Source organism: Nanorana parkeri, unplaced genomic scaffold (assembly GCF_000935625.1).
Source record: "Nanorana parkeri isolate BGI_ZX_2015 unplaced genomic scaffold, ASM93562v1 scaffold401, whole genome shotgun sequence".
Taxonomy (NCBI): domain Eukaryota; kingdom Metazoa; phylum Chordata; class Amphibia; order Anura; family Dicroglossidae; genus Nanorana; species Nanorana parkeri.
Window position 1 is genome coordinate 631,100 of NW_017306669.1, and position 69,235 is coordinate 700,334.

Below are 69,235 nucleotides of genomic sequence, written 5' to 3' on the forward strand. Positions count from 1 at the left end.
ACGCCAGTCAGTTTAATAATGTATATCAGCGCTGTGTGTCTGCTTGACAGATGTTTATGCAGATGCAGCAGTTTCATGATGACTGACCCTCTCTCTCCTACACACTGCACAAACAGTTACGCAAGAGTCTGTTTTTAAACACATTGAACAATCTGACTGAGAAATTGTGTTTGCATACTGATCATCTTTATATTCCAGGACTTTTAGACCAGTTCTCATAATGGATTACCTAATATTATCTAATTACTTTTTAGGAGCCATGTAATAATAACTATGTGTAATCTCTACAGAAAAACAATTTCCGGTACCCACACAAGACACACCTTGAACCAGCCCCGCTTCAACAAATACAGGAGCGACCCATTATTCGGCATATAACCATTGATCTTCGGCCGATCCTGGGGCAGGTTACTGATGCTTGTGTAGCAGACATTTCAGACATATCACAAGTTTCACAAAAAGTCAACAAAAGATGTGATGTACAATCTCCCCTACAGGGAAATTCAGGGGCAATCAACATTTCTCTGCCTTCAGTTTCTAGCTGTAAAAGCAGAGAAGAGTCTAGGCCTCCACAAACTGTTCAGCGGAGAGTAAGTTTGGTCGCGGTAACAGATGAAGGCATGCTTACTTGTGACTCAATACAGAAACCCAGGGACTCTTCACCAGTGTTCTTTCCCAAAGTTATACTGAACCACGTTCATCTGCAGAAGACTTCGAAGGAGCAAAAGCCATTAAATAAAGTAAGTACTGATTTTTGCAAGTAAGTTACTGAATAAAGAGGTACACAATCCAGGCTCTTGATAAATACAATAAACAGTATTAAATAAAGCCTTTGCATATTCTGAACAAACATTAAAAGCACTTTAAAACAAGCCCTCAATCACCTCATCTTTAAAGTTCGCAACAGAGGTACTGAAATCTTTTTCCCTTACTTTTTATGGAGATTAGCATTTTGGTAGCCTGCTAGCTTTCAAATGTAAACACACAGTAGGTGCCCATAAGCTGCTAGACACAAACTGAAACCTGACTTTACTTCTGTTTTGATCTTTGAGGATAAATTTACTTCACAGTACAAGCAGCTAGAGGTCAGCGATGGTTTGTTTTAAAGCTTTTTTACTGCTTGTTAAGAATCTAGAAAAACTTAAATGGCCATATTCTGGCACAGATACACTTTAACAATAGGGCAACAGCTTTTGTGTACTTGCAATGGAGATTACCCATGTGTAAAGTTTGGTAGATCTACAAAGTACGCTTACATCTTAGGCCCTAGGACCTAGGACCTTTCCATAGGACCTAGGGAAAGGCAAAGCTGCAAAGAGGTGCTGAAAACATTGGTGCATCACAGCTTTATTGTATGTATGTCAATTGTCACATAGCAAAATGACTTTACCGTTTACCCAGACAAATAGTGAGCTGCATCCTTCACTGAACTTCAGCCGAATGGTCTTTGTTGCAAAAATGACAGACTCCATTTATGTATATTAATGAATACAACAATTACCATTCAGCTATATACATTTATTCTTAGTATGATTGAATTAGACAGCCACTTACCTAGGGGTCAAGTGTCATGGAGAGACCTAACACCAGGGGGACAGGAGCAACTCTCATCACCCCCAGAAAGTGACATACGGCGGAGCCACAGACGCACAAAGGGTCCAGGGAAGCTCCAATATCTAAAACATAACCTTGATGATAGATATAATCTGAGTGTTACAGCTTAGTATCCATAATAGTTCATAAATTTGTGTACCTATATCATAGACTCATCCACTTGCCTCTTCATTCTTATAACCTCAGTTACACCAATGTGTGTCATAATGACTTAATTAGTTTTATGTGACATACCCTTTTGTATCCCATGTATTAGTGATTGTTATTCTTTTTGAAAGAAGTGTAAGTAATCTTGGTGTCCCTTTATTACTTACTCTGTGTTAATTATAAATCACCAACCATTCATATTATCATTCCTCCTCATATATTGTATCCTTCATGTGCCATATATATAAATCCCATTTAATGCCCTTAAATTACAGTGTATCTCCTATCCAATCCTCCCCTTTTTTTCTTCCTATTCCACTGCAAGGTGTGCCAAATTGATAACTACAAATCCATTTAGTTAAACAGTGCCCGAAATACCCTCACCTTTACTTCAAATCAAAAGGTCTCCTAGATAGAGTCCAATGGTTTGTTGCCTCTCGCCCGCTTCATTCTGTCCGTGTATCAATTAATGTGTGTGTTTGTCATTCTCCCTTCATGTGTTGCTAATCTGTTTCCTTTTATGCGTCCACCCCCGTCGATACCACGCCCGATTGGTGCGTGACATCAGCGGGGGGTGTGGCACCCATATCTAGCCGTGCCTGCCCCAGTACTTCCGTGGTTTTATATAAATGTTGCCTAGCGACACTGTCAGCTATGCCGGAGCTGTACTGCGCAGACTCCTTCTAGTCTCTACGATCTGGGACATTAGATCACTTACCCTGTCTCTGTCTTACTGTCTCTCCTGTCACTTTTAATTATGGGCACAATTATAACTCGGGATGTGGGACTCTGGCTAACGATAGATGCCTATATGGCTCCGCTGCATGCATGGTCCCCCCAGAGTACCCCGATCCCAGGCATATAGGGGGCTGTATATATTTGGATCACTGATCTTTTTAAACTATTTAATGTATGGTGCATAAAGGATATCATTTTATTCATGCTTATTCATGAATTCTACTTCAGGTTGTTTTCTACATATATAGATGCATTATCAACAATTTATGCATATCCCACTATGGCTCAATATAGAGTCATATTTACATACATATCTTCTGTGTATAAATATATTTTCCACATATAGCTACATACATAAACGTCTATTTTCTTTTCACATGTATAGTATCTTTATATTTCATAATTTTATATAATAACATCTCAAGGTATTAAAATGTTTTTATCATATATAATTGTTGTACATTTATGTTTAAGACATTTTTTTTTTTAACCTTTTTTCATACCTATCTTACAGCTATTGTGAACTTCCTTAGTCATTCTTATGGAATATCTGTAACCCTCCAGGAAATTGTATATGCATGCGCACACAACCCTGTGTGTGCCTATGCATGTGCATCTTAGTCTGCTTGTACCTAGTTCCATTCCTTCCTAAAAACCCCTGCGCAACCCAGGTTGTAAATGTATAGATAATCATACTAACATAGCAAGGATATATGCATACACATACTTTGGTGGTTAAGAGAAGTACAGGGATACATACCTCTGCATCAAAGCATCTATTCCTTTGATTTATCTAAATGATGACTTATAATTAAAGAGATGAAATGTAGCCTACCATTAAAGTGTATGTAAAGGCAAAACCTTTTTTTTAGTTTTGGATACAGTGGGGAAGGGTTAGAAGGCCCGGCCTTGTTGTTTGTTTCATCCTGCAGTGGTTGTCTTCTTCTCCTGGCCGCACCTGCACAGTACATCCCCTTTGACTATGGGGCTCATCTACCTCCACATTGCAGATGGGAAACAAGCCCCAAAGAAGTCAGTGGGGATGTACTGTGCAGGTGTGACCAGGTGAAGACGTCCAATGTAGGATGTAAACAATTAACGGAGGCTGGGCCCATAGGAACTCAGTAAGTATTCATCTGTGCATGTGGAGGGAGCAGTGACATCACCTTAAAGGGCCCCAAAAAAAAAAAAAATGCACTTATCCTTTAATTTAAAAACATGAAAAAATTAATGAATAAGTAGCAGCCAGAATTTGTTTTCTTTTTAGCTGATGGTACGGGGCACCAGTGTAGAAATCTTACTTGTAATTTCAGTTCCACCTTCAAGAGTATATCTATCCAAAACATTTTTTTAGTTTTGAAAAGAGCAGGGAACAGTTAGAAACCCTGTCAGTTTTTTTTTTTGGGGGGGGAGTTTAGAGGATTTTCACTTCTTGTTGTTGTGTCAATGTTGTCACTGTAGCAGGAAGCAGGACAAATTACCAGTGGGAACACAATAACAGAAGCTCTAGCATTCCCCTACTAATTGAAATTGTTTTGATTGTCTTTGTTATCCCTCCTACAGACATTTCCTCTTTTGTGTCCTGGTGACAATATTATGTTAACATTCGGAAAAATCCTCAGAATGGGGTAACAGAAAACAAACCCTGTTGTTTTTTTTCTCCACCATCAGATGAACACATCTTGGCAGGGTGTGGAGAAACTTCAGCTTCCAATGTCTGAACTGGTGAGGGTGGTAAAAGAGAGGACAAACAGTGGACATCACACTCTAATTGCGCAAGTGCTCTGCTCTCTGAGAGAAAAACAGTGAGTATTCAACCTACGCTGCTTACATTAAACCTGCTTTAATAATTGGATAAAACTCCTAGGCATGCAAGTGTTCCAGAAAGAATTTACACTTGTTAAGTCACCATCTGTGAAAACCGCATGATCATTAGAAAATCAGCAGATCCAGAGATATTGATTGCTGAAGTCACATGAAAGCCATGACTTTTCCTGTAAAAGACAAGCTTAGCTACCATCCTCTCCAGCTTTCTAAGGGCCTGTTAACACAATGTCCGTTTTCTGTGCTGACCTGATCCGTACGCTCCTGCACTAAAAATGCATCCCAATGTAACCCTATGTGTTTTATGGGCTACAGTTCTCACGTGCGCAGTCTGTTCAGGTTACGACAGAAAAATACTGCGTGTCACATTTTGTACGGTCAGGAAACGGACCGCGTCGGCAGATCCGCACCTGATCCGGACCTGATCAGAACCTGATATCATGTGAACAGGCCCTTAAAAGGTATGTGGACACCCCTCTAAATAATTGGGTGCAAGTTTTTCTTGCAAAGGGTACTATTACAAGCTAGGTCTTTGCATTCAACATTAGTATTTGACCTTACAATTTTTTTTTATTTGGCTGAATGGGTATCCCACAGGCACACATCAAAATCTTGTGAAATTCAAGGAGGAAGGGAGGTTGTTATAGCTGTAAAAGGGGGCTAGGGGGGTGGAATGCCTGTTGCCAGGGCCGGCCTTAGGGGTGTGCGAGCTGTGCGGCCGCAAGTCACTGAGGGGCGCTGTAAAGCTTTCTCGCACAGGGCGCCTAAAGGCCTAAGGCCGGCCCTGCCTATGGCTTTAGAAGGGGATGTCCAACAAGTTCATATAGGTGGGATGGTCACACCTCCACAAATGTTTTGGCCATGTAACCTCTGCTGCTAAGCATTTCTCACCATATGCCCAGTATGAATTGTCCAGATTTATGATAAGTTTACCTTAACAACCCCCTCCAGAAGTTGTGTAACCTATCCCTTAGAGCCAGCTGCATGGCTAGTGGGCATGTTCTATTTCAATAAATATACATTGGGGGGAATTTGCTACAACTGAAGCAGGCAGAATCTGGACCATTTCCCCATAGAAACCAATCAGCTACTCTCTTCAGTTCATCCAGTTAAGCTTTAAAAACGGAAAGATAGAAGCTGATTGGTTGCCATGAGCAATGGCTCTAGATTCTGTATGCTCCAGTTTTCCCCTCATTGTACCTGTTAACACAGCAATCTAAAGCTGAACTCCAGGCAAACTGCTAAACACACAGATGAAATACATATACAGGAGCTGTTTTGCCTGCCAAAGAATTTGTATTTCTGTACAACCAGCTCTGAGATATATATTGCTCTGTCACACACCACAGCCAATTCTGGCACGGCATCAGACCTGATTTTCTTTGCTGCACTTAAGTAACACTTACACGTCTTGTTCGTCCTCCAACCTCTGACTTGACCACGAAAGGATAAGCAACATATCGATGAGAATCTTTCTGTTACTCTACTCACTCCTCCTTGTTAGCACATGAGCACTACAGCACAACTGATTGGCATCCAGTCTTGACTCTTCTGTTTTGTCTTTCTCTTAGCTCTGCTGTACAGAAAGCTGTTACCAGGTCAGATTAATGTACATACACTGCTTGCGTTAAAAAAAATACATTTAGTGATGTGTTATTGATTAAAGAGCGGCATACATTTGCGTCTTTTATATCTGCCCAGAGTGCAGCTTTAACAAGGATATGTTATCAGTGACAGTAATAGTCGCTGGTTAGCATGGCTGTTTTAATAAAGGGGCACAAACAAAAACATTTGGGGTTACTCTAAAGGTTTCATTTTGTAAATGACTAGAGGAGCATCCTATTTTAGTTACAACCCTGGGCCCATCAGTTATTTGCTGATGGGCCCAGGTTAATATTGAGAAGTGTAAAGTTATATATTTTGGAATTATAAATATGCATGCAAACTACTCATTAATGGGTGTTCCACTGGGGGAATTAGAGGTGGAAAAAGATTTGGGAGTCCTAATGGACAGCTGCCTTGGTAAAAGCATGCAAAGCCAGGCAGCAGCAAATAAGGCAAGCAGGTTACTATCATGCATAAAACAAGGGAATGTACTCTAAAGAGAAATCCATAATTCTCCCTCTGTACAAAACGCTGGTTCAGTTACATCTTGAGTATGCAGTTCAGTTTTGGTCACCGATCTAAGGAAAGGATGACATTGAGCTGGAGAGAGTCCGGAGAAGGGCGACAAAGCTAATAAAGAGATTAGATGACTTAAACTATGAGGAAAGACTGCAAGCATTAAACTTGTTCACCTCCAAAAAGAAGGGACATATTATTGTACAAATTGTTTAATGGTGATGGGATAATCAGTAATAAACTGTTTATGGTTAGTTTACTCAAGAAGACAAGAGGCCACCATCTGAAACTGGTTTAATCTTAAACAGCGAAGGGGATTCTTTACCGTGAGAGCTGTAAAATTATGGAACTCCCTTCCACAAACAGTGGTTTCAGCTGAGAGTATGGAATAATTCGAGAGCTGTCTAGATATTTTTCTCAGAGAGCAACATATACAGAGGTATCGGTAATCTTAAATCACTCACACACACACGTTGAACTCGATGGACCTGTGTCTTTATTCAACCTTACCTACTATGTAGAGCAACTGGAATACCTGTATGTTCCTTGAAGATGTTTCGCTGATCATCCAACTATCTTTCTCAATGCAGAATTAATTGGAAAAGCTAGCGGGATGACAAGTGAAACGTCTTCAAGAAAAATGCAGTAAGTCCAGTTGCTTTGATTTTTTTTCAACGTATATGCAGTACTTCTATTCATTTCTCACCTTTGTGCATGCCAAACAATGCGTCTCATTAACTGTAACTTGCAGAAAATTATTTTGATGTATGCAAACATTTGTCTGTTCTATAGGCAATCTAGGAGAACAAGAGTATGGTTGTCCTTGGAAATATACCTCAGAAAACATGCTTGTCAATTATGTTTTTATTTGTAGTAATTTATTTAGGTGATATCAACTGTGCCTTGGTTTTACATTGTGTATTTCTGGTAAATCTTGTCACAGGGAGAAACTCATTCATCAAGATGGGCTGGATGTTGGAGTGCTGGGACAGATGCATGCAGAGACAACACATGAAACAACCCATATACCATGTGCCATGGGGGGTACAAGACTTACATGGATGAAAAGAAACTGATGGATCACTGAATAAGAAAGATACAAAACCTGGGAGGAGGGAATTTTTAGTCCATTGCCGTCAGTAACTATTTGCCTTATAATCTATGCTTTCTTGATTTGCATGCTTGTGAGTCTATTCTTGATGTTTTCCCCAGTGAGGTTAATATCCACCCTGATAATTCCACGAATAAAATAGATCAGCGCCAAGTAGAAACCTCCTCCAGCACCAAAAGGTTTCTAGCAATCCAGGCAGACTGCCCCGTAACAGACAAGGGATGTCACTGCATAAAACCTAAAAAAACAAAAACACCAGGCGCCTTTCCTGGTGCAAATAATCCTTTTTTTTGTACAAAAAGAAATGGGTCAAAGAATTGTACTCACAAGGGAGGCAGGTTAAAAACCTATTGGACATAAAATCCTAGAAGACATTCCAAGTAAGCCCTCGTTCCCACCTTGGCGTATTTCCGGCCATCCCTAACGCACTACTTTGGGCCGTTTTGTTGCGCGTTTCCATTGGGATACAGCCAAGTAGCCTTCAGAAACGCACGTTTGTCACGCTACTTTTTTACCGCGAATCGCGGTAACAAACGCGCGAAACAGACACGCATATGCAATACGCCTAGGTGTGAACGAGACCTAAGGAAATAAAAGGAGCAGTCAGAAGGCAGCCCAAAAACTCTGCTTGAACCAGCAGGAGCAAGCCAACACAGCTGAATGCGTTTTCGGGGATAACCCCCTTCTTCAGAGCTTTTTTGGACTGCCTTCCGACTGCTCCTTTTTATTTCCCTACTTGGAATGTCTTCTAGGATTTTATGTCCAATAGATTTTTAACCTGCCTCCCTTGTGAGTACAATTCATTTACACATTTCTTTTTGTACAATAAAAGGATTATTTGCACCAGGAAAGGAGCCTGGTGTTTTTGTTTTCTAATATCCACCCTGACCTGTGTTCACTTTAAACCAGGGGTAGCAAACCTCCGGCCCTCCAGCTGTGGTGGAACTACAAATCCCATGAAGCATTGCAAGATTCTCACAGCCACGACTCCCGAAGAGAGATGCATCATGCAGGGGCGTCCCGAGGCTGGGTGACACCCGGAGCGGTAACCGAGTGTCACCCCGAAAAAAATAGGACGATTTGAGACAATGTCGGGCTACTACTACACACTGCTCTACTAATGTCTCTCTGCAGTTGAAGCCAACTATAAACTGCTTATGCAGTAGTATGGTACGCTCTAGACCAGGGATGGCCAAACTCTGGCCCTCCAGCTGTGATGAAACTACAAATCCCATAATGCATCTCTCTCCGGGAGTCATGCCTGCGGCTGTGAGAATCTTGCAATGCCTCATGGGATCGTTGGAGGGGTACCCATGCTCTAGACTTTCTAAATTCACCTAAAATTTGCCTAATTGACAGCTAGCTCTGCATTTCTAAGGGCCGCGCCAAACCCACCTTTAGGGGCATACTAATGCTGAACTCGCTCAAGAGAAACAGAGACTTTCAGCTAAGTATGTTAAAATACTTGCAATATAAACAGCTAAAGTGTAACTATGAGCAGAAACAGGGACCCGGCCTGCGGAACGGTCTGGTATGGTGCGGCTTCAATAACGAGATATGAAACCCCGGGTGGATGCTGAGGGATGCAGGCAACTGTAGTTTGACAGCAACATTGTTGACCGTGAAAGGCCCAAGGTAGTGGGCACCCAGTTTTTTGGTAGGGCAGAATAGCTGGAGGTGTTGCGTGGAGAGCCACGCCTTGTCCAATTCTTTATACACTGGGGTGTCTTTGCGCCTGCAGTCTGCGTGCATCTTTTGTCGTCGTTGAGTAACCTGAAATTGTTGCACCAGGGTACGCAGTAGCCCTTGGATGTGATGAAGTTGCTGGGCTAAGTCAGGTACTGGATTGTCAGAGGGGAGGTCCGGGAGGTTCAATGGGTGGTAGCCATAATTGGCATAGAAGGGAGATAGCCCCGTGGAAGTGTGTTGTTGGTTATTGTAGGCGTACTCCGCCAGAGGGAGATGTTCCACCCAATTGTCCTGTAAATGGGAAAAATAACATCGGCAGAACTGGGTCCAGAAGCAAGAGGTGCACTAGAAGCCTTCATCCCTGGGAACTAATGGAATGGGAGGAAACGGGAAGGTGTGCACGGAGATCCTCCCCTAGTACCACCTACACTAAAAGGTAATAATGACCGCGCGCACACACTGCACACCTGCCGCCAGGAGTTCTGCCAACCGGAAGCAGACCTTGTGCCCTGTACCGTACCTGACGACCCCAAGGTAAGGTGGTACCTCTGGTTCTCTGACATAACACTTCCCTACTGTTGGACCATTGGCATTAGAGAACAGCAGGGCTGGCCATGTGTAGACTGTCAAAAGGTGACCTTCAGGCAGAGCCAGCCAGTCAGTAGTACTGCCTGAAGAAGGTTTCTACCCTTTGACTATGGCCAAGTGTGCAAACCTTGGCAATTCTATACGGTCAGAAAGTGAAGGGAGACACCAGTATTAGACTTTTGATTATAGAATAGGTGACAGGGTGGCATGGTATGTTATGTTTAAAATAAGTTTGTCAATGATCCGTGTTTCTATTCAAATTTGTACTTTCACATACATATAACACAATAACAAATATGTAATGTTTTAAAGACTAGACTTATATTGCATTTTAAGTTAATTTGTTCTTCAAATGTAAAGCAATGTATCCATTGCGGGTCGATGCATCCATAGAAGATAATGCCATTTGACCCGAGGAGGCAGAAAGGAGAAGCTGAATTAACTAATCTCAATAATATCAGAGCACAATATAATTGTTCGATGTTTGGAAATGGCAAAACCTTCTATTGTGTATATGAATTTAAATACAAACAGATCTAAAAAAGAAGCCAAAAAACTAAAACCTGACATTTGAAACCATGTGTGTATATATATACACACACACACAATTGAAAAAGAAGACCTTCGTAGAAAAGCACCCTAAGTTTAAGTGGTTGCCATTTATATATGCATAAAAAGAAACAAGATGTACAAAGACTTTCATTAGAAATTGTTTTTTTTTAAAATTCTAATAATAAGTGGTATAGTATATTGTAGTGCCACTATCCTTTCTTTTGTTGAATACCGACCAGAGGCAAGCTGGCCTGGCACTCGTAGGGTGGGATGAATGTGGACTGACCTGGAGCAGCACTGCTCTCTTGAAGACACCCAAGAAACAAAAGGGCTTTGAGGTCTCAGCAAAGTCCCAGACTGGGACAAAATCTGTTGTCATTGTATGCAGACACTACTACAGCCACAAACTATGGGAAGATTACGGCATCCCCTAAGGGTAGCAGCCCAATGTGCATTATACTAGGCCAGCACGTAATTTCAAGATTCGGCACAGGCAATGACATGGCACAAGTGATTAAAAGCAAAAATCACTTCTCCTTATACATATACACAGTATATGTTGCACAAACTAGTGCCTGTACCGCTCCCCAATGATTAATCCAGATGGAACGGTATACAATTGAGTCTGATATTTTAAACTTACTATGTTAAGAATAGCTTAAAAGATGATATTGGGAACTGAAAGTTTGCACAATTGAAATGTAGGCTGAATATTACGTGTAAATGTTGGATTATATTGACCTTGAAAGGAATAAACTAGGGGATGCTCAGACAGGGAGAGGGTGGGAGTAGTGCTGTAATGCACACCAAGGCAACGTTTTCCAGGTTTGAATGTGTGTATTTTATAGCACACAAGATATATTTGCTAAAATAAAAAATGAATCAAAATGTTAGAGAGGATATAATCATTTGCCCATCTGACATACATTCCATTAGACTCAGAACAAATTAGAAAAAACTACCAGGAAGATATACATTTCATCCAGTCACATGCTTTATTAGATAAATTAGAAAAAGAAAAAAAAATTCACAGATTGTCTCTCAGGGTTGAGATCCTGAATTGCCATATAAAGAACAATTCTGTTGCAGCATGGATTTCTTGGCAATGCATGCACTTCTGAAGAACTGTGGGGGCTGTTATGTGAAAACTGGAATGAAGGTTTCATAACTGTGTTGCCCTTTGATATTGCCCTTAATGTGGGGAAGGCCCTTTGTGCCTTCCCCACATTAAGCACTGTATATATATAAGCAGATTAGAAAATATTCTATTTAACATTACACTGGCAAAAAAACAAAATACAATAATTGAGATGGACAGTAAAAACCCATGAGTTAGTATACACTAGATCACCATCCTGTCACATTATTAATATCTGGTAGGTTTATTTTAAGGAGCATCTACATTAAGTCTGTTAAAAATAAAGTAAAATGGAATGTAAGAGTTCTACCTTAAATTCCTATGCACATTGGTCCCTCCTACCTGTAGGATAAGCTTTACCCAAAAAGGAAAAAAAGTGAGAAAGAAGAAGCGCTCATCTACATATTTAGAAAAAAATAATAATATATGGATGAGAGAAGACTAGCTTCTGTCTAGAACATATTAGGGACCCGACATACTCAAATCTCCTTGTAACAGTTAAATATCTGAAGCAGTCCTGCCCTTGTTCATAACAAAAAAGGAGGAGGCGTGATGTGTTCTTTGGTCCTTGACAATATATAAAAAAACCACCACAGTAAAATTAACACACTGTTCCAAAATATAAAAAAAGAGGTTTTCTTCTACATATAAAAAAAGGTCTGCCAAGTATTTTGTAAAGTTACACAAAATTATACTCGACTGCCTTGCAAAGCCAAGACTAAGAATGTTACTACCGCTAAATTGTAATTCACAAAATGTGCATGCTCATCTCTTAATAGCATGCATGGCTATCTGCATAGTAGACACCACCGGTTCCACTCTGACCCTGAGGGATCATTGCAGCATTAATGAAACAAGCCAGCAGAAAAACTTCCATGAGGTCAGCAAGGTGTATGCCGACACCTCTAGATAACCACTAATACGCCAATTTCTACTGCCTGAGGTCATCAAGATAAGGCAAAAATCATCTGATCTCTTTGGGTACCTTGAGTGGACATCCCCAAAAGGATTAGCTACATTGGAGAGGAGCATGTTTTTAGCTCCACAAAACACTTTTGAGGTTAGAGAATTCACTATTTTTCTAGGCTTCACAAAAATAGGTATGGCTAATACTATCTCCCCTGAGAACTGTAAGGCACTTACTGGGTCATAAGCATACTTCTATACAAAATGGCAGTATTATATACTTGTATCATTTGAACCTTTTTGCGTTACTACAAAAAAAAACAACAAAAAAAACACACCTCTTCAACAGCAAATACAAAAAGTCTACATTTTTGGGAGGGGGATAAGGCACTGGGGAGGAAGGCAGCTTGGTCTGATAAGGAATGCAGATTATATTGTGCACCCATCTAAAAGTCCTGTTCATGAATATAATTGTACGGTTGCTGTTCATTTTGATCCTGATCCGGTAGGTCATCAGGATTGCCTTTAGGGCAATATTTAGGATCGTAGATCTGCCGCCCCAAACCAAAAATCTGGCCACTTTGATTGGCTCCTTGGTTAGATCCCATCTGCAGTGACATGGTAGAGTTGTCACACTTCTCAGTACCCGTTTTGGTATCATAGATGTGTCTTCGTGTTCCTGGAGCTGTCATACCCACCTGGAACAATATTACAGATTAATGTGTACGTAATCAAAAATGGTTAGCACATAAAATGTAAATGTTTTATTAGGGAGATATACCATTTCCGATGCTATACAGCTGTACAAATATAAATTCAAAAGGAATAGAGGACAGGTATATAGGTGTTGACTAAAACGTGCATATTCTTGTTTTACATGGCACTGGAGGGATAGATAGATATAGATAGAGAGAGAGATAGATTCCCATTTTCTATAATAAATCTAGGTCTCAGTAACATTTGCACCATTTAGAATATAGCCAATGTTAAATTCACTAGCCACGGTGCCTTTGAAACATTTTATTCTTGAAAATTGTCATTTTATCAGTGCTTCACCACTGGTTCCCAGTGAAGACCGGTTACATTTAAGCCTGTTCTAAATCCATATTTGCTTAAAAGAATATAGCACACAATCTACCCAGTTAGGTCTTCTTTCTATAAATGTTTCCCCAAGTATGCATGAAAGATAGCCATCTCTTTGCTTTGAGTTGCAACAAACTTTACATTCTTTATGGTTACGCCTCATTTCTTAAGGACAAACTTCTGAGTGACCTACACAGTTATACACAGCAAAGTCTGAAGCCGCTTCGGTTATGAACTTTCGCTCACCTGGCTGGCTCCTTTGTTGGTTCCCATTTGAAGACTTATAGTGGACTGATCCATAGGTGGCAAGATATTATGCTTTGGGTCATAGAGATGCCTTCTTGTCCCATATGCAGTCATGCCAGACTGGCTAGCACATTTATTTGTCCCCATCTACAAGAAAAGCACAGGAACCAAGTTACGAAGAAGAAATCTGTTGGATATAATAAAACGTCTCAGTTAGTGCTCTCCTTGAAATATACACCATTGCCAAAAATTTGGATTCAGGTGTTCCGTGAAATTTCCTTGCTACTAAATATTCCACGATCAACTGTTTGTTATAACAAAGTGGAAGCAACTAGGAACAAAAGCAACTCAGCCAGGAAGTTGTAGGCCACGTAACATGACAGAGTGGGGTCAGAAGTCGCCAACTGTCTGCAGAGTCAATAGCTACAGACCTCCAAACTTCATGTGACCTTCAGATTGGCACAACAACAGTGCGTAGAGAACTTCATGGAATGGGTTTCCATGGCCGAGCAGCTGCATCCAAGCCTTACATTACCAAGTTCAATGCAAAGCGTCGGATGCAGTGGTGTAAAGCACGCCGCCACTGCACTCTAGAGAAGTGAAGACGTGTTCTCTGGAGTGACGAATCACGCTTCTCTGTCTGGCAATCCGATGGACGTGCTTCGGTTTGGCGGTTGCCAGGAGAACGGTACTTGCCTGACTGCATTGTGCCAAGTGTAAAGTTTGGTGGAGGGGGGGATTATGGTGTGGGGTTGTTTTTCAAGGGTTGGGCTTGGCCCCTTAGTTCCAGTGAAGGGAACTCTTAAGGCATCAGCATACCAAGACATTTTGGACAATTTCATGCTCCCAACTTTGTGGGAACAGTTTGGGGATGGCCACTTGCTGTTCCAACATGACTGCGCACCAGTGCACAAAGCAAGGTCCATAAAGACATGGATGAGTGAGTTTGGGGTGGAGGAACTTGACTGGCCTGCACAGAGTCCTGACTGCAACCCGATAGAACACCTTTGGGATGAATTAGAGCGGAGACTGCAAGCCCGGCCTTCTCGTCCAACATTAGTACCTGACCACACAAATGCCCTTCAGGAAGAATGGTCAAACATTCCCATAGACACACTCCTAAACCTTGTGGACAGCCTTCCCAGAAGAGTTGAAGCTGTTAAGACTGGAAACCCATCCATGTGTTCTCTTCACCGATATTAATTACAAAAAATTCCTTCTCTAAATAAACATAGCCAATCATTCTTACCTGCAGCCCTATAACACACTGCCCAGCCTTTTTTACATTATCATCAAAATTTCTGTGTTGCTTCTCAGCATATTTCACCCCAATATCCACATCACTATGAAGACCTCTGGTCTTTGCCTGAAATAGAAGATTAAAAATTGAAAACAGTTTTAAAAAAGGAGATGAAGTAAATAATTTTTACAAATACTAATTAGAAGCATGCAACATGTCCTTTCACCCTGGTTTGGAAAGGAGCAAAATAATCAGTTTATGATATTGGATGATCCTGCTGCTTCTATGGTCCAGCTCACAGGGGTAGAATTACTGTAAGGGCGAGTGTACAATGCATTTGAAATCAGTTACAGTCCACCTGAAAAACTTTATCAAATTTCCTGAGGGAAACAGGAAGATCTGTTTTGGACTCACTAGATCCTGCTTGTTCATTTCCCCTCTTATTAAGCTGTGGACAGTTCCCAGGGAACATGAACAGTAGCGCTATTGATAAGCGAAAAACAATGAAATCTGCAAACATGTTAAAACAAACGTTCTAGAGGAAACTAAAAAAAAAAAATAAAATTAAAAAATAATACGCTTTCATTGAATATTAAAAGTGACATTAAAGTCAAAAATGTTTTTCCCCCCAATGTTAATGTCAGCACTTACCTTAAATGATGTTTCATCATTTAAGGTAGGGGTTAGGGCTTTTCCCCATAGTTCTCCCGTTACCCTTAGTTCTCCTAAGGGTAACGGGAGGACACAAACTAGTGTCCTCCCGTCACCCTAAGCTCAGTATACCGCGAGCTGTATACTGAGACCCTGCAGCTGAAACGGATCCTGACAATTATGTCTGGATCCGCCCATGAGTGACAGCTGGCTCTGCCTATCTAGAGTAGGGCTGCAACAACTAATCGACATAATCGATTATTGAAAAAGTTGTCAACTTTTTCAATAATCGATTAATCGGCTTCCGATCAGTTGGCCCTGTACACAGCTCCACACAGGCTGCGCGCTGCACCTCCTCCCCACCTCACACTCGTCGCTGCCAGACCCGCCCGCCCGCATCCACGCTCTTCACGCCGCACCTCCTCCCCGCCTCACACTCACCGCCCGCCCACATCCACGATTGGCACAGGGACGCGGGGAGATGTAGTAAGGAGGAGCAGGTGTGGGGGGATGACAGCCGCTGATAGACAGGTCCGATCTCAGAAGCAAGTTGCAGAAGACTGCTAAGGTAAGCCTGCACTTTCCCACACTATAATGTATTGCTGGGATTTGTATTCCTCTATAGCTGATGGTACATTGCGCTGTATATTATACCATCAGCTATAGAGGACTGCAAATCCCAGCAATACATTATACACTGTATGTATAATGTATTGCTGGGATTTGTTGTGTTCCTATATAGCTGGTGATATTCTGCATTGCGCTGTATAGAGGACTACAAATCCCAGCAATAATACATTATACAGCGCAATGCGGAATACCACCAGCTAAAGAGAACTACAAAAACCAGCAACAGTACATTATACAGCGCAATGCAGAATACCGCCAGCTATAAGGTACTATTGCTGGGATTTGTTGTAGTCCTCTATAGCTGGTGGTATTCTGCATTGTGCTGTATAATGTACTATTGCTGGTATTTGTAGTCCTCTATAGCCGGTGCCATTCTGCATTCATTGCTTTATAATTTTACACTTTCCTTTTCACTATAATTGCACACCACACTATTTTTTTTCTTTTTTACTTCCACCGCTCCAAGCTTGCTCCTGTGATGGAGTGCAATCTCAATACAAACTAGTAGTCCATCACTGGAGCCATTTTTTAAAATTTGTTTTATTGTTTATCCGATTAATCGAACTTAATAAATCGGCTAACTAATCGATTTTGAAAATAATCGTTAGCTGCAGCTCTAATCTAGAGGCAGAGCCAGCTGTACCCGCCCATTCCGCCAGTCAGCGCTTCATATTTTCCCCCATATGAAAACTGCAGATAATATAAACACAAACCTGCCACTACACAAAAATGCCTACTTGAGATGTACATTGGCATGTATATGATCTTTTTATAGCACTCCTACATTATCTGACACATTACAACATTGGATAATGTGAACAACCTGACACAAAAAATAAATGAAAAAAAACTTTGGAAATGAATGAGACAAAAATTTCCAATATACCCTTCCAGCCAGGGCCAGCAAAGAAACTTGCACTTGGGTCATATTGCCATTCTCAAACAGGTCATTTGCTTCAAACAGATCTACAGATTTCATCCCATAACTAGACATGGCTCGGATAAAGTTTGAGAGATTTTCCAGCTGTGAAACAAAGAGAAGATCAATCAGTATTTGGCGCCGATTATTAGTACAAGAAATGCATACATTACCATTTTAAATTCATTCTACATTGACATAATCTGTACATTCTTCAGTGTTGGGATAAAGAACTCTTCATTGCATTTAATATCGCATAACTTTAATCCTATGGTTTTCAAAAAGCATATGATTTCTATTATTCCTCCTATAAATATGAGGTTTTCAGAACCATTTTTGGAATTGCAACAAAGCCTAAAGGAGGTATTTAGATAGCATCAGCAATTTAGACAAGACTTTCACATCAGTCCCTGCCTTCAAGGAGCTTGCAATCTAAGATCCCTAACATACATACATACATACGAGGGCCAAATTAGACAGGAGCCAATTAATCTTTCAGCATGTCTTTGGAGTGTGGGAGGAAACCCACACAAGCACAGGGAGAACATGCAAACTCCTGGCAGATAGTGTCCTGATCGGGATTTGAACCAAGGACACCCAGTGCTGCAAGGCAGAAGGTGTTAACCACTACATGCTTGCATTATTATTAACTTTAAGTCAATGTGAACACATACATTACAAGCACATTGTTGTACACAAAATACTGACTACCATAATCTTCTCTATTTTGATAAAATATAAAACATTTAGTACTTTTATTTTACATAGTTGTTTTTTCTGCTCGAAGCAGCTGTTCTGGCCACATGACCTCTGACACCGCACCGATATCACGCTTTTACATCGTTCAGCTTGAATTTATGGCATCTTCTTACCACATGCCTACCCAGCAGGCTATAGGACATTCAAAATAAGCCTATGCAACTACAAACTTTTTAGTGAAAAAAATTCCATTAATATCAAAATGTGGCTTATTTGAGTGGAGACTGAGGCCCCATTCACACTACGCGACATACCTTTTGCAGCGGATCCACGCGGCCGGGATAGTGCGACTTTTGGGGCGACGTTCCAGCGATGGTAGCGCGACCTTCACCGTCGGACTCCATTAAAAAATAGAAAAATCGTGCAAAATCCGCCGAAAAAAGGGTCCTGCTGGAGCGACGAGCGACATGGAGCTAAAGCAGCTCCTTTGAGTAGCATTGGCCTGCGACCTCTCCCGATATCGCGTGGCAAAAATGCGCGATATCGCAGCGGAAATCGCTTAGTGTGAATGGGGGGCCTTAGCCAGGACTATTGTGCCAATAAAATCAAAGGACATTGATTTCTATGTGTAGTCATGGCTGTAAAAATAAACTAAACACACACACACACACATTACTTCCCACTTACCTGATGCCAGTTTTGCTTGGAAACATTGACTTTTGGAATGGCATTTGAACTTAACTTGTTCATGAGTCTAAGATGGGGAAAAAGAAGAATGTGTTATTAGTAGCATTATGGGAAATTAGCACCAAGACAATTTACTTCCAGATGTGGACTTTGTATGACATCTAGGACTGCAATCACAATTGTGAATTTTTAGGCACCTACCATTTCAATTGAAATCATTGTAATGCATAAACAAACGCTTCAATAAATTTTTTATTGCACGTTAACATGCATTTTCACCAATTTTAATGGAAACACATGCGTGCTATATAGTGCATATAGGTGTGCATCCTGTCATAGTGCCGTTCCACTGCAGGACAGAGTTTTCATCTTCCAATCGCCTAACATGACATCTGGGATCAGATTGGTTGTTGCAGGTAACTGCTAAACTGTTTTTTGCTTTTATCCCCAACCACCCAACCCTTTAAACTTACACTGTTGCTTGTATGGCTGTTCATGTCTAGAGCGTGTGTATAGCTCTTCACATCTCAGTTTGCAGAAAGAGAGTACAGTGCATAATATCAACCAAGTTTCCTTCCCCAAATGGCAATCAGGCTTAACAGCTTTTTTACTGACAACAAAATACGTTTCGCCAACTGTCAATAACTTTGACCTCCCCCTCCATCTCTAAACCGCCCACCTCTGGCAGCTACAAATGGAGAAAGCAATGCCACATAATTGTCACAGGAAGCCCAGAAGTGTCTTTGACATGTGAGCGATAGGTACAGTTCACCTTTTCTGTGCTGCAAGATGTTAGCACTGAATAGGAGAATAACTTGGTCAGCCACAAAGTCTGAATTTGAGTGATCAGCACATCTTTACATTTATGGGTCCGGTAGATGCCCTTAGGCCAGCGGTAGGCAACCTTGGCTCTCCAGCTGGGCTGAAACTACAAATCCCATAAGGCAGTGCAAGCCACAGGCATGACTCCCAGAGGCAGGAGCATGATGGGATTTGTAGTTTCAGCACAGCTGGAGAGCCAAGGTTGCCTAACCTTGCCTTAGGCCGTTTTTTTGGGGGTTTTTTAAGAGCAGCCTCTGATTAATATGAATTTTAATATAACCATAAATACAAATGCTCAGATGAACCACATATTACCTATATGTACATATCAGCAAATATGGGTGCCTGGGAGGGGATGCTCATCCCTGCATATCAGACCACTCTATTTAATTTAAAAGGTATTCTTCCTATAGATGCTGAATCATATAGAGGAGCTCTGCTCCTTAGATTAAAGCAGTCTTGCAGGTTGTTGGAAGTGTTTGGTATCATGACTTAGAGAACCCCTATGTGTCTTTACACAGTGTTGGAAATGGGCATATTACTTGCAAAGATTGAGTTGTTTATGGGCTCCTTAGTCCTGTAGTCAGCCTATCTCCAGCACTTATCACAAACATTTCCAGCTGATAAATCTCTAGGGGAACACACATTTTACCATGTTCACTTGCGAGTCTAGCCATAGAGATGGCGATTAAGATAGCGGGGAGACCTGTCTGAGCAGTCAAGGATCAAAACAGATGTCTTACTGCCCATCAATTTTTGGGAAACATCTGTCTTATGAGAAAAGCAATCATATTACATTTCCTTTAACACTCCCTAACCATCTTCCACTTTCCTAGGGCACATTTACTGACTGTCCTAGACTGGCAGTCCTAGTTAATAACAGCAATATTAATATGAATGAAAAGGGATATTTTTTTTTTTATATAAAGCAGAACCTCAAATACTTACTCACACAAGATGACACCATCCTTTAATCCCTTCTGGAAGTCTGGACCAATGGACATTCCAGTGACCTCTTCCATCCATATTTTAAGCTCAGCCTCCTTTTGAGGATCATATTTCTGAGCCAACTAGAAAAGAAGGGTAGACATTGTTAAAACCTAAAAAGGAACTTTAAAATGTAAGCTTCCACAAAGTTGCAAAATTACACAACAGGCCCACCGAGTTACAGTGCTTGGGTCAGGCAATTAGGAGCTCAGGCACTCAACGCAGCATGGAAGGAGGTAGGGATTTGGTCAAGTGTGCCCTGATGCCCAGAAGTACTACATTTTTATGGCAGCAGTAGGGATGAGTGCAGACAAGTCTAGGCAGCTACTTCTGAACAGACAGCTACCTTCCTTAATATGGACAAAGCATAGGTTTGCTAAAAGAAGCTTTGCTACATTCAACACAGTTGTGAAATGACCCATAAAGTGGAGAAGACTGCAACACTACACCCACACATACAGGTGAGCATGGATAATAGAATTGTGTGTTCAGCAAACATTCCTGAAGCAAAAAAATATATTGTATAGTCTTAAATATAGATGCGGTTGTTTCTTAACCGTGAAGTTTTTGTTCACAGATATGAGCAAAGAGAAAAGACAACCATCCAATATAGAAACAAAAGCCCCCACCCCGACTTATGAAACTTCCTTTCCATCTGTGAGCTCTTTTGGATTGCGATACTCCTCTCTGGGATGGTGAAAGTGAGTAATTAGCCCTTGGCGATATGTGTCAGATTCATACAGGGTGTGGAATCTACTGCAATGTCATTGCACTCATCACAAGACGACTTGATTCCAACCCATTTTCAATGATGAAACCAGCTACTTGATCTTATCAGTACAGGCATGCCAAAAATAGGAAAAGAAGTAGTCATATGAGCTTATACATACAAAAAGGGATGGTAACAGAATGCCAGTAAACACCGGTTTGCAGCGACCGGAGTTCAAGCCCAGATCAAGAACACTTGTAAAAAGAAAAAAAGTATGCAATGATGAAATCCTGGGTTTGTGTCAGGGCTGGGCAAATCCCAGGAGCCAGGTTGCCAATGCTCCTTGAAAAAATATGACATCTAGCACCTAACTTCTGGAGGTTTTCACTAGTTGTCAGTGGAACTGGCTCCTGGATTGGACAGACAGGCTCCTGAACTCAATATTAAATTTGTCCGCCCATCTTCTGTATTAAAGCGGCTGTCCAAAACAACCAATATGGGTAATGATGGTCTCTAAAATGTTTATTGTGCAGGCAGGAAGCTGAGGCAGGATCTGTTTTGTAGCAGTAAGTAACTGCCACTCCTGTAGACACCGGAGCCCAACCAGTTATGGCCAATAAACCATCCAAAATAGTTTTCCTTAGGCAACTAGCAAACTCACACAAAACTAGTATCTATCAGATGTTATCTATCACTCTCTATAGAGTGATGTTATGGTGATCAGATTGACTTACACTGCTTCACAGCAGCACTAGACTTACCACTGCTTCACAGCAGCACTAGAGTGTATTGTGGATGCACACCGGCCTGTCTTGCTCCAACATCCATAGTCATTCACAGAAAAAAGTCCGGTTGCACATGTCACTGAAGACTTTATTTAGGAGCCAATTATTGGGTGAAATATGTTAGAGTGAAAAGGATCCATGGCAGGACAATGTGTACCTGTGTGCTACAATAAATCCTGCAGCGAAGTTTGCGGTGTGCAGCCGGACTCCCCCCCCCCGTGAGTGACTATGGTAATCAGTAAGGATGCACCAAAATTTTGGTCGCAAATGGCACTTTGGCAAAATGCCATCTTTTGACCGAAATAGCGGTTTCTATCGTTTCTAATAGCGGATCCCTGGTTTCTCTCTTGTGCCAGAGGGGACATAGAGCAGCGCTCAGCGTGGAGGAGAGAAATCGTCACAGGAGGCTGAGTGGTCTAGGGTAGGAGAGCGATGTGAGCGGCCGATGTCTCTCGTCACGCACCGCTCAGCCTCCTGTGAAAGATCAGGAGAGCAGCGGTGTGGGGAGGAGACAGCTGTCACAGGAGGTCCAGCCGGCAGTGCGGGGAAGAGTCAGCTGTCAGGGAAGATCGAGCTCTCCTCCCCACACCGCTCACTCAGCCTCCTGTGACAGCGAGTCAGGATGGAGAGCGGGTACAAGCACTCAGCGATCGCTGAGTGTTTGTAAATAACTGAGGACATAGTATGTGTATTGTGTCCCCATTTATGAATGAACGGGAAGTGATCACTTCCTGTTCATTCATGATTGTGGTCATGGTAAACGTGTGTGTGAGTGATATAGATATATATATATATATATTACACACACACCGTATTTTTCGCTCCATAAGACGCACTTTTTTCCCCCCAAAAGGAGGGGGAAAATGTGCCTGCGTCTTATGGAGCGAATCCTGACGCCCGAGACATGCAGTTTCGTATCACTCGTATTAAAACCGAGCAGCGGCGACGATCGAGATCACCATAGAGCAGACGAAGAACGGAGGTTCTTCGTCTGCTCTGTGTGATTACCAAGACCGTGGCGCTGTAATCACAGCGCCACCTGTCTCAGCGGTCACTAACTGCAGCTTCGTAGCGGACCGTAGCTTCTGTCACAGCTTCTATGACAGAAGCTGTGACAGAAGCTACGGTCTGTCAAGTGCTCCATAAGTCACGCCGGACCTCCCTGCGTCCTATGGTCCGGTGCGTCTTATGGACTGCAAAATACGGTATGTATAATAAAAAAAAAAGTTACACATTTTTTTTTCAGTTTCGCTCTGACTTTTTGTTTTCGGTTTTGAAAATGTAATTCCAGTGCACCTCCAGTGATCAGATTGCTATATCATTGGATAAACTTGCAGTTCTGTTCCTTTTTGGTTTTCAAATACTTTGTTACATCTCAGTCACAGTGTGTTGTCACTTTTTTTTCCCTTGACGGAGAAGGACTTGCTTGTACAAACTGATGGAAAGAAGCCTCTGGTCCTGATTTATTGAAGTGTTAAACAATAGTGCAATAAATTGTACCACTCCTTAGTTTAGACATCCAATTCAAATTTCACAGTAAAATTTTTGTTTCAACTTTCTATTTACGTTAAAGCGACATTAAAGTCAAAAATATTTTCCCCTCCCCCAATGTTAATTAAAGAACTTACCTTAAATGATGTTTCTTAATCCGATCTTCTTTTCTGTCCTTTTTAGCCTTCTCTCCAGCGCTGCTGCGGGTCTCCGATCCAGCGTTGACTCCTCTGTCCTTGCTGGCACTTCCTGTCCCACGATGTCTGCATGCGGGTGCACGCGTCCATAGACTTACCTTGTGTCTCTCCTCGTCTCCTGGCCGAAAATGTGAACTGTGCATGCGCCCGCCCGAGAATTTTCACATTTAAGACACAGGTAAGTATTAACGCTTTTCAAAGCGGGCTTTTTTTTTAAACACTTTTTACATATATTTACTGCTTGCTAGCAGTAGATATATGCAAAAAAAACGGAGGCTTTAATTATCCTTTAAGCTCACTGCTTTTTACTTCTCACATTAGTAAAGCAGACCCTTTGTGTGTTACAAGATGAATGCTTACCAAAGAGGTTGATTTGCTCTGCCAATATAGCTTTATGGGATAGCTTTTTTCTGTAGCGATATAGGCCTATACTGAATCTTCTGTGCCCTTAGGGACATGTCAGCCAACAATGAAAGCAGAACTAGACCTACCAATTTAATGGTTTCCCAAAACAGTTACTTTTAAAAATGAGAACTATGAGGCAAGTGATTTTCACTCAACCTCAGTTCGAGCCGACGTGTGACAATGAAACTGTCACACGTCGGCTCAGTAGATCAGGAAGTGAGCGAACACATACAGGCATTTACTCACTTCTCTATCCTGTCATGGCTCTCTGCCGTGACTGGGGAGGGGCTGGATTCCCCCCTCCAATCCTCCAGCGCTGACTGGCGGAACGGACGGGGGAGGGGCGGGTACAGCTGGCTCTGCCTCTAGATAGGCAGAGCCAGCTGTCACTCACGCAGCTGGGCGGATCCAGACATAATTGTCGGGATCCATTTCAGCTGCGGCGTCTCATTATACCGCAAGCTGTAGCTCGCAGTATACTGAGCTTAGGGTGACGGGAGGACGTTAGTTTGTGTCCTCCCGTTACCCTTAGGAGAACTATGGGGAAAAGCCCTAACCCCATAGTTCTCCTTTAATATGTATATCGCCTGGTCACAGTTCTTTCAAGTTAATCTGTCCCGGAAGACATATGAAGACTACCATTGCTGCATTTCTTCTGAACATGCGAGTTGCTTGGCTATATCTGGTATCAATGCTTTTGAGTTACTGACCTGGGACAAGTATGCAAGAAGTGATATCAGAAAAAAAGAACATTTTTCCAGGTCAGTTTTCTTTTAAAGCGGATCAGCGTGATGGTAATGCAATCAGCCTTTTCAGAAGTTTTGCATGAAAAGGTGACAGGTGGAAACTCATATGGTGTCTTGCTATGGATGTTATTCATTCCTACACTTTTTATAAACCTCCCATCTGAGTAACAGTTCAATGATATCAGTTCCAGAAACTTCATTATGTGATGCTCAAAAATCGGAAGCAATAACATAATATTGTGGGTGGAACACACACACGTAATTGGTGGATTGGTAAACTGAGCAGTTAGCTCTTGTTCACACCTAGGCGTATTGCATATGCGCGTCTGTTGCGTGTTTTTTTTACCGCGATGCGCGGTAAAAAAGTCGCGCGACCGTTGCGCGTTTCCGAAGGCTACTTGGCTGTATCCCAATAGAAACGCGCAAACAAAAACGGCCCAAAGTAGTACCTGGACCTTTTCAGGCGTGGGCCGTTTTGTAGCGCGTTAGGGACAGGCGGAAATACGCCAAGGTGGGAACGAGACCATTGACTACAATGCAATTTATATTTTTGACCGTTTTGTAGAGCGTTCGTCGAGCGTAGAACGCGCTACAAAACAGTCAGGTGTGAACGAGGGCTCACCCTCCTGCTGACTTAGCAGGGATCCACCTATGCCACATTGCACTTGTATTGTCACATTAGAAGGAGCTCCTCAAACATGTAACCCAACTGCGATTCACAAATTAGATTCAAAGTGGATCTTCTAAAGCTGGCCATACAGTGCTTAAATTTCAGCCAAAATTGTGTGTGTAGCCCCGTCAGCAGCACTCTATTTGACAAAAGTTGATTTTTCAAATTCCCATTCACACTTCTGTGTTCAGAACATGTGATGTGCGTGCAGTACCATTACTTGTTATTGGCACCCTAAAAGCATCTGGTAAGACTCCAGGTCTTTGCCTGCGCGTTGAAATGCACATAAACAGGTAGTCAAAAACAATGTGAAGCTCGCAGTTCAAAATGCTGCATTAGCATCTTTGCCGTGCATGCTGCAGCTCAATGGAGTGAATGGACCGACATGCAGCACATACGGACAGAAGCGCTGCAAGTGCATGCCAAGTGTGAGCAGGGTCTGACTGCAGCTAACGTTTGGCTATCCACTAGTTGCGGGCACCGGCCATCAAATTTCAATAGCCTGGCAGGGGGAGATTACCTTCTCCATGCTGTTTAGCGTGGACAGGGGAACCAAGCCTTTTTTTGTTCAGCCCATGGCACTGAACAAGAGAAAAACACCAAGTGTTTAGGCTATGATCATCAGAAAACGAACAGTCATTTTACTGTGTGAGCAGCTAGCTTCAGACCACAGCCCTTCATTCAGGAAGCCATCCAACCCTCCCCCTCAAAAGAAAAAAAAAAGAACAAAAAAAAAGAAAAAAATAAAAAGAAAAAAACTTTAATTCAAAATATCATAAGCGCTTTAAATGCAACATGGAGTTTTTTTCCCTGTAGGAACAAGCCCAAATAAAATTCAACATTTCCATTTTTGTTTCCACAAGGTTTGTATTGCAACCATCTGTGGAGGAAATGCTGTTCAGTTTTTAGTACAACAAAGATCACAGCGGTGCTGGTGCTAAATACAAGGAGAAAAATAATAAGGTATCATCTATCCCTTTCCTTTACTACTGCTCCATCCCCAGTGAGTCAGAATACAGATATTTGTCAGTTACCTAAAGCTCGATCCATATGGCCCTAGAATCCAGGAAAAAATTTAAATAAATAAATAATAGGACTAAATGCAAAGGGAACCTCAACGCAACATACGAGAAGGAAGGAAACCATCGCCGCTAGAGTTGTATGTACCTTCTGAGAAGGACCTCCTGTCATTGTAAAATGAACGGAAGTGTACTATGCTGCAACTGCAATGCATGTGGAAATGACTTTTGCAGACTGCGAAGATTATATTGTTCTATTTTACTACCACACTAGTGTCTTTCCCAGATCTGTTAATCTTCAGTTTTTGCTTAGTCGGTCCCCAAAGTTAGGTTCTTGGTAAACAAAGGAGATTAAAAGCACCAGATTAGAACATCTGTGGGCATCTTTAGGCATTGGAATAATGTGGGAATCACTAAATGAATGAAATATTGCCTGGAGTTTCATGTTGACAATGGCGGAAAATTTGAGCAAGGAGAGGTTGAGTTGCAAATCTGGTTGCTGTAGGTAAGGAGCAGACAGTTAAAAATAGCAATTTGGTTGCTGTAGGTCAGGGGCGGACATGCCTACAGTATGGAATTCAGGAGCCAGCAGGATATTTTTCCATTTACAACAACTAAAGCAAACCTCTAAAATTGGGCGCCGGCTATAATTGGCTACCTGGCTCCTGGGATTTCCCCAGCCTTGCTGTAGGTGTCAATTGATGTTCTACTACAGCAGCTTGAGGGGAATGGGCAAGTGTTTGATTCTTCTTTGTTTTTCCAAACTCCGTCCTGCAGTAATGTTTTTGTAAACTCTGAGAATCAGCAGTAAAGGTAGAAGATACTTCGGACAAACACCCCTGGTATAAATGTACCTAAAGCCAAAATTGCCCCTGCGGCTCTGGATGGAGTGGGGAAGGGTTTGGCAACAGAAGATGGCCAGCACTCCAAGTATAAATCTCCATTAACACACCACTTGTGAGTGCCGACCATCTTCTGTTACTCTGTATGCCTGGCATTACCACAGGCCATGCACCCCTGAAAAATGTATGAGGAATTGGTGCGGGACAGGTTGATAATTAAAAAAGGTTTTTACTGCTACTCTTTACTTGGCCCAGTGACAGAAAATTATTGGCAATCCAAAAGGTTAAAAGTTGTCACAGGAAAAGGAGGCGAGGGAATATCTGCTAATGGGGACACCTGTTTATTAGGGGATTAGCCCATCACTTTACAGAGATATCCACACACTTCCTGTTGTGTCTCTAGGACAGAAATTGAAGGCGAGTCTCCTAAATAGAACACGGCGAAAGGAAATCTGGCACGGGTTCTAACCCTTCCCTCTTCAATTCAAACAATGTGAATATAGACTAAAGTAGGGTATACATCAAGGTTTGTCAACTCCAGCCCCCCGGCTATGTTTTTAACTGCAGATCCCAACATGCCTCTGCGAGTCATGCCTGCAACGATCAGTCTTGCAATACCTCATGGGACTCGTAGTTCCACAACAGATTGAGGGCCTGAGTTGCCCACCCCTGGCATACATGGTTAGAAATCAATTTTGGAACATTCATTTACCTTTCTAACAGTTGATGTGGTTGAAATTGATCATTGATTTCACCATAGCGATGAAAATAGTTGAAGCAGCATGTTGGAAAATTTCTCAGACGAAACGGAATTCTAACAGTGAATGTGGCTTTTGTGCAGGAAACTCCATTCATTCCGAAATTGAAAATAAAATGAAGATCCAACAAAATTCTGAATGACATTTGTCAAGCGTCTGATGGCATTATCAAACGTTCTAAATTGATTTTTTGTACAAAAATCTACCGATGTATACCCTACTTAAGAGGGGATTGCCCTCACAATGGAAAAATATCCTCTCACATCCTGTCGAGCCTACAGGGCAGGAAGTAAAAGGAAAACACCCGCATGAGACAAAGATGAAAGCAGAAGTGGGCCCATTCATCCTTGGGATTGGGGCAGTCTCATGAATTACTCAGTAAGAACAGTTGGAAGCCTGATACCAGGGGTGGGAAAACTCCGGCCTTCAGCTAAGTTTGAAGTGCACCTGTGGCCAAACTACAGGCAGTAGACAATTTGCAGAATAATGAGCTTTAAAAAAAAAACTAAAAAAAAAAAAAACCCATCCCTAACCTGTCTAACTGCTTTTAATATGAAAATATTACAGCAAGGCTGAGCAAACTAGCCCTCCAGCTGTGGCGAAACTACAAACTCCGTCTTTGGGAGTCATGCCTGTGGCTGTGAGAATCCTTCAATGCCTCATGGGATTTGTGGTTCCACAACAGTTGGAGGGCCAGAATTTGCCCACCCCTGGGCTCTCCACACAGCAATGACAGCTGACAGCAGCAGGTTGAATGTAATCGGACAAGCTGTGATCACCTACGGACGAGCGCCCGTGAATGCAGACAGTTTGCATCCAGGGGTGGTAGTGTGAAAGTAATCACTGCTGTACATTTAATCTGTGTACACCTTCAGCAGCTGTACAAATGTAATTATTAGGATGAGATGCTTAGTAGGACCATGTTCAGCAGGCCACCCAGTGTCCTCAGGTTTGAAACTTCTCCCACCACACCACGTATACGCACACCACCCATTCTAGCCCCTCCTTGCCCTATAACGCAATTAAAGAATGTAAGAAAGAGCTCTGATCACACTAGCCAAATCAAAGTTGTACACTTTCCGTATGGGTTTTACTACAACTGGAGCAAACATAATTTGGAGAAGTTGCCCATAGTAACCAATCAGCTTCTCTCTTTTATTTGTTCAGTTCAGCTTTGAAAATGAAAGCTAGAAGCTGATTGGCTGCCATGCACAGTCCGCTCCCAGAGTCTGAATGAGCTCTGCACAGCGAAAGATGCCCGCCGGGCACTTCCACCCATGATGTTCATCTTACCCTGTTTTTGACTTCTGCAGACAGTCCATAGGACGGACCCTTGTTGAACTGAGAGCTCATGCTGCCCTGTTACTGAGGAACGCCTTCCGATGTAGCCGCCGCTGGTCCTGTCCCCAAACTTACTGCCCCGTCTGTCTGTCTCCGCTTCTGTTTGTCTGGGTCAGTTTCCTCTGATTGAGTCAGTGTCTGCGCCCGGGCCCCGCCCACTTCTCCTTCATTGGCTGACAATAAAAATCCCCATATAAGGGCAAAGAGCGCCGAATTCCTCAGGATGGGTACGTCCTGCCAGTCCCAAAATGTGAGCGAATACCCTGTGAGGCTCCGGTGCAGGCCAGGTACGGGGGAGCCACGCCTAGTCTGCAGGTATGGGGGACTGCGAGTCACTGCCCCCACCCAGGCGTGCCTCATGACTACTTCTGAGGTACTGCAAACGACCGCGGGCTGTGTGCTGCACTTTCTACTGCACGGGTCCTGCTGTTCAACACAGTTCCCGTGACCTTAGTAGCAAAAGTCCTAGTTTTTGTAAAATGAAATGGAGTACTGGATGATGAATGCATTGTATATGCAGTGGCGTAACCAGAGTTCTGGGCGCCCGGGGCAGAATTTTTTTTTCGCCAAGCAGTGCCCAGCGGGGATGAAAGAAATCACGGCCGCGCCGGCAAAACGGCAGGAAAATGTCACTTTCGGCATTTAGCCGAAAGTGCCATTTTCGGCCGGCGCCCCCCCCTTCACTTTTCGCCCGGGGCCTGCGCCCCTGCTGCACCCCCGGTTGTTACGCCACTGTGTATATGTGAATATATATATATATATACACATACCTTAGTTATGTGGAACCGAATCACTCTGCCCTTCATACCTCTTCCAGTGCCCCCCTATTTAGCTGTAGACCACTGAGTGGAGTTTAGCAAAACTAGAACTGTTGCCCATGACAACCAATCAGCTTCTTTGATTATCAGATCTTAAAGTGACATTAAAGTCAAAAACATTTTTCCCTCCCCCCAATGTTAATTAAAGCACTTACCTTAAATGATGTCTCTTAATCCGATCTTCCTCTTCTTTCCTGTCCTTTTCAGCCTTCTCTCCAGCGCTGCTGCGGGTTTCCGATCCAGCGCTGACTCCTCTGTCCTTGCTGGCACTTTTGATCCCGCAGTGTCTGCATGCGGGTGCACGCGTCCATAGACTTACCTTCTGTCTCCCCTCGTCTCCCGGACGAAAATCCGAACTGCGCATGCGTCCACCCCAAGATGCTTTGCGGCCACCTGAGCATTTTCGGATGGGAGAGCGCGGAGAAGTCAGGGGTACGTTTAAACCGCTTTTAAAGCGTTTTTTTTTTTACTTTTTGCATATATCTACTGCTTGCTAGCACTAGATATATGAAAAAAACTGGAGGGTATAGAAACCCTTTAACTAAATAAATTGAAAAGAGAAGCTGATTGATGACTATGGGCAGTTTTGATCAACCCCCTGTGTTTAACTTCCAAAGTTATTGAAAATAAATATTTTTGGATAAAGTAGGGAAGGGGCAAATCCACTATGTACCATTAGAAGAATTCCCAGTCACTTCCTGTTCAGAGACGCAACAGGAAGTGACAGGATGTCTTCCAAAGTGAGGGAATTCTGCTACTAGCCATTGTCCCTGATAGAGACAATGGGGGGGAATTCATGAAAACCGTTTTCTTTTTTAGCTCCATGGTGCGTGCATTGTAAAACAAACCCTTGTCAACAAAAAAAGTAAACTGAAATCGCGAGCACACAAAAAAAGTGCATTGGTCCTCTTCTGAAAAAGAGGGTCACAACATCCCTGGACCCCCCGGGGCACAGGGGCAATGCACCCTAGTTCACCTAGCTGTTAAAGTGACATTAAGGGCCTGTTCACATGAGATCAGGTCCTGATCAGCAGACGTGGAATGGGTGTAATATCCAGCCTGGTATTGGCTATTGCAATTTGAAATGACCAATAGCAGGCAGGCTATTGCACCAGCCCACCAGCTGCTGTATTTACGGTCTGCGGAATCTTGCCACTGGCAGCCGTCATTCCCTGACGCTTTTTATGCGCCGCGTACTTACAATACAATTATTACCAAAAAAAATGATAAAAGGTGGGAAAAAAGTTATTTTTTGTTTCAGCCTGATAAATTCTGCTGCAGGAGGTGCATTCATTTCAATGGCACCCCAAACGTGCCTCCCAACTACAATGTGATCGCCCGCACTGGAACACACGGTGCCGCAATGCTGGAAATATTGGGAAAAAATGTGCATGCAGTTTTATTCTGAAGTAAACTTTGTTTGTAACACTGCATTTGTGTTTTTTATTTTAAATTAATTTAAATTTTATTTAAAATGTATTTTAAATTATTCTAAAAATAATCTATATGTGCATATAAGGGACGATATCACGTCAAATAATGGGGAAGACGTGGAAACTCTATGGCTGGAGCTAGATATGACGGACAGCGAACTACGGCATTAATAAACTCCTACAGGAGGGCACTTTGGCTCAAAACTTGGTCAGGAGATGCAGCCTCCAAGGCGAAGTTATGCGGGTGACCTTTCAAAGGTGACTTGCTTTTTGGCCATGAGTTGGAGGCGGTGTTGGATCGATCCGCGGACAAGAAGAAAGGTTTTCTGCTGCCATCCAAGCAGCAGGGGAAAAAGTTTTTTCGTGGCCAAAGGGGGCAAAACTTCCGCAAGGAGAAAAGGGGATTTTATGGGGAAAAAGCAAGACCAATCCAAAGGGTGGGCTTTTAAAAAGGGGAAGTCTGAGAGCAATTTCCTCTTTAACCCCCCTCAGCAGCCCAATAAATCCCAATGACCGATTGCTCAGGGTGGGAGGAAGACTGGGAGAATTATTCCCGCTCTGGAGGGAGCTGACCGGCAACATTTTTTATTTTGGAGCTGGTTCAGATCGGTTACAAAATAGAACTAACGGAACGGCCCCCTTCCAGGCTTCTGATTACTTCCCTGTCCAAGGACCGGAAGAAAGCAGAGGCAATGACAGCGGCTCTGCAAGATCTGTTGGACCAGGGGGTCATTGTGCGAGTACCGGTTTTAGAGGAGAAGAGGGGTTTTTACTCCCACATCTTTTCCAGGATGAAGCCCTCGGGAAAGTGCAGACTGATACTAAATCTGCAGCCTCTGAACAGGGTGGTACTGTACAAAAAGTTCCGTATGGAATCGATCTTTTCAATACGAGAGTTGCTGCCCCCAGGATCCTTTTTAGCGACTATAGATCTGAGAGATGCTTATTTTCACATTGCAGTAAGACAGTCGTCACAATACCTACTGAGGTTTGCTGTCCGGGGACCAGCGGGGGTCCTGCATTTCCAATACAGGGCCTTGCCGTTCGGCCTTTCCTCTTCGCCTCGAATCTTTACCAAAGTTTTGGCAGAGACTCTGGCCCTCTAAGATCACGGGGGGTAGGGGTCATTCCATACTTGTACGACCTTTTGTTTTTCATCCGTCAGAGGTTGTGCTCCAACAAAAGCTGGAGCTGGTGATACAGCACCTAGAGAGTCTGGGTTGGTTGGTGAACAAGGAAAAGTCACAACTGGTCCCTGCACAGACGGTAAGGTTTTTGGGGTATTGGATTAATACCCAGGATATGACCATTGCATTACCAGGGGAAAAAGTGTCTTTGCTGGTAGAGGAGACACTAAGACTGAAGTTGCAGTGCGACATAACCGTCAGATCAGTGATGAGAGTGGTGGGACTTATGACATCCGCCATCCCAGCAGTTACCTGGGCGCAATTCTATTCAAGGGCGCTACAGAACTGGCTATTGAGGATCTGGGGGGGTCAGATAGAAGACTTAGTCAAAGTAGTCCACCTCACGGAGGTGATCAAGCAATCCCTGCTGTGGTGGATGGACTGTCGGAACCTCTCAGTAGGCAGGCTGTGGTGCCAGCCAGCACCGTTGGTAGTCACGACAGATGCCAGTGCCTGGGGATGGGGAGCGCACTGCCTGGAGCACATTTGGCAGGATGCCTGGGAGCACTCGGGCAGAATCAAGTCATCAAACTGGAGAGAGCTAAAGGCGATAGGGCTGGCTCTCTGCCAGTTTCGGGATACTTTAGCGTACCACCATGTACAGGTGGCCTCAGACAATGCAGCAGCGGTAGCTTATATAAACAAGCAGGGGGGCACGCGGTCGCAGGCCTAATGGCACTGGCGACGGAAATCCTGTCATGGGCAGAACGCAACCTCCTCTCCGTGACGGCGAGACATATCAAAGGCAGCCTGAACGAGCTGGCAGACTCGCTCAGCCGAACGGAGCTTCACAGGTCCGAATGGGCTCTGAACACGAGGATCGCCAGCTTGTGGGGCTGTCCGGAGGCAGACCTCTTCGCAGCTGCCAACAACAGGCAGGTGGAAAAAATGTTTTCCCTCTCCAGGAACGAGGGGGCTCTGGGGGTAGACGCTTTAGCGCACCCCTGGAGGTTCCGTTTAGGTTACGCATTTCCTCCGCTGCAGTTAATTCCGAATGTACTTCGGAAACTCAGGGGGGAACGGATGACTTTAATTCTCATAGCGCCATACTGGCGGAAGAGGCCGTGGTTCACGACACTCCTAGAACTGTGTATGGAGGGGCCTTTGCTTCTTCTGCCAACGGCAGACTTTCTGGTACAGGGCACGGTGAGACACCCGCAAGTCCAAGCTTTACATTTGGCTGCATGGCTTCTGAGAGGGAGGTGCGGATGAACAATGGGTTATCCGCAAAGGTAGTGTCCACGCTGATGCACAGTAGGAAACCGGTCACATCAGCGATTTACTTGAAAGTATGGAGAGTTTTTTCAAGCTGGTACAACAGGCAAGGTAGCCCAGCGGTCGACACAGTGCCGTTGGTGTTAGATTTTCTACAGGGGGGTCTGGAGAAAGGGCTTTCCTGTAGTACTCTGATAGTGCAGGTTTCGACTCTGTCTAATTTTGTGGACATTAGACTGGCGGAAGAACCTCTCATAAGGATGAAACCCCCAAAGGGTAAGGTCGTGCCAAATTGGGATCTCTCGGTGGTATTACAAGGGTTTCTCAAGCAGCCTTTCAAGCCCCTGGGGGAGCGTTCTATACAGCATCTGACGATGAAGACAGCCCTCTTGGTAGCATTAGTTTCTGCTCGGAGGTGGTGTCCACTTTCCACAGGACTCAGGAAGTGGTCATCCCTTCGTTTGCAGCTAACCCTACCTCTGCTAGAGAAAAGGAATGGCAGGGTATTGACGTACGAAGGTGCGTCTTGGAGTACCTTAGGGTCATGAAACCTTGGAGACAGTCGACCCGCCTCTTTGTGGTCTTTGGGGGTCCCACTAGAGGGAACAGGGCCAGTAAAAGCACAATAGCTAGGTGGATTAAAATGGCCATAACTGAGAATTACAGGGCACAGGGCTTGGTATTACCAGGTCCGCTCACAGCACACTCGACTAGAGCATGGGCTACTTCATGGGCAGAGCGAGCAAGGGCTACTCCAGACCAGATTTGTAGAGCAGCCACATGGTCCAGTTTCCAGACATTCGTCAGGCACTACAGGCTGGACCTTATGACTCAACAAGACCAGGCATTTGGCAGGAAGGTCCTGCAAGCTGTGGTCCCCCCTAAGAGGTAAGATTTGTCTTCACTGATCCTCTCATTGGCTGTCCTGGAAGATGACTGGGGAAAACATGAGTTGATTACCTGATAACTCTGTTTCCAGGAATCTTTCAGGACAGCAGATTCCCGCCCTTGGTTGGTATCCAGGGGACATCCATGGTTGGATGACAGAGGGGATACTTTGGTACATTTGGTAGCCTTCGGTCCTAGAGGGTACTGAATTGGGATGGAAGGAGGAGTCTTTTTATTTAATGTGGTTGATGTGTTTCCTGTTGCAGGCAGGCGGAGCCTTATCTCATTGGCTGTCCTGGAAGATTCCTGGAAACAGAGTTATCAGGTAATCAACTCATGTTTTTTTTTATTGCTGAATTCTGTATTTATCTTAAGGAAGATTTGGAATTAAAGTTAATTTTTATATTTGCTAATTAAATGTACTCAAGCAAGCTTTGCATGATGTTCTATAAGGATATTGGTTTTTGGATGCAACACCACATCACAACTGCAACCATTTAAAATGTATCTACATTTTGCTCAGTGATCCAGTATATACTGACCAAAATGTCAAAAAATTCTTCCCTGTGGTCAAGCCCCTGCTAATTAGAACACTCTACACTTTACAGCTTGCTTAGGTTAAGTAGACTCACTCTAAAACCTTGGAAAGGTTACCAAATCTGAAACCTGGCTAGGAAGAATAAAAATGACCATTCTCACGCTGGTACTTGGTACCAGCCAGAGTGGTTATCTATAACCCTGATTGCTCCACTAACTGCTTTCGAGGCTGTCTGGAACCAGGAACCTTTTTCCAAATATGGTGGGGCTGCCCATGGGTTTCTGCCTTTTGGGACGAAGCCTTTAACCTCCTCACGTCACTGTTCGCGGAACCCCTTTTTAGCGTTACTTAACTGCAAACTGGAAGGCCTCCCCAGCAAACACTTTAATCTCTCAATGCATGTATGTACATCAGTGAAGAGAGAAATAGCTAAAAATTGGTTGACAAAGCCCCTTAGCATCCCTAGTGTGGTCATCCATATCAACTGGGTTATGTCACAAAAGAAAAGAACAGCACAACTCAAGGACAATATGGGTAAATTGGAAAAGACCTGGTCTCCTCCTTGGATCAACAAATACTTCGCCTCAGCCGATGCGCGCCGACTCTGTACAATGTAATTATCCTTTACTGGCCTACCTGTAATTATCACCCTTCTATGCTAACGTGCAGCCCGAATGCCGCTCTCCTCCTTCTCATCTCCTTCCCACTAGACTCATCTAGTCGCTTTTCTTCTCTTTCCTTTTGTCAGTCCCCTCCTGTTGTCCTGTCCGTCTATTCGTCTTGAATGGTGCCACAGCTTGAAGCACACAGACACCCGATAGCTATACAGCCTTTCGGTAAATTCCAGGCGGTATGCCTACGCACTGCATACCCACTAAAGCACCAAAAATCCATTTGGAATGAGAGCCCTGAACTCCTCACATGGGCCGCGCCACTCTGAGATTGAAATCGGACACGTCTACTCTACTAGGTTCTATTTGTCAAAACAGTAGTATAGCACTAAATACTAAAGATAGAAAGATTTTTAATTTGTGTATGATAACCTTCTATACCACCTGCAACACTTCAATAATCTGAAATGTTAACATACTTACTGCCCATTGGTGCTACCTCATTCGCTTGCATCCCTGTGTATACTTGTCAAGTGCTAAGAATGTTATGTAATGGCACCATATGTTGTGTTCTATTGTGTTCAAAATTTCCTTGTCCGACTATAATTCAATAAAAACTATATGTAAAAAAAAAATGGCCATTCTCCCTAAACTCCTATATCCTTTTAGGCACCTTTCAATCAATATCCCATCCCATATCTTACACATACTTCAGAGCCATTTCCTGCAATTTGTATGGGGTAACACCAGGTCACATGTCCCCAGGAATTTCCTTTTCCAAACCAAATATATGGGTGGCCTTTTAGTCCTTTAGATAACTTGTTATTGCTATTCAACACAAATTTCACCCCTCTTGTCTTATCATAGGACCCCAGAGATTTACCTGTGCTTGATGAGTTTGCAAGATTTGACTCTTTTCAAAGAGCCGGCTTCCTCTGATATCTCCAGGTTAAAAGCTTTGCTATGGGTTCTACCCATAACTTCCCTACCTGAAACCCCCTTACCCCATTTGAACACTCCTGCTTTTATTATCCAACTGCAAAAGGAGTGATCTGTTTGATCTATTCTTCTTTACTTGAAGGGCTACGTCCTTGACCTCTCCCATATGTTAGCCAATGGGTACGTGATATTCAGACCCAACGAGAACCTGCAGAGTGGATCTAAATTTGGGAACCAGCAGCTTGCTGATCTATAAACTCGACAACATCAGAAGCGAACTACGAACTATTACTCAGGTGGCATATGGTCTCTCCAGAGTATATCTAAATTTGCAAAAGGGGTCTCGCTTCATTGTTTCTATGGATGTCCTGATACTGTTACACCCCTGTATATATGGTGGAGCCTTCAGAAAATGAAAAGCTTGCGGATTGGGCCTTATCAGCTTGTGTATACGGGAATGGGTAGTAGTGAAACGCCTGGGAAACTTTGTTAAACCTTAAACCTGGGGCTGTACAGTAGCTCAGTTCAAACTCAACATATTCACAACAGCAAAACAGGATTGAACTAAATCCTGGAAATCGGCTACCCCAAGTGTTTTAGTAGGCAAAAGGAATATGTCTTCAAAGAGCAAATATCTGCCATCTAGCATGATAGTATGTGAACCTCTGAATCACCAACTATATGTCCTTGGAGGTTGGAGAAATGCTATGATGGCTTGGTAGCATTCGAGCTGATGGGACCTCATAGTCTGCCATTCTCTTTCCCTCCCTTCCCTCTTCTGCTTTTTCTCTGAAACCTCCTTCGCTCTTTCTTTCCCTTACGCCCCACTCTAAACATTTTATCCCCTTTATATATACGAATGTATATCTCCCTTATCTAGCTCCTCACTTTGTTTCTACTGCTTACTTGTTTGGTAACAAACTAGGGAATGGCTTAGTGTCTGGTTTTATGTGCAGGCCCTACTTCATTATTCTAAATTCCTCACAGATGTTTTTTGATGTTATAGCCCACTGCATTTTTGGTTATATTGCACAACAATCTATATTGGTTTTAGCAACAAAGTATGTTAGTAGTTGGTACATGGTTTCAGTGGCGGACCTAAGGAACAAGGGCCCTGGTGCAAAAACATTTTTGGGCCCCCCACCCCCCCAAAAAAAACAAAACACATCGTTATCCTCCCGCAGCGCTCGCCGGCATGGATGCGCCGCTGTATCGGCAGAAAAATTGCACTTTCGGCATGTAGCTAAAAGTGGGTATTAACTAGATGAGCAGCGCTACAAATCAAAACAAATCTACACCAATCCCAATCGTGGGAGTGAAGTGTTAAACAATGATTACTCAAAAGCTGCTGTGATATAGACCCCTAGGGTCTAATGAATAAATATTAAATAAATAAACAGCGCTAATTAAAGTGAATATTATAAATTAAACAATGAATAACATATATAACCGCCAATTAACTGACATAAAACAAAGTGCTGAACAAATCAATCATAAGTGAAAAAATGTTCGGTGATATACACACAATACTTATTCTGGGGAATGTATTGAGATCAATACGTATCCCCTAAAAGTGACTACTCACCACAAGTATCCCCCTGCACCTCTCCCCAACCCCAGCACCCCTTCCATCACATATTTCCTGCACCTCCCATCAATTTTCCCTAGCCCTCTCAAATCATGGTCCCTTCCCATCTCTGCAGCCGCCCCTCCTTCTCCAATCACATATCTAAAGACCCCCTTCTCCAATCACATGTCCTCAGTCCCCCCTTCTCCAATCACATGTCCTCAGTCCCACCATCTTCAATCACATCTCCGCAGCCCCTCCTTCTCCAATCACATCTCCGCAGCCCCTCCTCCAATCACATCACCGCAGCCCCCCTCTTCTCCAATCACATCTCCGCAACCCCTCCTTCTCCATGAGGCCCCAGTGCTGGAGCACCAGCTGCACCGGCAGTAGTTCCGCCACTGCATGGTTTTATGTTCCTCAATATATATTTGGTTGTCTGTATTAGTCCCCAAAACAGGGAAGGGAAACTTTTTGCAGCACGTTGGAGTATGTATCAGGGAAAACCGACTTTTATAATTGGTGGAAAGTCTGCAGTTCCCATATTTACACCCATACACTAAACCTACTCCCTAAAACCGCTCTCCATCCTGAAAGAAGAAAAAAAAAACTACTTACCTCACCGCACTCCATCCTGAGTTCCATGCTGACAGGCTGCATTCTTCATTACTCCTGCCCTTTGGAGCTCCACGCTGACCTGCTCTCCAGCACCTTCACATGTCTGCAATTACAGAAGTCTGCTTACTGCAAGTATACCTTTGAGTTGGCAAAGTTAACCCTTCACCGACATTGCTGGGATTGCTATTAATTTGTAAATGGTTCAAGTACTGTTGCTATTGGAGTTTTATTTAAAGGTGTAATGTTAGTCTTAGGCCTGGTTAACACCTGCACATTCTGAGGACGACTGGCGATGTGCGTGATCGGCATGTGCCTGTGGAAACGCGCCAAGACGCACTTGCTGTGCCATTGATTTCTAAAGGCACCCCAAATGCGGCCAGCAAGTAGTGAGGTTTTCTGCTGCATTCCCATGCATGCAAAAGCAGCAGAAAAATCCATCCTGCGCATCGCACAAAATAGTGGAGGAGCCTTTTTAGCCTCGCTGATATCTTTATAATATCCCCTGCGTGGTGCTGGAGCAACTGGTGGATGGCGCCAAAATGTACGATCAAGAAGATATGTTGTCTGCACACCACTCTGCTTCGGAATGTCCTTTTTTATTTGTGTTCCTTTAGCATGACATGTGAATGCAAATGTGTATTCCTTTAGCATGCACATGTCATGCTAAAGGAATCAAAATAAAAAAGACATTCCGAAGCAGAATGGTGTGCGGACAACATATCTTCTAGATGCCACGCAGATATGACCTTTGAAATTAATGGAGCAGCGCGGCAAATGCATGTTCGCAGGACATGTAGGTGTGTACCAGGCCTTATTATTTACTCATAATTAACTTGGGAGGGCCAATCAGGAAACCGGGCCCTTTGTCCCTTAGGTTTGCCACTGGGTGCACTGTAGTCAGGAAAAGTGATATTAAAAGATAATTTTTTCCCCTCCCCCCAATGTTAGTGTAAGGACTTGCTTTAAATGATGCCTCATAATCCGATCATCTTCTTCTTTCCTGTAGTTTTCAGCTGTTCGTCCAGCGCTGGTGCGGGTCTCCGATCCAGCGTTGACTCCTCTTCTCTGATGTCCCATGGAGTCTGTGCGGGTGCACGCTTCTCCATATACTTACCTTGTGTCTCTCCTCCTCTCCAGGCCGAACATCTGAACTGCGCATGCGCCCCCCCCCAAGATCTTTTGCGGACGCCCAATACATTTTCAGATGTTCGGACTGGAGCGCGCAGCGGAGACACAGGTAAGTATTAACCCTTTCCAAATTTTTTTTTTTTTATCGTTCTGCATATATCTACTGCTTGCTAGCAGTAGATACAGGTGAAACTCGAATAATTAGAATATAGTGCAAAGTTAATTTATTTCACTAATGCAACTTATGCGGTGAAACTAATATATGAGATAGACTCATTACATGCAAAGCAAGATAATTCAAGCCGTGATTTGTCATAATTGTGATGATTATGGCTTACAGCTCATGAAAACCCCAAGAACCCCAAATCCACAACCTCAAAAAAGTAGATTATTACATGCAATCAATAAAACAGGGATTGTACATAGAACAATATCGGACCTCTGAAAAGTACAAGCATGCATATGTACTCAGTACTTGGTTTGGGCCCCTTTTGTAGAACTTACTGCAATTACTTTTGCACGATATTCTAATTATTCGAGTTTCACCTGTACATGCAAAAAAAGTGAGGGTTTAATAACCCTTTAAGTCTGGGGCACTCCATGCTTCACACTGTGCCTGGATCATGCGTATCACAAAGCTCTACAGCAACAAAACATAGTAATGTGCAATGTGGATGACAGACCCATTTTAATGACAGTGATGTCCCATATGTTGTTTGGCAGAGATTCCATTGCTGCACACAAAAGTGTCAGGATGTGTAGAAAAAAAAAGACAAACAACTGCAACGTAATGTATTATTACAATATTCTATTCTGTAAGCAACACCTTATTTTCTGGTAGTGCCCCTCCCGACATTAGACTTTGGATCCGCCCCTGCCCGCTAAATTAGGCTGCCGCTCTGGGATTCGAATCCTGTATACCGCAAGCGCTGTAAGCTGATGGCATCTAGTCGTTGCGGTATTCAGGATTGTGGTTGGCGTTGGACTACATGTCACAACCATCGGCCGCCAATGCCATCTGCTATTAAATCAGCTCACGGAGGTTGCGACATGTAATCCGCCGCCGCCCACAATCTCCCTCTTTGTCTCATTTGTGGTGTTGGGAAGAAATTACATCACTCCCAGCACTCTACATCCAACCAAGCACTTCTGGCCCCGAGTCTAACCCATCTGTCTACATACACATACCTTTTTTTGTAATGTATGTATATGTGTGCGTATCATTGCATACCGCATTACTCTCATATTTGTAATCTTATTTATATATACTCATTTAGTTTTTTTCAGTGGTATGATTTAGTGGTGAAAATTATTAGTGCCCCCCCAGTTTTGACTGTGGTATCTTATGTGCCCCCCTATATTTTGTTCCTAGAGTGGCCACTGTGTGTGTATATATGTGTGTATATTTATATATATATATGTACACACATACAGTATTTTATATGTAAACATTTTTGTGGCCAAGTTTTAGTTGCTCCAGACAGACTAAAGCGCATACATCTTTTCCTGTTCTGCTGCGAGAACGTTACCATTCATTTCCGGTTTCTGCACACCAGCTTTTGCAAGCAGAGCTAGAATAGTTTGTAAAGATCAAAGAATGCTATATTGGTCTTCCTGCTGGCTGTCTCAGTTTAAGACGCTGTATGAGTTAGAGCTGTGTATTTGTGCTATGCTGCTTGTCAGAGCATAGACGACTATAGAAAGTACAGGTGAAACTCGAAAAATTAGAATATCGTGCAAAAGTTCATTTATTTCACTAATGCAACGCAGCCGTCTACCAGGAGATTTTGGAGCACTTCATGCTTTCTTCCGCAGACGAGCTCTATGGGGATGCTGACTTCATTTTCCAGCAGGACTTGGCACCTGCCCACTCTGCCAAAACTTTTCTGAAATTGTGGATCTGGGTTTTCATGAGCTGTAAGCCATAATCATCACAATTATGACAAATCACGGCTTGAACTATCTTGCTTTGCATGTAATGAGTCTATCTCATATATTAGTTTCACCTTTTAAGTTGCATTAGTGAAATAAATGAACTTTTGCACGATATTCTAATTTTTCGAGTTTCACCTGTAATTCCAGTAGCCCAAGAAAATGAAAAGTGGTAATCCAGAATAAGAAGCTTCCACTAGACAAATCATAGAGGAGGACTTCCCATAAGGAATTCCAGCGCTTGCCTTTTGTGAAAAATGTAAAGAATAAGACAGAAGATTTAAACCATCATTTTGGAGGTTTGGGGCCTATGTATGAAGAAGTTGTGAACACAATCCAGTTCTTTTTCTTTCTCCTTTTTTATTTTATTCCCTGGTCATTTCACTAGATATTTATAAAGCTGAACTACAGAAGGGCTAACTTAAAACCAGTGACTTGTTTATTTAAAAAATGCCAAATGGATTCAGAGGGGCCACTAGATGGCACATGTCTGTGAAAAAAACTGAAGATTGAGGCCTGTGAGGAGGAACAGAATAGAAAAATGAAGTTCTAGGCGGAGGCTGCATGATATAAGTGAGTGACAACAGGAAGCATTACAGTTATTTGCCCTGGATTCAGTTCTGTCTGACTTCTGTCTGTCTATGCCCATTCTATTTGTCTGGAACCTGCACTTTGTTTAGGATTTGGTTGTCACGCCTGATCTGGCCAACAACTTGATCACTTTGAGAGGGCCTATTCACATCACAGTGTAGTGTACAGCAGAGCATGTGTTAACGTGCACTGTCACATGTTGTGGTATGCTGCAGTAGGCAGCCCGTTCAAAATTAATGGGCTGCAATACACGGAAAAATGCAAAAACCCAAAGGACATTGTATTCTGTGCTGCGGTGCGTTGAAGTACACGTGTTTTGGAGTTGAGTTGGGGTGCCTTTCAAAATGAATGGCAATGCACCAACAAATGTAATGGCCTGGGGTGTACCGGCCCTCACATTCTGCTCTTTGATCTGAGGACTTGCATTGTTCTAGTATCTGTTAGTCAACTGTCACCCCTGACAACACAATGGGTGCACCAAACTCCTTGACAAAGAGGAGAAAAAAAAGTCTGCTGGATTTAACATTGCCCTATAGAAGCAGTGCATAGTGCCTGCTTATAATGTAATATTGTGATGTGTCACCTGCACACCCTACAGCGATTGGACCTTGATTAATGATCTTGGTGCTCGTAGTGTTTGCATAGATGATGCCGTGTTTTCCAAAATCGTAGAAGACAGAGATCACCAGCACTCAATTACAAGCATTCATTTCTTTTGCTTATTGAAGAAACATGTCACAAGCGTCATTTAGCTAATGTTTCGGGGCCACGCAGGGTCCCTTCTTCAGGGCAACAGTGATCATGTCACTGTGAAGAAGGGACCCTGCGTGGGCCCGAAACGTTGGCTAAATGACGCTTGTGACATGTTTCTTCAATAAATAAGCAAAATAATCTAATGCTTTTAAAAGTGCTGGTGATCTCCTTCTATGATTATATTGTAAGGCTGGATCCATAAAGACTGTTTACCATTCTGACCATGTTTCATTTCACACCCATATTTAGGGTATAACATAAAAGATGATCACATCTCCCTCACCCCTTCCCACCACCACTTACCTGAATAGTGGGGTTCTTCTGCCCGCAGGCTCCTGTCATTTTTTATTTTGGCACAGCTGTACGTGGTTCTGACTCCACAGCCACATCAACCATTCACAGACCCATGAATGGAGAAGCTACATGACCCATCTGCCACCATTGCAGAGGGACTTGTAGTTCTCAATAGAGTACAAGTGTGGTGACATCACCACACTTGTACTCCATTGATACTTCCTCCCGTCTCATAACTCAAAAGATCCCTCCAAAATGAGAAAAATCCATGTTATCACCAGGGTCACCAGAACTAGTGTCCCAATCGAAAGGTTGCCCCTCTATTATTGTACTGGTGACAAATCAGAATTTGGGGTTTTCTTCAATTTTAGTGATAATGGTCACCAGGGCAAATTGAGACGGTGAATATCTCTAACGGGGACACAGACAGCAATAAAAACCTGACATTATTGTTATTATTCAGGATTTATATAGCGCCAACAGTTTGTGCAGCGCTTTACAAAACTGAGGGAAACATACAGTTAACAATACAATTTCAGCACAGAAGGTAGGAGGGCCCTGCTTGTGAGAGCTTACAATCGTGTAGGAGGGGCAAGTGATACAAAAGGTAATAACTGTTTGAGATAATTTAATGGAAGAACTGAAAGGACGGTTATATCGAGGTGGAATAGGCCTCCCTGAAGAGATGAGTTCTCAAGGATCGCCTAAAGGTAGACAGAATAGGAGCTTTAGCGGGCAGATTGGGGTAGGGAGTAGGGAGCAACCGCTGACCTCCAGGTGTCAAGAGAGCTGGAGAGCAGGAGGTCTTGGGAGGAGTGAAGGGGGCAGTTTGGGTGATATTTTGAGATGAGGTGGGTGATGTAGGTTGGGGCAGAGTTGTAGATGGCTTTGTAGGTTATTGTTAATATTTTCAATTTTACAGGTTGGGCAAGTGGGAGCCAGTGGCGCGATTGGCAGAAGGGGGTGGCGGACGCTGATTGGTTGATAGGGTGGATGATTCTGGCAGCAGCATTCATGATAGACTGAAGGGGGGATAGCCTGCTCAGTGGTAGACCAACAAGGAGGGAGTTACAGTAGTTGAGGCGAGAGATTACAAGGGAGTGAATTAGAAGCTTTGCAGTGCCATTTGTTAAAAAGGGACTAATTTTGGAAATGTTATGGAGGTTTGTTGGCAGGATTTGGATAGTGATTGGATGTGGGGCTGAAAGGAGAGCTCAGAATCAAAGATTACGCCGAGCACTCTGAGAGGGGTTTATCATAGTGCTGTTGATTGTGATGGAGAAGTCCGGGGAGGGGACCCAGAGAGGAGGAAATATTATAAGCTCAGTTTTGGACAGATTTAGCTTTGAGGAAGTGATGTGACATCCATGTTGATATGTCAGTGAGTAGATTAGTGATGCGTGAGGAGATGGAAGGGGTGAGCTGAGGGGTGGAGAGATATATTTGGGTGTCGCCGACTCAACCGCCGTAACATTTTTAAATACGCCCCTTTTTAACAAACGAAACCACAAAGCTTCTAATTCACTCCCATGTAATCTCGCCTCGACTACTGTAACTCCCTCCTTGTTGGCCTACCACTAAGCAGGTTATCCCCCTTCAGTCTATCATGAATGCTGCTGCCAGACTCATCCACCTTACCAACTGTTCATTGTCTGCCGCCCCTCTCTGCCAATCCCTCCACTGGCTCCCAATTGCCCAACAAATAAAATTCAAAATACTAACATACAAAGCCATCTAAAACTCCGCCCCAACCTACATCACTGACCTCATCTCAAAATATCTCCCAAACCATCCTCTCTGCTCCTCTCAAAACCTCCTGCTCTATAGCTCTCTACCTCCTCCCACCCTCACCTGCAGGACTTCTCCAGAGTGTCTCCCATCCTCTGGAACTCCTGACCCCATTCTGTCCGCCTATCTCCTACGCTGCCCACATTTAGGCGATCCTTAAAATCCCATCTCTTCAGGGAAGCCTATCTCATCTCAACATAACTGCCTCTTACTTCCTCCAATAACTCAATCCAAACAATTTTTACCTTTTGTATCACTTGCCCTCCTACTAGATTGTAAGCTCTCATGAGCAGGGCCCTCCCAACCCTATTGTACTGAAACTGTATTGTAAATTGTATTGTAACTGTACTGTCTCCACAATTTTGTAAAGCGCTGAGCAAATTGTTGGCGCTATATAAATCCTGTATCATAATAATAATAATAGAGATGGTATTGGAAGCCATGGGAGGTTATTAACTGACCCAGGAAGGAGGTGTAGATGGAGAATAGAAGGAGAGAAGGAAGTTAAAGGTGACACTGAAGGTGCGTTAGGATGGGTAGAAGGTGAACCATGAGAGAACAGAGTCTTGGAGGCCAAGGGATTTGCGTTTATTGAGGAGGAGCGGGTGGTCAACTGTATCAAAAACAGCAGAAAGGTCCAAGAGTATGAGTACAGAGTAGTGGCCTTTGCTTTTAGCAGTTAGTAGATCATTAGTAAATTTTAGAAGGAGTTTCTGTGGAGTATTGCGGACAAAAGCCAGATTGAAAGGGGTTGAGGAGGTTGTTAGCAGTAAGGTGGCGGCTCAGGCAGTTGTAGACCAGGCATTTAAGAAATTTGGAGGTAAATGGGAGTAAGGAAATGGGCCTCAAGTTATTCAGACTGATGGGCCCCTTTCAGGGCTTTTTTAAAATGGGGTTCACCAATGCTTGTTTTAGATGGTAGGGACGATGCCAGTAGAAAGGGAGATGTTGAAGATGTACAATAGTGCTAGAGGGTGACTGGAGTAGTTGTGAGGGGTTGGGGTCCAAGGGGAGGGTGTTGGATAAAAGAGTAGCAACTTCGTTTGCGGCAGCAGGATTAAATGAAGAGAGTATTGAATGTGGAGGTAGACAAGGTGTATTCAGAGTGGCAGATGTCTGGATGGTGGCAGCCTAATGGCGAATTGTGTCAATCTTGTCTTTGAAGTGATTGGCAATCTCCTGGGCAGTCAGTAAGTTGGTTGCATTAAGCGGCCAGGGACGAAGTAGGGAGTTAAAGGTAGAAAAGAGTTGATTGGGATTGTTGAGAGGGTATGCAAGGTGACAAATGTCTTTGCATTGTATCTGAAAGTAGTAGTAAAGGCTTTATAGGCATGTTATAAATATAGCATAAATGAAGAAAAGTGTGAAATATTGCATATAAACAAATCAATAGTTAATCCCCGCATGCATTAGGTTAATAAATTCCTGGGAGCACACTGTAAGGAAAAAGATTTGGATTATTTATGCTCTTTCAAAAACCTGTGAGTCCCCTGACCTTCATGCTTATTTGCTAAATTGTATATGTAAATTCTTTTAGCCAGCAGGTCCGCATAAAAAAAACCAAACAACACTTCCTGGAGTGTCGATCTTCATAGTCCCCTGCAGCTCTCCTGAGTTCTTCCCTCTGACTTCTCTCTGGTAATAAATGTAGGTCAGGGGGAGGAACCAGTAAGAGCTGCGTGTAGGCGGGGTTCACTCTTGGGGTGTTGCGTGTGTGTTCCCTTTGGGTTGGCTGGGTAACCCCGTGCATGCAACTTGAAACCAGACACCCCACGGTCAGGGGCCACGGCCTTGGCCTCGTGCAAACACTCCCTCACGTGTAGTACTGCGTACACAGGGCCTCATGGCTTCAACCGCCTCTGCGGTCTTCAGCGCTATGACAGCTCCCCAGCTCGGGTAGAAACGGAGCCCAGTGTCGAACACCGCCTCAGCTCCCTCCGCGTGGTCCTTCACAGCCGACGCCATCTTTGTCTCACGTGCTCTGGCTCACCCTCGCGCTCTATCTCTAATTAAGCTCCGTCTTCTGGGTGGGCTCTGGTCCTCCGCGCCCTTTTCAACCAATGAGTTTCTTGATCCTGCCGACTACGCCAAAATGTAGGCGGGGTTCACTCTTGGGGTGTTGCGTGTGTGTTCCCTTTGGGTTGGCTGGGTAACCCCGTGCATGCAACTTGAAACCAGACACCCCACGGTCAGGGGCCACGGCCTTGGCCTCGTGCAAACACTCCCTCACGTGTAGTACTGCGTACACAGGGCCTCATGGCTTCAACCGCCTCTGCGGCCTTCGGCGCTTCCTCCCCCTTAGGGAGAAAGGCCACCATGAACGGCACCCTGTGTCAGGCATTGCCCCATTGCGCACCTACCCTTCTCAGATGGTTACAGCCACGATACAGTCCAACATCACACTGCGGTTGAACCCCACCTTTTCAAAGGTTGGAGGGAGAAGAACCAGTCCACACAGATAGTCTTTTTGTTGATTTTACTTGAAGGTAGAACAGAACAAAGTATACGTTTCAGCCACCCCCGGGTGGGATGACGGCACAATTCTTGTTACTTGCATGGTAATACACTTTAGAGAGAGAGAGGTACATCAGCCCAGGTGCAGCCCAGAGTCACGACTTACTTCGGCCATAGGCCCACTGGCGAATATCGTCAGTCTTCTAGCACTTCACTAGTCTCCGGAATCCCATCCATTGTCAGTCCTAGCACGGTGGGTTTCCCCCTGTGGGGAAACTAGGGAATCTTTGTAGCTCTACATAGTCCTAGGCCTGGTCCTGTCCTTCCCATGGACCAGCCTATATTCAAGAAACAGTCTCCCTCCAGAGACTCTGCAGACAGTCTTAGACTTCTTCTGTACTCCTCTGAACTCCCCCTCTTCCCCTCTCGGGCGCCCCCTATAAATCAACTCTCCTGGGACACAGAGTCTTCCAGGCCAGAGCTGCATCTACCTCCAGGGCCCCATGGGGGCATCTAGTGGCCGTTGGCCATACTGCACCTACCTACATGCGGGGGACCACAGTGTCTGATGTGTTTTGCTGTGGACTTCGAAAGTTGATTGCTACTAGTTGTGTTTGGCAGCACAGGCAGCAGGAAAAGTGAGTACTTGGTCTTATTTTACAAGTATGAAATTGAAAAAAATTACAATCTAATGAATCACAGTGATTACTTTAAGCTGTGTGCACTTAGGCAAAAGCATTGTAAATGCTCATTTGCAATTACTATTGTCTAGTGACAAACTCTTCCTGATTAGCTTGTGGACACAGAGAAAGCTGTGAGGTTTGCAGGAAGCAATTGGTAGGCCACCAGACATTATCCTAATGTGAATATGACTTTGGAAGTTTGGCACAAAGCATAGATCTACAAAGAAAATGAGAATGTGTGCCCAATCTGGTAAAAACCTTGCAGCTAGCAAATTAATTCGCTCTAGCTCCTAAATATACAGTATATGTATTCCTATTTAAATGTGCTAAAAGTACAGTTTTTGTAAGATGCTTCTAATTTCCTAGAAAGCCATGGGCATTACTAGAATTGCAAAACACCCAAGGCACCCTTGTGCACAGTGAGCAGAGGAATTCTGTGGAAATGTTTAGTACATGGCTAGGTTGTGAAGACCAGACTGTTCTGAAGGGCAGTAGTAAAACAAAAAACCTGGCCATATGTGCTGTATATACTTAACACATATACCACAGTCTTTGTACACACATAATATGCATATTACTGTGTTACAATTTAGAGATTTACACATGCACATAGACCTTTAGGGCTTGTTCACACCAAGCCCGGAGCAGACCCAGAGCAGAGCAGGTGCAGACCGGATCAAAACTGCGTCCAATGTATTCCTATGGTATTTTGAGCTCCAGTTCACATTGCAGTGTGCAGATCCAGAGCAGGTGAAAAAACTGCGGCAAGCCCTATTTTACCTGCTCTGGATCTGCTCTGGAACACATCAAAAACGCATGCACAACGCAAAAACGCATCAAAAACGCATGCAAGTGCCTGAAAGCCCATGTTAAACTTTAAAAAATATATATTTTTTTTTAAAATCAAAAACGCGGCACAACCCACTGCACTGCGTGTGCAGAAACCTGACTGGATCTGCTCTGCATTTGGTGTGAACAAGGCCTTAGACTTCATTAACACTATGTTTAGAAGTGGCCGCTGTCACCTCTTCAAGCTAATGATCAGATGACAGCAGCTCCATTTGAAAGTGGCAGTCTGCTGGCACGCCCCATGTAATTGTATCACATATGATTACATGCAGAGTGCCGACAGACTGCCACTTTCAAATGAAGTCGCTGTCACCTTATCATTAGCTTGAACAGGTGACAGTGGCCACTTCTAAATGGCATATTTGGGATTCCTGCCACAGGAATTCATAAGTTCCTGATGCAGGAATGCCTAAACGCACATTCACATGTACAGTAGTTAGTCTACCTTAAAACGTTATTAAATTATATGATGACTACTTAGCAACAGTAACTGCTGAGACAATAAACATTTTGGTCAAGAGTAGTATAGCACAACTTAGAGTACTGAAAACTATGTAACATACAGCACAGCTTACAGAATGTAGTGGTCGGGACTGTACAGCATAGCTTACAGAGTGCATCGGTCAGGAGTATGTAATGCACAGTACAGCTTACAGAGTGCAGTGGTCAGGAGTATGTAATGCACAGTACAGCTTACAGAGTGCAGTGGTCAGGAGTATGTAATGCACAGTACAGCTTACAGAGTGCAGTGGTCAGGAGTATGTAATGCACAGTACAGCTTACAGAGTGCAGCAGTCAGGAGTATGCACTGTGCAAAGTGGGTAGTATAAGCCTACCTCATGTTTGTGATAAGTGGTGAGTGCCACAGTTATGATGGAGCAAAACTGCAACATGGTGTGTCAGCAACCCTTATGGCGGATGCATTCCCTTAGGCTACAAGTCCATGAAATTACAGCAGAGTGGTGCCCTAGACTCTGCCTATTGACAGGCTGCCAAGCACATAAATAAGCACCACTGCTCTCCCCTACCTCTGCTGCTACCACTGATGAGACCAGCATCCTGGCTTCATTCTAGCAGGATTGCTGGCTTTCTTTTCAGAATGCTGAGTGGAGAGATTGGTGTATAAGCCTTTCACGTAGAGCTGCAGCTAACGATTATTTTCAAAATCGATTAGTTAGCCGATTATTACGTTCGATAAATCGGTTATTCACGCTTTTCTGCGTGATCATAGCATCATAGCATTTTACCATCATTAAACAAACCATAGCAATAAAGAAAAATAATAACATGTTCCTGTTTAAAATGTTAAAATACACCTATTTCTTAATATCACGTATTGTCTCTTTTAGAATCAATGGTGGCTTCTAGTCTTTTGTGATAGTTATGAGTAAGTCTGTTTATTATCTCATGTGGTGTAGCTGACAGTGTTCCAGGTTCTCTAAATTCTTTAGTTGTCTAGCATAAAATGCATGTTTACGCTCTTCTAAAAATAGCTCAATGACATTGTGGTTAGGAGGTTGTGATGGCCACTCCAGAAACCTTAACTTTTTTTTTTTCTTTCTTGAAGGGTCGCCTTGATCTTATGTTTTGCATCATTGGAAAGTCCAAGTGGCCAGCGTCTGGGCTAGTTGACCTCTTGCCACTGGCTGTACGAATATATTTGACAACATAGAGGTGGGCTTCATTCTGTTCCGCAACATACAGTATATGTGCTAGGAGCACAATTGGTCTCTGTTCACACTTGTGTGTGTGCATTTTCATGTGTTTTGTAGCACCTTTTTTCTTGCACATTTTTCATGAGTTATGACTTTTTATTTTGGCCAATGAAGGTGAAAATAAGTATAGGTTACTAGTAGGGATGTCCCGATACCACTTTTTTAAGACCAAGTACAAGTACTTTCCCTGAGGTACTTGCTGATACTAATTACCGATACTTTTTCTTAACCACTTCAAGACCAGGTGTTTAGACCCCCTTCCTGGCCAGGCCATTTTTCAAGACACATGTCCCCAAAGCCGAACACATGTCCCCAGGCTGGTGGTTCTGCGGGCACTCCACCTCACTGGCAACGCTGGGACCCGGTCTCCTCCACGTCTGGACTGGCAATGCTGGGACTCTGCCTCCTCCACGTCCAGACCGACGATGCTGGGCCCCAGCCTCTTTCACCGGCAGACCATGTCCGTCGGCCGTCCGGCCGACCATCACCGCTGCTTTCCCCCCTGACCTCCATCCTTCTCTCAACCCAGTCCTCCCTTGTCAGTGGGTCGGTGGGAACCCCCAGCTTCTAGCCTTGGGGCGGCCACTCCGACTGCACCGCCAGTTGTTACGCCCCTGGGGCTGTCCATGGCTGTGTCAGTGCCAGGAAGGAGGCGATAAAGAACCGGACAGGCACGGCCATGGACAGCTATCTGCAGTTCCCAAGCAGGCTGCCGAGGTCCGCACAAGCGCGGGAACTCGTACAGCCGCTGCTGTTTAAAAATTTAAAGGGCTGATATCGGCCTTAAGAATCGGGGCATTTTCACAAGTACAAGTACTCGTGAAAATGCCTGGGATCGGGACATCCCTAGTTGCTAGGGGGTGTGGGCTTGTTGTCATGTGCTAAAACACAAGAAAATGCATAATACATGCTTTTTTCAGAGGAAGCAGATTTGATCAGAAAGAAAATGATAAATCATCCCGTTAACAGTAAAAACTATAAGACCATCTCTAAGTAGCTTGATGTTTCTGTTCATAAAAAAAATAGACTGGAATTTGCTCAAAAGCATATTAACAAACCACAATGCTTCTGGGAGTCCCATCAGCTCTATGTTGACAGATGAAAAAAAAAAGCTTACAAAGAAGAGAACACCATATCTACTATGAAACATGAAGGAGGCTCTGTTATGTTTCGGGGCTGCGTTGCTGCATCTGGCACAGGGTGCCTTGAATTTGTGCAGGGAAAAATAAAAAAAAACTGTAAGTGTTATTGTATTTATAATTAAGTGTAGATACACTTTTTTCTACTTTGATTAGTGTTCGTTTTATGAAAAATGGTGTTACTGTAGATTAAAAAAAAAGTATAAATGTCATTCTAGACTCTGTCCTGTTTATATTGACACTGAAATTACGTTTCTGTTACAAAGGATTGCACATTTTCTTTTTTAATTTTATGTATTGTTAATGTGAGAAAAAAATTAATAAACAAAAAAGCTTAAATATTTGTGGTTCAGAAAACTTAAATAGAGGGTGGGGGGTTAATTAAGGCTGATTAGGGTTAACTAAGGGTTAATAAGGAGTTAAATAGGAACACATTTTTATTTTTTACATGTATGGTTGCTGTAAGTGATGGCAAATGCACAATATGGCACACTTACCTGCTAGAGTGCTTCATTGCTGCCGCTGACTTCTGCTCATCTTTTCCTTCCATTGATGATGTAAATCCCTGCAATGTGCACAAGAGTTACATCGCCCTCAACATCTGAGTGCATTTCCAGCAGGAATTATCTATATTGCACTGTTGTGCGGACTGATCTCTAGCCCAACAATGCCTGCATACTTTACCACTGGCATCGCTAAGAAGAGCCAGGAGCTGACAACTTTGGACCTGGCATCTTCTTCTTTCGGATAAGTAATAATAAACCCCAATGATATGTTGCTCGCTAAGCACCCACAGACACCTCTGCATTCTGGAAGTTGTATGGTAAATGACGCTGTATTGCATACTCTTTGCCGTACATTACAGATTCTTGAACACTATACTCTATGTTGTATATTCTGGACATACCGTAAATGCATCTGCAAGCTGTGTTATACTTACATACTCCTAAACCCGTACTCTATGCGCTGTACATTACATACTACACATTTATTGTCTTTTGACTGTTTTAACAAAGTTCTTCTTTAAAGCTGACCTTTACCCTCTTTTACTAAAAATTACATCAGCATGCAGCTCTGCATTCATTTGACATTCATTAGTAAATAAACATTGTTTGTTTTTACCTATAATTACTGTACTGTTTTTCCAGTTCCTGGTGGAGTGAGGCACTGGTGATGTAGCCCTGGTCTTATAGAGGCATTCTGGGAAAGCTTAATCACCAGTTCCTTCCTTGGGAATCTAATCTTTAATCTGCAAAATTTCGCAAGATCTTGGGGAAAAGGTATTTTTCACCCTGAAATGATATGCACTGTCACATGTTCATGGAGGCAGACCCAGTGTTCCAGGAAGTAAAGGGAGATGGATTTATCTGCCCTTAGTGAAAATGGGTACAGTGAGAAAAATAGGGGGGAAAATTAAAATAACATATGCAAAGAATACAAACCCTGCAATTGTCTATGTCTGTTTATAGATTATCAATCCTAAACATTTCTAAGGCTGGGCACACACCTTACAACTATCGCAAGACTTTTGTCTTGCGATGGTTGTAAGGTAATTAAAAAAACGTACGATCTACTGAGGGGCGGGCTTCCGATGACCGCAATGCTGAACAGGCAGTGTGCGCTTGCGCATACCGGCCCGTGCGGCTTTTATCTTGCGAACATGCCACAAACCAGCCGAGCATCGTACGATGTTCGGCTGGTTTTCGAACATGTTCCTAAGATAAAAGTCGTGCGTCCTTACAGTAGCAGGCTCCCACACACCTTACGATAATCGTACGATCGCAGGATTTCCCGCGATTATCATACGATTATCGTTACGTGTGTGGGCACCTATAAGTTGCCTTTGTTGTCATTTTTAAGATAAGGGTGAAGTTCCTCTTTAGAAAGGCTCAGACGAAATGTCAACTATGTGTGCAGGAAAGCATATTTGTTGGAAGGTGAAGTTTAAAGTGGCACTAAATGCTGGGCATCATTACCCTAATGCATTCTCTGCATTGAGATAAAAAACGATCCTTACCGTTCCATGCCCCCCTATCCCAAAACACATGCCTATGGTCCCTTGTCAATGCCACTGGGTCCAGGAAGATCGGCGCCATTCCCCGATTTTCCAGGTTGTGAAGAAGGGTACTGAGGGCAGTAGAGTGATAGGCTCCTGTTGCCATCAGTCAAATTGCTGGGGGTAGTGGAAGGAGCAGGAGCATGGTTTGCTGGGTGCGTTGTGTGTCTATGGATGCACACAGCTAGGCTCAGGTCCTAGCTGGGAACTCACATGCACAGGTGTCTCCTCAGCAGCCAGTTAGCTGAAGGAGATACCCACAAACAGGCAAGGTGGGCCAACAGTTTGGGGACTGGCTGGAGGAGGAGGAGGAAAGATCATTTGTAAAAGAATAATCAGCTAATGTGGACTTCCTCTTTTTAAAAAAAAATATGTTAATATCACTTTCATTTCTTAAAAATCTATTTTGTCTTAAGGTTTATATCTGTGTGTGAGACTCTTGCCTGAGAATGGTCCCTTCACACTATGGGTTATTGTAATGTATGGCAAACTGTGCAGCACTGCAATGAATGTTAATGCATGGTACTATGTGCATTGTGCTGCCACTTACATACAGTAATGGACCAGCACTACGGGGCACCACAATGGACATACTATGTGCTGTGTGCTATGTTTCTAAAACTGGTACAAGTTTTTTTTTGTGTGTGTGTTAATTTGTGCTGCTAACCTGTTGAAAATTAAAAGGCTGAGCGTGCCTGAATGCACCAATTAAGCATTGCAGTGCATTACAGAATGCACAAGTATGAAGGGCCCTGAGGAGTGTTTTGTGGATACAAGAACTGTGGCATATGTGTGCAGTGTATACTGCAGGTAGGTTAAGACTCTACCTAACAAAGCTCCTTGAAGCATGCTTAACTTTTAGTGCAATGTAACCATACACATTTTTTACTACTCTGTCATCTCCGCTCCAGAATTTCCCTCTTTCTCAAAGAGAGGTGTAATAATTCTTTATTTGAGGTTTGTCATTCATTTGTGTCCGCAGAGGTCACAGAGTGCCCACAAATAATATTTCTTAATTGTTCATTAAAGCGGACCTTTACACTCAAAAATTAAATTCTGCCAATGCATCCCTCTTTGTATGATGATTAATAATGACATATACATGTCAGGTGTAAAATGCTGTGATTTTTAAGTACTTACACTTGCAGAGCATTCACTTCCTGCTTTGTAAGGGCAAAATTATTTCAGTTTGCCAAAGCATTGCATCCTGGGAAGATTACATGAGCAGAGCATTGCTGGGAAATATAATCTCAGTGAAAGGCATATTCCTCCCTTAAGATGATGTGCATGGTCACATGTCCAAGTCACGTGACAATTTTTAGGAAGTAAAAGGAGATCTTGTAATCTGCCCTCAGTAAACATGGCCATTGTCAGAAGACTGGGGAATAAAAGAGGAATACGGTATGCAAAGAATACAAAGCCTTCAATTATGTAGAATTATGTGTTTGTAGATTGTCATTACTAAACATTTCTAAAGGTGTGTTTGTTGTTGTTTTAAAGATATGGGTAAAGGTCCGTTTTAAGGGACACAGGATAGATAAAATCTTAGACAACTGGGTTATGCTGTCTGTTCTTAGAGAAAAGCAAACCCTGTTCTTTTATCTTCCATTATTTTTTATCAGGATCTTTCTTTTCTCTCAGAGACATTCCCTTGTCCACCCTCACTCACATGGTGGCCTTTGTCGTTATCATCAACTCTGCGAGGCGTGTTTCTGATTTTGGCTCCTTTGTCTTGCAAGGAACCCTTTCTGGTACTACACACAGACATGGTTGTCTTGAGGCCTAAGGCATCTTTTTTCCCCAAGGTGGCTACTTCCTTTCACCTTAACCAGGACATTGTTCCCCCATCTCTCTGCTCTGCTCCAACTTATCCCAGGGAAGTTTCACTCTGTTGCTTTATCTGGTACATTCTGTTCGATTTTACCTATGGCTTCATTCAGATTGACTGACTCTTTTTTTTCGTTGTCCTTGAGAGTCCCCGTAGGGGTGAGCATGCTTCTCGTTCCACCATCTGTAGGTGAATTAGACAGCTCACTACACAAGGCTATGAACTTAGAGGCATGGTTCCACCCTTTCCAGTCAGAGAATACTCTACTAGATTGGTTAGTGCTTCTTGGCCTTTTCTGCATCATGCATCTGTTTCTCAGATGTGCAGGGCTGCCACTTGGCCCTCTGTTCACACATTCATCAAGTTCTACCAGGTGGATCTTCAGGCCTCCTCTGATGCTAGCTTCTGGTGTCAGGTTCTTTGGGCAACTCTGTGAGCTCACCTAACCCCACTGTTGACCTGTTCATGGGCCTGTTAACATTGTCTTGGCTGTGATGGCTACCTTCAGTTTGACTGCTTTTGGACACCCCAGTTAACTAAGAATTCTGTCCTGTATTTCTTAATGAACGACTAAGAAAATTGGATTTTTAACTTACCTTGAAATCTGTTTCTTGGAGTACATTAAGAGACACACCCCTTTGTTTTAGGATCCATCCCTACTATTGCTTTTCCACAAAAATGGAACATAATGGGAGTTATACTTAACTAACTCAACATTTTGTTTTCCACTGTCCAATATAACCCAGTTGTCTAATATTTCACGATTGCAGTGTCCTTTACTGAACTCCAGGAAATAAATTTTACTGCAAGTCAAAAATCCTGTTTTTCACAGTTTTAATGTGCTCTCCATAACTACCCTAAGGGAGTGAACTCTGATCAAGCACATAAGGATAAAACAGATTTGGCTTGTTTATTACGATTTTAGATTGTTGCACAATTATTCTTTTGTCAGTCATATCATGCTAGGGTAGCACCTGTACAATATGTGCCTTTATCCATAGGGCTGACTAGTGCAAGGCTCTATTTTATCTTTGATGTGATTGCATTTCTACTTCCTAGCATTGCTAAAACTGATTTACAACTTTACAGAAAATGTATACTTCTGTAACTTATATGATTTTTCGTATGCCTACTTTCTTAGCCACTGAAATGCTTCATGCATTGCTTCTCATATGTTGTGCATATTTCATCTATATAACTTTACTTTACACAGCCTCTCCCTATAACTTCCTCAATTGTTCCCCTCAAATAAAAACACATAAGTCTTTACACACTGACACATGACATGCACACAAAGCTTTGGGAGGAGACAGGATGCTGCTGTGGTCCCAGCACTTAAAGGGTTAACACCCTTTACCTCTTCCTGTCTGTGTCAGTTTTGGGAGAGTAATCGTCCAATAAGGAAACATCTTAACATCACATGGCATCTGACAGCAATAGTGCTGGGCATACAGCACCAGCTTTCTGAGTACCCCTAAGAATCTACCCCCCCAGGTGGGGTAGCGGGGGTGATCATAACCTCAAATTTTGTAAGGTGCTTAAAGGCGGTGTTACAAATAGTATAAGGAAGACCAAAAAAGACATACTCAGGATGTTTTCAAGGAAGAAGCGGGAGCTGATGAAAACCCCGTCCTTATCAAAGAAGAGCAGAGCAGGAAGCCCAGCACCACAGAGCGTGAGTTTCCCTTTACTTTGCATTATAGAACAGTTATATTAGCTTAACAGTACAGTAGCTTAAAGAAAACGTTTAACTGTATCCGATATTTTATATTTTTTTATATATACGCAGTGTATTTATTTGATTGATGTATGCATGTGAAATATGTACTGTGTGTGTGTGTATATATATATCTCTGAGATAAACTTCCCTCATAATGTCGCTTATTTTTAATAATATATGTATAATGTTTTTGCTAATTTTTAATGCAAATTTAAGTGAACAGACCAAATAAGTTTATGTGTGCAGTTACATATGTAACAAGATGCAAACAGTGACAAACTGACAGGAAGTGGCATTTTACCTATAGGAAAATGTAATCTGATACATAATATGTGCAGAGCTAACTACGCCCTACTTAAATGATTTGTAAGGCCTTGTTCACACCAAGCGCGGAGCAGGTGCAGAGCAGAGCAGTTACAGACCTGATCAAAACTGAGTCCAATGTATTCCAATGGTATTTTTTGCTCCAGTTCACATTGCAGCGTGCAGATCCAGAGCAGGTGAAAAAACTGCAGCAAGCCCTATTTTACCTGCTCTGGATCTGTTCTGGAACGCATGCAAATGCATCAAAACGCATCAAAAACGCATGCAAATGCATGGAACGCACTGAAAGCCCATGTTAAACTAAAAAAAATAAAAATTATTTTTTAACCAAAAACAACCTGGAACGCATCAAAAACGCGGCACAACCCACTGCACTGCGTGTGCAGAAACCTGAGCGGATCTGCTCTGCATTTGGTGTGAACAAGGCCTAAGCGAGTATGCACTATACCACTATCAGTATTGTGTGTGATGTCTTTTACTGCAAAAAAAGAGGATAACAAAATATCACAAATTTGACCAAAAAGCTCACACAAAAAAAAAATACACGTGAGAAGCATTGAAAGATAAAAAAAAGACCTCTTTCAAGAGATAATAATGCTACTCTGTGTTTCCTAAACTCTTCGGGGGTAGGGGGCTGGCATTACAGCTCTACATTCTTGCAGAACTACCTCAAATGTCTACTTATTTATTTTGCACATGAAGAGGCACTTTTAGCATATGTGTCTGTCTAGGTGAAAACAAAATAACCTTCTTTTGAAAAAAAATTGCAACAACAAACATTTTATTAAAAAACTTTTTGTGTGTCAAAATTTGCTTTAGAGAATTGTGCAAACAACAAACACAAAAAAGATTACCAAATGTGTGAAAATACAATGAGATAAGTCATAATGAACTTTCAAGAATGTTTTACCAAATTAAAAGCGTAGTGTATGTTACACTTTAACTGCCATGCAAAGCTGGCTGTGTGTCCTGTGTGTTTTTGTCCCACAAAAACATTGATATATTTTCATATTAATCAGTTATCTTATGCTCTTCCATGCGTCTACACCTTTTCAGTTTTGTACATTTCAAGTAAAGGACAGGAATAAAGCCTCAGTGACACTATGTAAGTCGGCACCTCCTCGATGCCAGTACCACCATGATGTGTACACATACTTTAGATAATATGACGTACATGCATTCATGTGTATGCCTTAGTGTCTCATAGGAAGGTCTCAACATCAATCTGCTGCTAAAATTGCAGCCCTTTCTAAACAGGTGGCTAAAACAGGAATAGAAAATGAATGAGGTCTGGTGATTTAATAGTTGAGCTAAGGGTAGAGGTGGATGCTCAAAAGAAAAACCATAATGGTCTGGGTCAATTATGGTTTACATTTTGTTTTTAATTATATACATTTTTCTACTTATATATTTTATTCTTCATATTTACATAAACTATTTCACAATTATGTGTAATACAGGGTCCACACATGACATTTTATATTATAGTTTTTTTAAGCTCAACTCCAGGCAAACCACTAAATACACAGAAAAATACATATATGGGAGGTGTTTTTAGGCGCCAAAGGATTTATATTTATGTTCATCTTGACCTAAGACATACACAGCCGCGCCACACAGCACATCCCAGTCTAGCAGGGCAAAAGACCTGATTTGTTTTTGCTGCAGTTCAGTTACGGGTACTGGTCTTGTCTCCACCCTGTGAGTGAACAGTGAGAGGAGAAGCAGCAGACTGAGAGGTTTATCTCTCTGTTCTCGCCTGCACTGCACACCTCATTGGCCCCTTATGCTGTTCTCTCTCTCCCAGTCTGAGCTCTGCTCTACAGGGACTGAAAGGGGCTGATACCAAGTCAGATTCAGGTGTGTACAGGCATTTAAAAAAATACATTTAGTTATTTATTAATAAATCTAAAGCTGCACTAATATGTGTCTTTCATATCTGCCTGGAGTTCAGCTTTAGAGCCCATTCAAACCAGGGCAGTTGCGGATCAGGGGGGTTACCACGCTTATTTCAAAAGGGAGGTTTTGGGAGTTTTTTATTGCGTTTCAGAGCTGAAACACAATTAAAACACTAGCAAACCGTGCTAATCAGCATGGTTCCATTGAAACCTGTGTGAAAACCGAAAAACTGATCAGTGCGGCAAAAATAGTGCAGTTCGGGCAAGGGGGCGGTTCAGATCGCGCTGAGCCATGCAGTCCCATGAACGGTCCCCATAGTAATTAAAGAGAGAGCAGAGCAAAACTGCATGTCTTTGGACTCTCTCTTTCTAATTGAAATTCTGTACTGAGCAGTCTGAACAGAGAGGGAGGGTGATGAGTCACTTCTCTGACTTATTCAGGTGTGTGTGAATTTGTAGCCCAAGCTATTGAGATTTGTAAACAACAAGCTTTTCCAGTAAGGGCGGTTAAAGTTGGCCTTGTTGCAAAGAGTTTATAGGGATGCACCGATACTTTTCGAGTACCAGTGCTGATACTTGGCCTTTTCATGAGAACTACCAGGGTTGCAGCGGTTGCAGCTGGGACCTGGCGCTGGTGCTCCACCACTGTCCTGAAATCATTCGTCTGTATTGTTTTAGAAAAACTGTCACATGACAATAAACAAAAATGTATCAGTACTCGTACTTGTAAGTACTTGGGCAAGTATCATTACTTGTACTTGCAAAAATGGTATCGGTGCATCCCTTTATTTATAGTTATAAAACCAAAATCATACATTAAAACAGAGATGTACAAATCCCAGAAGCTCAGTGTGCTCCTTACAAATGACAGCTGCCTCCTAACTTTTACATTTTTCTCTAGTCTTAGCTTGGAGCTGGAAAAGTATCTGTACTTGTACTGAGTACCATACTTGGTATCGGTGCATCCCTAGTTTATAATACAACCTGCTGGCTGCAAATAAATATTCATAGGCAATATTTCATATATACTTGCCTAAACAAATGAAACATGTATTTAACATTTCATTTTTAAGCCTGGAACATAATGAAAAAAGAAATAACATATTTAAGGAGACTTGCACAATATGTTGTTGAGTGAAGTTAGTGGCTGCCATGAAGGGACTGTTTATTAGGGAACAGGATTTTGCATTAGAGGGCTGGTTATTGCACAAAAAGGCTGTACATCATGGGGTCTGGTAGGTGAAATGTCCCTTTTTCCCCCACAACCATCATGGGTTAAAATATGTAATTCTACAAATGTCAACTTTTAGTTCATTAGTGGCTTCCAATGCAGTGCAAGTTCCACTTTGAATGAGGCAGTAAGTCTTAGTATTTTTTAGGGATGCTCCGGTAGCAATACATGTTATTTTCGTGAATACTCGTAATGATGAAAATGCCCCAATACTAAGCACCAATACCAGCGCTTTAAATTTTTGCTGGGGACCTCACAGCACCTGTTTACAGCACTGGTCCAGCTGGACATCTCCTCCTTCCCACCGCCCCTGCAGCCTTGGTGAGACCGCGCCGCCATGGTAAGACCCGCACGCAGCCCTGGTCAGACCCCGCACATCCTGTCTATTTCCTGTCTAAAAAAACATATACACTATATTGCCAAAAGTATTTGGACGCCTGCCTTTACACGCACATGAACTTTAATGGCATCCCAGTCTTAGTCTGTAGGGTTCAGTATTGGGTTGGCCCACCCTTTGCAGCTATAACAGCTTCAACTCTTCTGGGAAGGCGTCCACAAGGTTTAGGCGTGTGTCTATGGGAATGTTTGACCATTCTTCCAGAAGCGCATTTGTGAGGTCAGGTACTGATGTTGGACGAGAAGGCCTGGCTCGCAGTCTCCACTCTAAGCCCCAATTCACACCTATGCGGCAACGTTTTTGCGCGTTAGCAGCATGCGGTTATTTGTGCGTTTATGCGTGTTTTGCACATATGTATACGCGTTCATGAAGACATGCGTTTTGATTGACAGCTCATAAACCATTTTGTGCAATGGAAGAACGCACGTATAGACACGCAAGAACGCTCACGAAAATGTGCAACATGCTTCTGTTGCGTGCTTATGGGCATTTCCAATGAAGTCTATGGGGAGGAAAAGCTCTTTTAACTGCCCAAAGAAGCTCCTGTATCTTTTCAGGCGTCTGGCGTTTTTCTGCTCAGGTGTGAACCAGAGCTATTGAAAATCATGGGATTTCTTATGCTGGGCAGTTAAAAGTGCTTTTCGAACTGCTCAAAAACGCCTAGGTGTGAACCGGGGCTAATTCATCCCAAAGGTGTTCTATCGGGTTGAGGTCAGGACTCTGTGCAGGCCAGTCAAGTTCCTCCACCCCAAACTTGCCTACCCATGTGTTTATGGACCTTGCTTTGTGCACTGGTGCGCAGTCATGTTGGAACAGCAAGTGGCCATCCCCAAACTGTTGCCACAAAGTTGGGAGCATAAAATTGTCCAAAATGTCTTGGTATGCTGATGCTTTAAGAGTTTCCTTCACTGGAGCTGAGGGGGCAAGCCCAACCCCTGAAAAACAACCCCACACCATAATTCCCCCTCCACCAAACTTTACACTTGGCACAATGCAGTCAGGCAAGTACTGTTCTCCTGGCAACCGCCAAACCCAGATACGTCCATCGGATTGCCAGACAGAGAAGCGTGATTCGTCACTCCAGAGAACACGTCTCCACTTCTCTAGAGTCCAGTGGCGGCGTGCTTTACACCACTTAATCCAATGCTTTGCATTGCACTTGGTGATGTTAGGCTTGGATGCAGCTGCTTGGCCATGGAAACCCATTCCGTGAAGCTCTCTACGCACTGTTGTTGTGCCAATCTGAAGGCCACACGAAGTTTGGAGGTCTGAAGCTATTGACTCTGCAGACAGTTGGCGACTTCTGCGTACTTTGCGCTTCAGCATGCGCTGACCACACTCATTTATGTTGCTTACCACTTCTTGGCTGAGTTGCTGTTGTTCCCAGTTGCTTCCACTTTGTTATAATACCACTAACAGTTGACCATGGAATATTTAGTAGCAAGGAAATTTCACGGATGGACTTATTGCACAGGTGGCAACCTATCACCGTACCACGCTTGAATTCACTGAGCTCCTGAGAGCGGCCCATTCTTTCACAAATGTTTGTAGAAGCGTCTGCATGCCAAGGTGCTTGATTTTATACACCTGTGGCCATGGAGATGATTGGAACACCTCAATCCAATGATTTGGAGGGGTGTCCCAATACTTCAGTATAATAAGTAATGAAAAAAATTATTGCTAAATAAACACGCCCATAGCAGAAACGTAAACATTGTTATGATACATACATGGTATACAGGTGCAGAAACTGAAGTGGTTAAAGTAGAATTACTTGCACATTGACTGTGAAGGCACAAGACCTGATTTTTCTCTGCTGTGTTTCAGTAACACTTATTGGTCTTGTCCCTCTCCCAGGCTTTAACTGGACAGTGAAAGGAGAACAGCAGACTGATGAACTTGTCTCTCTGTTACTCTGCCATCTTCCATCCGCATGTTTCTTGTACTGCAGCATACCTTATTGGTTTCTTTTGCTAATTGCAACTCCCCATCTCTGAGCTCTGCTCTAAGACTGCAGGAGGCTGGTACAAGGTCCATATCTGGTACTTACACTGCTTGCATCAAAATAATACATTTAATGGTGATCATCACACTGCTAGAGTTCACCTTGTGATGTCTTCTGGTAAGGTGTTTAAGCACATTTAATCACCCCTGTCAGCTCCCTAAACCTGAAACATAATAGATTGGCAGCATTCTGCAATCCAGTAAAGATCAAATACAGGCAGTTATACTACCAGTATTTTAAAATACATAGAATAATTGATTTAACCATTTTGCTGCCACCAATGTAAGGATTATGTTGGCCTCAACATAAACAGACTCACAGCTACTTTAGCATCCGGGAGTTTGTTTACATTTTGTCTGTGACAAATTGGCTTTCATATGTAAGTGATCACTTACACATGTACTGTAAAAACCCCTGTGAAGAATAAACTTGGAAGCAAGGTTTAGCACTCCGGGGCCTCCATGGCCAGGGAAGAAGCAATTTAAGCACAATGTGTGCTTGATTCGCTTCAAAAGAGTACTGGGGTGACATTAAGGGACCATTTACACTGGTGCAATGCGTTAATCGCATGAGTCTATGCGATTAATACACCCTGGCTCGCAACGCATCTACCGTTGCTTTAACACATCCACCGTTCATTTAAATGGCACCCCAAACGAACCTCCCACCTGCAATGTGCTCGATCTCACTTTAATGTGCAGTACCGTAATACCGTGCGTTGTGGTGTGATTTAAAAAAATTGTGCATGCACTCCGCATCGTGATACCATGATAGTCCAACACAGCCAGGAACTGCACAGGCACCAGAATTTACATGATAATGCCATCTCTCAGTCCAAATAGTAGACTCTGAATAATGCTTAAACTCCATCCTCCCATAGTGTTAAGTGGTTAAGGATATTGTCAGTTGGAGTCCTGTGATCTCTGAGAGGTAATACATGCCTGTTACAATTTCACATTACTTAGCAAGCAAACACCTTACTTGAAAAAATATACAGACATGAACAAATTTGTTGGTAGCCCTCGCCCAACCAAAGTATTTGGCTTTCATCATTGTTTATTCTTTGTTCAGCTTTTATTTTGATGTTTGGTTTAACAGAATATTTTAAATAAAAAATATAATGTACAAAAATGATGGGCTATTTCTGTAGCTCTCAATATGGCTTCTGCACCTGCCAACAGGTAGTTTAGCACACTCTTCTGGAGCAAACTTCTCCAGCTTTCTCAGCTTTGAAGGGTGCCTTCTCCAGACTGCAACTGAGACAGAACTTTCTGACACTGAACAGTATGTTTTATACAAAAATGTCATGATAGTCTTGAGATTTTGTTGTTCCCTGCACAGATTTGAGGGCACCCTGTGCCAGATGCAGCAGAGGATCCCCTAATATATAGGATCCCATAATATAACTGAGCCTCATCCATGATTCACAGTAGGCACAGTGTTCTTTTCTTTGAAAGGTTAATTTTTTCATCTGTGACTTCCCAAAGCTCCAGTTTTGTCTCAGCTGTCCAAAAGTCATTGCATTGTAGCTTGTCAATATGCATTTTAGCAAATTCCAGTTTCTATTTTTATGTTTAACAGTGGAGTCTTCCTTTGAGCCCACTGACACTCAAAAAGCAACAGATGGTGTGATCGAACACTGATGTACCTTGACCTTGACCAGCTTGCAAAACCCCTGAAGTAGCAAAGATAACCTGGTACTTAACCTTCACACACTACGTTCTGCATTGTGGTGCTGTGCAGACCATTGTGTACCGTGTCAGTTAGCTGCAGAGCTCTCCAGATCCACAGCCGTGGCTGAGCTGTTGTTGTGGTACAGTAGAAAGGCATCATGGCACACTCACAAACCAGCATGTAAAACAACTTGTCTCACCACTAAGGACAATGACAGAGGTTTGGATACACGTCTTCTGAGCTGTTGTTGTGACCCAGTCTGTGCAGTCTCTCTGAGTAAGTCTCTGACTGTGATTATCATATCCTGATAACCTGCAGAGCAATTTTAGGTTTTAGTGCCGTGACACCACAGCCTTTTTGTATTTTTTAAATTTTGACCCACAGAGTGCTAGGGTGCAGGTACCTTCGGGGCCTATTCCCGATGCAGGGGAGGAGGTTCTGTGCCCTAATATAGGGTTTTCTGCCTCCTCCTGAACCAGGGAGTCTCTCTTCGGGAGAGCTCCCTACCCAGTACTTGGTGGGACCTGTTTCGACAGGTCCCCGTAGGATCGGGGTCCGCCAGTCTCCGGGCTGGGGGACCAAAGTATCTCCGCCCCTGTCCGTCTCCTTGCGCCATGTGCTGTGATTTCACGGTTCACTTTTTTTGTTCACAGGGGGAAGTTTGTTTTATGATGCACGTCCACGGGCTCTTAAAAAAAAAACATGTCTCTCACAACTCATTTAATGAGTTTGGCTGTTTAAATTTCCCTTCTGTGGACTCTCCAGCTCTCCACCTTAACAGACCTACCAGCACACAAGTTGATGGCATCTCTACCTATAGGAATTTCACTGGTAGACAATTGGATTTCACCTAACTGGAAGGACTCTGCTGGTGGTGTCTTTGATTTGTAAACCATGTCACAATGGATCATCTGCTTTAAAAGAACTCCCTTCATCACAAGGTAAAACCCTTCTGGTGTTCTGGAACTGATGGAACAAATATCTGAGACACTACAATACTTTAGTATATAGTAGTTTATACTCTAAGCCAGGGGTCGGCAACCCCCGGCACGCGTGCCCAGCCTGGCACGCAAGCCCTTGTCTGATGGCACGCGAACTTACTCTTTACTAATAACCACTGGAGGTTATGAATATTTAGGATCATTGCACCCTTTTGGTGCTTAGCTTTCCTAAGACTTGTCTTTCTCATCCACAGATTTTGGGACTCTATTGAGTCCCCCCTCCTTTTCTTCCTAGCCTCCCCATTGTGGAATGCCTAATATATTCTCACTGAGAAAGAGCCAGTGTCCTGGATTCTGGCAGTTCCTGTTACACTAAGGGGTCTATTCACTAAGCTGCCTACGGCAGCCGAGTGAAAGACCAATCTGAAGTGAAGTGAGCTGAGCGCTGTTCGGCTATTCACTTCAGGCTGGTACAGCTGACATCAGCCATATATCGGCTGAGATCAGCCGTACATCGGGTGGCTTCACGTGGCTTCTACAAGTACAAAATATTTTTTTTAAAGCCAGGAAAATATTTACTTGGTTCGCTGCTGTATAGAAAATGTTGTGTCTATGTCAGCATTCCGTAATTTACTTTAGATCAGACATGGTAAACGTGTTTATATAGGCCCTGTGCAGCCTTCTTACTACAATTTTGCTGACCATATCTGGTTTAAGGATTTAAATTGTATGATGCCCCAGCTGTTCTCCATTTGATAGAGGCTAGAATTCCTTACATAATTCTGCAGCTACATACTTCCAAAAATGTTTTATGATACCTTTCTATTGGTTAAAATGTTGTAAGTTGTAAATTCTTAATTGAAGTAGTAATAGTTGATATAATGAAGCCTTCCTAAAGCGTGTATCTGAAATAAATGTTTTTTGTTCTAGAAGGGTTCAACCCTCTGCCAGGTTTTTATTGCTTTATGTGTCCCTGCTGGGGAGATATACCTCTCTGTTTGTCTAGGTGATCATTGTCGCCGAGGCAGAAAGTAAAGAAAAAAATCCACATTTTAGAACTGTCATGAGAGCAAGACAAATGTTCTGGTGAGAAATGTTTGGGATGGGAATTCCCCTCACTTTGGGGAGATCTCTTTTCACTTCATGTTGCATCCCCAGGCTGGAATTGAAGGGAAATCTCCCTAGCAGGACAGTGAGAGGAAAAATAACCTGATAGCGATCCTGATCCTTTCCCATTATATCCAAAATTAAGAAACATTTTGACTATGCCTACACTTTAAAGTTTTATTACACTTAATTCAGCCAACCATTGCATTTGAGTTTGGCATGCCTGCTTTAGACCCTTGGTTCCCAATTGGTGGTTCGTGACCCAAAAGTGGGTTGCGACCCCGTGTTCAGTGGGTCAACGTGTGCCTTCCACTTTTCTAGGTGAGAGGCTCTCAACACTGTCAGTTCTTGTGCCAAGCAGCCATTCAAATTATGCTGCCCGATGCAGAGTGTCTGCTTGGGGTGGGGTGGGCTGGGGGTATGGCCATGAGGGAGCTCCATCCATACATACAACTCACTTGCGTGCCCTGTAGAGGTGCCTAGACCGTAGTAATGTAACAATCTGGCTCCCGACACCTCTACAGGGCACGCAAGGGAGCTGTACAAGCAATGTACATATGGATGGAGCTCTGTCACAGCACAGCAGCCCACACTGGAACCCAGGCTGAGCCTCCACTCCAGTTCTCGTAAAGGTATGGAGACTGGGTGGATCTTTTGAATAGCATCCCGAACACATCTCCCACCCACAGTTTGATCACCTGCACCGGAATGAGCGGTACCGCAATATTGTGCGTTCCATTGCAGTGTGACTTGGACCGCGGCTTAATAACCAAAGACAAATGTGGGTCCTGAGGTTATACAGGTTGAGAACCACTGGTTTAGACCATTTGGGAGCACATTTTTAGTAAAGTACAATGCATATAGCCTTTCATTCAATGGATACAGCCTTCCATTTGCTAATGTATTCTTCTTAGTGCGCATGTGCATCACATTTCAGAGAAAAGACTGAGCAGGGCCTCACAGTGAGGGTTGCTCGAACAAGGAAAAAAGTATGTATGTAATCAGATGGGCTACACTCAGGGGGAACTTGTACTAAAGGTAGAGTTGTCCTTTAAAGAAACAAATGTATCCTATTTGCAAAATGTTTCTTTTCACTGCCCTTTTTTTTTTTTGAATTGTCACAAAAGTGTGCAGTAAACATGCTAGTTACATCTATATTTTTATATATAATTTTTTTCTCTTTTTTAATCAAAGTGATCCTGTGAGCCTCTAGCCTTCTATGTAGACTGAGTATCTAAGTATTTGGTTATATGCCTGACATTGTTATTTGGGTACAGATTCCCCATATGTCTGCCTGCTGTCTAAACAGTACATTCCATCCTTCTATCAAAGCACTCTCTATCCCAAGTCTAAGCTATATGATACAGGATTATAGACTAGAGGGAGCACTTGTTTGGATAGCAGCTTTTTAAGTCCATACATGTGAGAACCTGAACCTTTAGGAAGGAACAGATCAGGCTCTTGGACAAGCTTCTGTCCACCTAACAAGTACATACTTTTCCATGCATGCCGGGTGACCTTCCCATTGCTGTCTTTTTGGCAGTAATTGAATATATATA

At 43.1% G+C, this 69,235-nt stretch overlaps 2 protein-coding genes and 1 long non-coding RNA gene across 4 annotated transcripts in view; 2 read left to right on the plus strand and 1 right to left on the minus strand.

Annotated features, from left to right (window-relative positions):
* The first annotated feature begins 11,785 nt into the window (after positions 1-11,785).
* On the plus strand, positions 11,786-12,047 carry LOC108789496. Its single transcript, XR_001941405.1, has 2 exons — positions 11,786-11,898; positions 11,960-12,047. It is a non-coding gene; the product is annotated as an uncharacterized LOC108789496 (long non-coding RNA).
* A 448-nt stretch (positions 12,048-12,495) lies between these two features.
* On the minus strand, positions 12,496-29,664 carry CNN2 (calponin 2). The gene is made up of 7 exons (XM_018559513.1): positions 29,308-29,664; positions 20,354-20,475; positions 18,584-18,650; positions 17,165-17,302; positions 15,007-15,123; positions 13,758-13,904; positions 12,496-13,126 (listed from the first exon to the last, which is right to left on the minus strand). Exons 1-7 carry the CDS (start codon positions 29,365-29,367, stop codon positions 12,875-12,877), a joined length of 903 nt encoding a protein of 300 aa, XP_018415015.1. The 5' UTR covers positions 29,368-29,664; the 3' UTR covers positions 12,496-12,874.
* A 28,121-nt stretch (positions 29,665-57,785) lies between these two features.
* ARHGAP45 (Rho GTPase activating protein 45) overlaps positions 57,786-69,235 on the plus strand; it is a 67,531-nt gene continuing 56,081 nt past the window's right edge. For both annotated transcript variants that reach the window (XM_018559539.1, XM_018559540.1), the window contains exon 1: positions 57,786-58,054. In XM_018559539.1, coding sequence (XP_018415041.1) covers positions 57,971-58,054 — 84 coding nt within the window. In that variant the 5' untranslated portion in view covers positions 57,786-57,970. The remainder of the gene's footprint in view (positions 58,055-69,235) is intronic.

What these genes read in the sequence shown, in the direction of transcription:
- CNN2 (XM_018559513.1), bottom strand. Translation starts at nt 29,367, where the DNA reads ATGAGCTCTCAGTTCAACAAGGGTCCGTCCTATGGACTGTCTGCAGAA. An exon ending in CTGCAGAAGTCAAAAACAGG is followed by an intron (nt 20,476 to 29,307) that starts GTAAGATGAACA and finishes CTTCTTTTCTAG; the next exon opens with TTGGCTCAGAAATATGATCC. An exon ending in CCAACAAAGGAGCCAGCCAG is followed by an intron (nt 13,127 to 13,757) that starts GTGAGCGAAAGT and finishes ATATTGTTCCAG; the next exon opens with GTGGGTATGACAGCTCCAGG.